Source organism: Filicampus tigris, chromosome 9, assembly GCF_054856515.1.
Source record: "Filicampus tigris isolate MCC_2025a chromosome 9, RoL_Ftig_1.0, whole genome shotgun sequence".
Classification (NCBI taxonomy): Eukaryota; Metazoa; Chordata; class Actinopteri; order Syngnathiformes; family Syngnathidae; genus Filicampus; species Filicampus tigris.
Genome location: NC_141225.1, coordinates 947,208 through 1,019,296, shown reverse-complemented (window position 1 = coordinate 1,019,296; position 72,089 = coordinate 947,208). Strand labels below are relative to the sequence as shown.

General features: G+C 42.6%; 2 protein-coding genes across 2 annotated transcripts in view; one reads left to right on the top strand and one right to left on the bottom strand.

Moving 5' to 3' along the window:
* The window catches only part of nucks1a (nuclear casein kinase and cyclin-dependent kinase substrate 1a), a 77,287-nt gene extending 72,975 nt beyond the window's left edge, over window positions 1-4,312 (top strand). Inside the window, exon 8 of the mRNA XM_086040437.1 lies at window positions 3,102-4,312. Coding sequence (XP_085896563.1) covers window positions 3,102-3,349 — 248 coding nt within the window. The 3' untranslated portion in view covers window positions 3,350-4,312. The remainder of the gene's footprint in view (window positions 1-3,101) is intronic.
* A 13,248-nt stretch (window positions 4,313-17,560) lies between these two features.
* On the bottom strand, window positions 17,561-58,237 carry cldn19 (claudin 19). Its single transcript, XM_086040118.1, has 5 exons — window positions 57,568-58,237; window positions 51,156-51,320; window positions 32,317-32,401; window positions 26,480-26,626; window positions 17,561-22,849 (listed from the first exon to the last, which is right to left on the bottom strand). The coding sequence occupies exons 1-5, from the start codon at window positions 57,788-57,790 to the stop codon at window positions 22,813-22,815; spliced, it is 657 nt and encodes a 218-aa protein (XP_085896244.1). The 5' UTR covers window positions 57,791-58,237; the 3' UTR covers window positions 17,561-22,812.
* Between the last annotated feature and the right edge of the window lie 13,852 nt (window positions 58,238-72,089).

The following is a 72,089-nucleotide window of genomic DNA, read 5'->3' as shown; positions in this document are numbered from 1 at the left end:
AATATCGCCCCCGATAATCGGCATGGTCCATAATCGGTCTATCTCTAGTAATTTCCGAAGTTCTCGTCCACCAGTCTTTTGACTTCCTTGTAGCCCTTCCGGGTTTCCATATGCAAACAGCTGCGCACAAGATCGTGTGGCTGTCCAGTGGTGAACTGTTCTAAGTAAAACAAGCGATCACGGCAATCATCTGTTTTGCTTTCGATGCTATATTCAAATGATCATATGAAGTTCAAGTACTGAAGAGCATCAGCATCCGTGAATGTTGTGATGTCTCTGGATGGGAGCATTGCAAGCCTTTGTGCCTTTATGAGCATTTCTGTAACATGGTTTTGTTTTTGAATGACCGTAGACAAGTCCACTTTGTTGCTTTGTGATCATGGCAATTGTGGTTGTTGCAGTTGTGCTTTTAGCAGTTGGGGTGGTAGTTGGGATTTAACAAGTCTGTTCCATTGCTGTAGCGTGTGATGCGCATGCCTTTATATTTTCTAGACAAATCTTTCATGCCATGTGGAATGTATGATTCATTCTGTCTTTGGTACATCTTCAAGGCCAATGCTTAATTTGTCATCTACTGATTTACTGATTCTTCCAGTTCACCATTGTCTCCATCACAATCATCATCTTCGTCGTCATCATCATTATCGTCATCATGAGTACATTCGTATTTTTCCTTTACCTCCAAATTCTTGAAAGATGGAAACTGGTCTGAATTTGCACCTGTAAAACACAGGAACAACTGGAGTTTTCATTTTCATCTTCAAATTCCTCTAGTTAATTAGTATGTGATGTGTTTCCCTTTTGTTGGGGTAACAGTGAGTCCTCCATAACAGCAGTAATTTCCATTTCTGTTGAGCACCTTAACTTTAGCATCTGCGGCTGCTGTTTCAGTCTTCAAGGTAAGTCGTTCTCTCTTGGCTTTCAGTTCAGCCTCTTCTTTATCCAAAGACAGCTTATCCTGTAATGCGGGCTGGCGTACCAACAAGGTGGCTTGCTCAGCTTCTGCTTCACGTGAACTTCTTGATGTCTTTGCCGTAGCTTGGGATGCTCCTGTTGTTTGTCTTTGAATTTCCTCCTTTATTTCCTTATCAATTGAAGCTGACGTTCAGTAGGAGCACGATTAAACCTCAACTTGAAATTCATGCATGGAGGCCAGTTTGGGCTTGAACCAGTTCAAGTCATATCAAATGCCTCATCATGAGACATTAATTCTTGCACTGACTTGTTTCCTCACCTATTGAAGCTGACGTTCAATAGGAGCACGACTGAGCCATTGGTAAACCTCAGCTTGGAATTCATGCATGGAGGCCAGTTTGGGCTTAAACCAGTTCAAGTCATCATCATATACCTCATCATGAGACATTAATTACTGCACTGACTTGTGTGTTTCAATAAATCCCACAATAATGTCATCAAGCCTTTGTTTTTGCTTCCTTTTGGCTTTCACATTTGAAAAAGTCAACGTCATTGGTGTCATTATGTTGTTTACCTTTGTGAACATTACCTTTGTGAACATTGTGAACAAGTGTTGCCTTCCGATGACAAGTTAGAATTCTTCTTTTTTCCATTATACCCTCAAGGGTGGGTGTTGTAACTCTTATTCTTTGGTAGTGGACATTTTTCCTTTAAGTTTTAACCCAGTTGAAACTTAATTTCTCTTGATTGAACTTTGATTTAGATTCCTTTTATGCCTGATGGTGTCCTTTCATGTCCAAACCATTTACTTCATCACATGGCATTGAAATCGGAAAGTAGTAACATTTCTGTTCAATGGAATGCCAGAATTTCCATTGTTCAATGTACCTCCAACAAACATTTCAGTTCCATTGTTCAAAGTTTCCACAAGTTCCATTCCATTAAATGTTTCACACATCTAAATTGACAGTAGCTTCTGTAGCACAGGCTTCTCATGTCAACATCAAATAGAAAGGGTAGCAAGGCAGTTGATTGTGACATCATTTGCTACGTTTACATTGACACATTTATTAGGATAAAATGCCAGGTCGGAATAAAAATGCCTCATGTATACACTCCATTTGGAATATTCTGACCCGATCAACCCATTCCGGTCAAGGTTTTATTCCAAACGAGAGAGGTATTTTATGTGTATTGTCAATCTGATCGGCGAGCATGAAAACACTTATTCCAACATTTTGGAACTGTCTTTACCGTGCATGTTTGTGGCATCTAGTACAAGCAGAGACAGTAGTGTTTGTTGTGTGAGTCGATAAAGATTTGGAAAAGACTGAACTGAACATTTGCAGCTCCATTATAGGAAGTGTTGTCTCAACGTAACAACGCAAGCAGGAAAAATACGCAAAATAACGCTAACGTTTAAAGTAGAACTAGACGGAGCACTGTTTTGTAGACACAGAAGTCGCTACGGCTTCTTCTTCTACGACTACTTCCGGTATATTTGGTCAACCTGCGCATGTCAAAATAATTTGTTCCGCTCAAAAGTGTAATGCATTAACACAAAAGTCCTGATCAAATCAAGCAGCATGGCTCGGTGGTAGAGTGCTCGTTTCCCAACCTGGAGGTTGTGGGTTCGATCCCCGGCCATTGTGACCATGTCGAAGTATCGTTGAGCAAGATACTGAACCTCCAGTTGCTCCTGATGCTACGTCGTCAGTACGTAGATGAGGTACAGTGTGAAGCGCTTTGAGTAATAAAGGTAGAAAAGCCCTATATAAATGACAGACCAATATTTTTGTGTCCTTGAAAACAGTGCATCCAATCGTAATTTTATTCCGAACTGTGATCGGATTAAAGAAATTTTGTCCATGTAAATGTAGCCATTGTTTCACAAATGTAGCATATGGTTGGTCCACATTGGCGCTCCAACTTTGTTTAAGGATTTCTCCAATGAACAAAGAAAGTATTTGATTCAGGGTCCTACACCATTGTATCAGTGTGGAAACAATGTCAAAATATAAATGTCAATCTCTTGTAGATCCAAAACTGTTTGTGTTGAAAGTCCATAAATGTTCTCATTGACCTAAGTTGCGGGAAAAGTGTTCAGAAAACGGTCTATGGGCTATGCGGTAATTGTACAAATGATGCGCAAATAATGATGATTTTTCTCCCCTCTGCCTTTGTAGTAAACCCCAGCCCTATGAAAGGTAAGGGGAAAGGCCACACCAGCACCAAGGCTCTGGAAAAGAGTTCATCCAAAGAGGAGGAAGATGATGATCCTGAGAGTCCCTTGGAGGAGGAAGAGGGGGAAGCTGAGAAGAAAGATACCGCCCCTGCCCCCAAGATGACAAAGAAGGGTGCTGGAGAGGAGGAGGAGGAAGAGGATGAGGAGGAGGGTGGCTCAGAGGAGGAAGCTCCCTCTGGGGAAGACTAGATAATTCCCCGTAAAGTGTCCATGTTTAATTTTGTTTTTCGCCCCCTTGGTGGCCTGGCTACATGGTTTGGACTAGATGTGCTTTTTTTTCCTCTCCATTCACCTTGAGCATGGATCACATCCTACCCATAATGATCATCTGATATCACTCTCTGCTCCATCCATTCTTTTGACCTTGTCACCCCATCTTCGACTAAGAAGACATTCTATGATGCTTCTGAAACAAGTCTATTGACATTTGATTCTGGTACATTAAGAGAATCCGTCCTGTGTAAACAAATGATTTCATTTTTCCCCTTTAAAATGCAATTCTTATTGCCCAATAGTATCTGTAAGGCACTACATTTTCACCAATTCACCATGTGGAGTGAATGATTTACAGACATTTTATTTTAACTAAAATTTTTATTTTTTATTTTTTTATTTTACCATTTCTACATTAAGAAATCACAAATGTTTTGCTGGGTTAAAGCTGTTTTATTGTTTTTATTTTCTGTTTTGTGGGTGGAACAGTAAACCAAGAGAATAAAAACAAAATGAAGCTTGTAATTTTGGAAATTATTCATTTGGTAGAATGTACTTATTGGATCACTGTGATAGGTCTGCCGTGTCAGCTACATAAGGCATTCATTACACTTGATAAGCCAGCATGTGTTCTTCAGAGAAGGTCCATTTTTTTCCGGTTTGCTTCCATTTATGGGTTTTTATGCTTCAAAATTCCTAACCATGCACAGTAGCTGCATTCTCACTGTAGCCATGTAATCATTTGTACCAGGCAGGCACCACCTAAATGTTTTTTTTTTTTTTTGGTTCTTTTGTTGTTCTTTTTAAGAAATGCATTTTTTTTCTTGCTCAAATTTGTGCTTTATCTTTTTTTGTTCATTGTATTAGTTCTATCTTTTTTTTTTTGTAATGTTTGTTTTTTAAGAAACAAAATAAAATGTATCTTGATTTTAAAGAAAATCTGTCCTGTCCAATCCATTCTGAGTTGGCCCGCTTGCCTTCCTAGTCTTTCACTTAGTTTACGTTTATTTTGAATGTGATTAAAATGCAGTATAGGGTAAGGTGTCCACTTTGATTCAGACAACTTCAGTAATCCCAGTGTGGGCAATTTGTTTTCAACTTCCAGGTCCAAATATACATTTAGCCTCCACAAACCAACATTAAACAAAGTTGTAAAGGACATAGCAACAAGAAATAATAACTAGAGCTGCAAGCAGCCATTGCAGCCCTGACCACGTTGAGGTTCTGGCATGTTGAGATACTGGCACATTGGAATTGGAACTTTTGGAAAATTAAGTACATCAGATTGAAAACTAGTTTGATAATGTATTACTACCTCTATAAAAAGTAGAGTTGAGTTGGTCACCACAGCAACACCATTCAATGAAATAAAGATGTTGCTTTTACTTTTCATTTTGAACATCTTGAGATTAAACACCTACAGTTTCAAGACAGATAAAAGTTTTATAAAAATGTGATCGCTGTAAAAAGCAAAAATGGGACCAAATTTTAAAGAGAATGTCAGACTTGCTGTTGAGTTTAGCATATGGCTCCAAGAGACTTTTTTTTTGTGGGTCTTAGGCTTTTACATGTTTTCTCTATTTCCACCAATTATGACCAGAGCTGGGCACTTGACCCTTTTTTACCGGTCCGTCCTCCGTCTGTAACCTGGGTACCCTTCTGGCCTCGTCCCTCCGTCCTTATTCATAAAAATTATTGTCCTTTAACCCCGTCCGTCGTCGTCCTTTTAAAGAGGTTCCGTCCTTACATCCGCCCCCACTCAATAAAATAAAAAAAAGTGTCCGTGCATGATGCTCCGTGGGAGAGATGCTAACGGCAGAGGTTTATTTAAAGCTCATTAGCTGGCTGATTTACGATTCAAACCTGCTGTGGACACACTTCAACACGCTACTTACCCAACTGCACGTACTCATTTCCCTTGGGATCCCCGCGGGAACGCTGTGCACTGCACACGTTCGGTCTGCACAAAGGGGAGTGTCGGCCACTTGATTGTGATTTTGAAAACCTTTTTTTAGTTTTGTTTTGCCAGTCGTCGTCTTCTACCAAGCAAAGCTCTCCTTCTCCGACGTGCGCGAATGAAGCAGCTGCGGCATTCAGGTTTCAAATTTCCCGCGGTCAAACCCAGCGCTCCTTCTTCTTCGTCTCATTCTTCTTCTCCTTCGTTTTGTTCCCCCCTCCGTGCAGACCGAACGTGTGCAGTGCACAGCATTCCTGCCCAATTGATATTTTCATTTTTGTATATTAATTTTGTGATTGGATATATTATTTTGTATTTATTATTTTTCTAACATGCTGCAATATTGTGTTGTGAGTATATATTTATTGTTATCCTGCTTAAGTATGTGTTCCTTTTTGAGTTGGTTTGCTACGGCGTATTTCCAGAGGGGGGAAGAAAAAGAGAGATGAATTAGAGCGAGGTTGTTCAACTTCAATAAAGGTGCAATGAAACACTGTCCTGCCATGTCGATTGTTTAGTTGGGAAGACACATGAACTCGACCTTGATTTGTAACCCGCCATACCACGGCCTCTGGAAAAGGTAGAACAACTTTTGAGGGTTACAAACAAGTAAGTACGCACAGTTGGGTAACTAGTGGCGCATTTGAAGCGTTCAGAGGCAATTTTTGTCTGCCCATTGTTTGCCCATTTCAGGCTTCTTTATACTCCGCGGGCGACACCCGCGAGCACATCACTGCGGCAGTGTGCCTTTATACTTGCGCATATCCCACACGCGTTGTTTTGAAAATGTGTTGCAGTTTCATTCCAAGCCGGCGGCCATCGCTACGACTATTGTCGAGGACACCGCAGGGTGGAATTTCCTGTCTTTTATGGCCAATTCCGGTCTGTGTTTTTACTGTCAAAGTAAAAAAGACAGTGACAACAATGGATATCGTGCTTGGTACAACAAAGGGACCGAGATGACTAGACGATGCATTTAGTTGTACAGGCAGTCCTCGAATTACGAGGTACGCAACCTACGACGTTTCGACTTTACGACGCCCGTGCCTCCTCCTTAAGGCCCTGATAGACCAAACCGACGTCGTGGCGTCTGAATGCGCTGTCTGTTTGGTGTAGTGGCCACCGTCGAAATGTTGTAACACGTCTGTAAACGTCTTGGGGGCGTTTACGTATGTTGAATCGGCGTCACCAGTCGTGACATTTGGTCACTCTGATTGGCTGTTAGCTAGCAAATCAGCGCACGGAGCACTATCGGGAAATGACAAATGCAGAAATACAGTGAGCACGCCTCCGATGCCTTAATCTTCTTAGTGCAAGTACAAGTACAAGAGCGAGGTTTGACAATTTAAGTATTTCACAATACCATGTCAAGAACGTGATGGGTTACTTTGCGTGGGAGTTCATCATGAGCGAAGAATATAGCTGAATGCATTGTTTACGTTTTTATAATCCGCCCACGGCCAACAGCTCTCCAGTTGGAGTTTTCTAACCATGAGAAATGGTGACCACCGCCGCCGATGGTATGGAAGGGAAGGGTATTGCATCTTATGCATGCGCAGAAGGTACTTTAATGGTCAGCGTCGCTGTCTGTCGTTGCGGTGTATTCCTGCAGCGTGACGTGCCGACAGCCGGCCGGACGCCACGGGGTAAGCGTCTGTCATTGTTGGCCTGCGTCTTTTTGGCCAGGGCCTTTAGAGGTAAGATCGGGCCTAAAAAATCCAGCCCGACCCAACCCAGGCCCGCGGGAATTAAAGCCCGACCCAGCCTGAGCCCGACCAATTAACTTGATTTGCAGGCCCGAGCCCGAAGCAAACCCGAAATTTCATATTTTATTTGTGAGGACTCGAGAGGAGGAGAGGTGATTTATGATAACAAATTAAAGCCTGTCTTTTGTAACGAAATCTAAGTTAAACCTGCTCAGCGTCGAGGTGCCAGTCTTTTTGCTCTCGTATGAAAGCAAAGCGCCACATTGACTACATTCAGCAAAGCCAACGCAAGTTTCTGTAGCATTTTCAACAATCAATTTGAAGCTTTTCCACACCTCACTCTTACTGGTGCGTGTTTGCCTTTTCAGTTCCCCTGTCTTTAGTTTTAATCTTCCTAAGTTTATCCGTATAAGTTTATACTTCTTGCTGCTCCATAACGGGGATACCAGGTCAAAAAAATGCGGACTTGTGGAGGGAAAGATTATTAATAGGGCGGCGTTCACGTGCACAGAGCATGCTCTTTCTGTCACGTGCGCAAAGTGTGCTCTGGCTCTGCGGCTCCTGTTTAGTAGGTATATAGCAATTACCTTACAGCGCCTTCTATGTTTTATCCAAATTATTTATTTTATAACAAGTATTCATTAGTTTAGTATCCACACATAGTTTTAGTAGTATACATTTTTATAAACATATATTTATTAAAAAAAAAAAGTCAGCAAGAGAGAAGCCCGGCCCGATTCGACCCGAACGTAATGATTGACATTTTAGGCCCGACCCAGCCGGAAATTGGGGTCAGGTCGGTTCTGGCTCAGACTCGGGCTTAAGATCTTACCTCTACTCCTCCTCCATTTTGCACCCAGCACTATAGTGACTACGTTTACATGCAGTCAATATTCCGATTAAAGTCAAAATTCCGATTTCTGAAACATTCTGAATATCCCGCTTACATGATTGAGTGGACAGAGTTTGAATAACCCACTGTGTACGGCGACACACGGCGTCATGACTCAAACGGACGTCATTTCTGCTTGTTACTTTCAACTGTCAATAAAACACTTGATATTCATGTCACTCACAACATGAATGAAGCAGCCGGTTGCCTCCTCGTTCCAAAAGTGTGCTTTTGTGCTGCATCTCTGAGCTTGTTTACCTCTGCTTGTGTATTTACGATGGCATTCGCGCCAAACAACGCACTTCCACATACAAGCACTTCCTGTACTACAAAGACCAGCATGCCTTGCGGCTGTGCATGTGCAGAGAGTCTCGATCGTGTCTGTGTGCGCCGTCAGTAAATTTGTCTTTTATGCCCTCCTCTCGTCCTTCTCCATCCACTTCACAGCAGTAATGCTAAATACAGCATCTTAAGCTTTTTATTTTAATGTATTTTCATTTTTTTATACAAAGTATTTTGACGTAAATTTCGACTTTAACTGAAATCCGACATATGCAGAAATTCGTGTTACATCACCAGTGTAGGAACGGAACTCGCTCGTAAAATGAGGACTCCCTGTATTGCAAAAACTACCTGGAAGATGGTATGTGCGTGTGTAAGTTCTTCGCACACACATACGTGACATAATTCCCACGCCACTGCCAAACTAGTTTGCTTCAGAGCAGCAACAAGCTGCGTGGTGCATCCTCTCCTCCGTGGCAACAAATAAATTGCCGGACTGAGCCAGGGCATACTGCACCGTTATGTCATCACACTATGTGCGGACCGTTACACCCCCGGGACGGCCTGCCCAGCTCTAGTTAGGACCATCAAATTGGCATCAGTTTTCTTGGCAAACAGCTACGGTAACTGTGCCATGCTTTTATTTTTCATCTTGAATTGTTGAAACACCCAGTTTTAAGACAATCTGGAAAAAATCTCTAGGAGTTATTTAAAATGTGACCTCTATAAAAGGCCAAACTATGACCAAAGGCCTCCTCGAATTCTTATTTTTGCCTAGGAATTCCTATCCTATCCTATCTGAGTGAGATGACCGAGAAGTACTTGGAGATTAGGGTTGTTCAAATTCTACAAATACTGAGGAAACATGCCTGGATGCAACCTTTATGCCCGCTTTAGCATAAATTACTCCTGACCAATCTTTACGAAAGGATATTACCCACAATTCCTTACGGCAGCAATATTTAAAGCAACAGGACACTGATGTAGCTGACAGACTACGCAAAGATGCTCAAGTTTCATACTCAAGATTTTGAAAAATGTTTTTTAAAACACCAATTTTTAAAAAATAGTAATGAAAATTTTTGTTTTGTCACAAGTGGCCAAGTAATAAACGTTCTAAGTCACAGGTGTCAAACTCAAGGGCCAGGGGCCAGATTCCGCCCACAACATCATTTTATGTGCCCGGCGAAGACAAATCATGTGTTCACTTGACATGTTTTTTTTTTTTAATTGTCTTCACTGTTAACACAACATATTCGATATTTCACACATTTGTTACCAATCTTTACTTTAAAATACATTGAAAAATACTAAAATAAATAATAATAATAATAAATGATAAATGTACTGGCTTCTGATTTCAAAACTAGTGATCCATCAATTAGTGTATAAGGCGATCATACAGTCACATGGGTTAACAGTCGTAACAGCCCTCCGAGTGAAATCAGAACTACAACGTGGCCCGCGACAAAAATGAGTTTGACACCCCTGAAAAGTATGGTTCCACACAAACAGAAATAAAGTTATGAGCAAATTTCCACTACTTTTTAGAGAATGGGCAATTCCAAAATCAATGAAAAACATAATCAATGTTCCTTCACAAAAGCAACAGTTAGTATCTGTATCATTTTATCATTAAGATAATTTGCAGGTAAAGTCCGTAAGCTACAGAATGGTCAACAATGCTCATCACCGCGCGATGAAGTCAGTTAGAAAAAGTGGGGTCAAATTCATTTGAAATAGTGCTCTCCTTTCCTATGTTGGAAAGGAAACACCTTTTCATATCTCCTTGACCTGATGCCATTAAAATGTAGGCCAAGTATCATGTTCAATCGTTTTAATCCTGTACAGTATGTGTGTTAATTACAGTTGTTTCAAAGTACAACCCATCTACAATTTGTTATTTAGAACTTTTTTCAAACATTTATTCAGATAACTGGTATTAATTATGTGTTGAATACATTCAAAATCTTTATTTAAGGTGTTAAAGTTCTCTAGATTTAAGAGAATTCCAGTGACCTCAATGAGTTACTCTGAGTACATCTAGTCATACATGCGTTACTTTTTTAAAAAAATATTTAGGTATATTTTAGGGGTTATTTCATAGATTTACGAGTAGTTAGATAAACCTTAGGGAGTATTTCAGTACATTTAAGAGCCTGTAGGTAACCTTTAAGAACTACTTATGTATTGTCAAGACTTGACTACTTTTTTATGTTTACTAAAGATAGATTTAAAATTGTTGCACAATAGAATAGCTACAATTGACCCGTCAGACCACAGTCCAATTTCTATAACTGTTACCTTAGAGAGTAAAAAGAAGAATACCATGTGGAAACTGAATTCAAATATACCGGATGACCCACAAACAGCAAAAATTCTAGTATATAATCGGGCTAACAAGTAGATACAATGATTAACAAAATTAAGGATCCTAACACAGGAATAATGGAATATATACGACATGGAAAGACATTTTACCAAACTCTATATTCACAACCACAATCCATGGAAGTTACAAAAATGGATTCCCTTCTGAACTCTTTAGTTTTACCCGACGTGACTGTTGCCGAAAATGAAGAACTAACGAAACCAATATCCCTGAAAGAGATAGGTAATGCAATTTTTAACCCTCTCCTGGCAGGTGTTGCAGATTCACAACAACTAATTGCTAATCCCCTAATTAAAACATTACATACTAATTTATTCAGAAGTACTTTTCCATTACTATTACTAAACCTTTTCAGATATTTACAAATGAGAAGCTATTTCAATCAGAAATGCATATTTACACACTGGTCATAGACAGAAGCAGAGTTCTACACAATTTTGAAGGAATCTGGGGGGACAATACTACGTAAATCAATACAGTATCAAAATTATATATGGATACTCATGCCATATTTTGAGGACACCTAGGAGTATTTCGATTACCTAGAGGCGGTATTTTGTTATTGATCACTTTCAATTGTTTGTTTGATTTCAAATTTGTATTCAGGTAACATTTATATTACATTTTAATTGTTATTTACGGTGTTAATTCCGGTGACTTCAATGAAGTATTTTGAGTACATCTAGGAGTGTTCAGGTTACTTTTAAGCATATTTTGTTATTTATGGATATTTACTTAAGTATTAGGGAATAGTTAATAGATTTAAGAGTATTAAATCGGCTGCAAGTATTATAAACTTGCAGCCGATGTGATGCATGTAGAGGTTATAGCTAATGCTAGTTCACAACTCCGGTCCCCAGTTGGGCTCTTCCACAACATTGCAGTACAGTATCGGACTTAAATTGTACATCAATTAACAAAAACAGACAACGCAATAACCAATAATCAAATATCGCGATTACAGTATATAACATAAAACCTTCACATAAAATAAATAAGAGCAAAAAGAACATGTTTTATAATTCAATAAAAACACATTATTTACAGGTGAGTACAGTTTTGTTTCTTCTTTAGCTAAGTTTTAGTTCTAGAAGTGAAAGTCTTAAAATGCAAAATGGATTCTATTTCTGACGGCAGTGTGTTCCACAGTTTACAATTTTTATAGGAGAAAGCTTATTGTCCAAAGGTTGTCATGTAAAAAAGGAATTTTTCGGTTTGAAGAGTTTCTGGTTTGTCTGTTTTGCCTTTCTACAAATTGACTGAGTGGCTCAGTTGCTAAGTTATTTATACACTTATACATTAATTTGGGAAAACATAAATCTCTAAACCTGTCAAAGCTTAGGAGGTGGCATGGATATACTTCAGGAGTCTAGTATTTTTGGGCGGTGGCACTTGGAATAAAAATTTTGAGTACCACCGGGATATATTACCTGCAGAGGCCTCGATGGTTGTTTGGTTTAAAAAAAAAACAACAACAAAAAAACCTGAAAATTGCAATGATTGATAAAGCACTGCATACGACCACTTGCGTGTTTCAGTTTGATGGAGTTTGATTTGATGGATCCGCAACTGCATTCGCTGTTATAGATTTTTTTACTTTTTGTAGAACGTGAACGACAATCGATATTTATTCAGGTAACATGCACATTACATTTTAATCGTTATTTACGGTCCAGTGCCTTCAATGAAGTACAGTATTTTGAGTACATCTAGGAGTGTTATGGTTACCTTTAAGCATATTAAAACATGGGAGGAAAAAAAAAAAAAAGCAAAAATAAAATAAATTATACAAACCATACATGTCCGAACTTGCCTGGACAGACCCGGGTTATGTGTATAAAATAGTTTGATACTTCACGAACATGACCAATAATAATAATAATAATAATAATAGTAAAATTTCAATAAAACAAACAAACAAACAAAAAAAAAAGGACATAACTCAACGTGCCCTGGGGGGAAATCATAAGATAATTCAAGAATGTGGAAATACTTTTTAAATGGAACCCCTTAAAGCATAAAAGACAGGAATCACCCTCTGGAAAATCATGAAATCATTCTTAAAATCATGTATTACCCTGCCTAATGAACGAGCTCACGAGATGCAAGTATGGTTGAACACTATGATGTCTGATAATGTTTAACTTTTAAAGTAGCAACAAGAAAAGTAGAATCATAAGATAGAATCATTACAAAACTAATGCTTCATTTTTTTCCCACAATATAAATGTCTTCCTTCCTGTGATGAGACGGTGTAAAGAAGCGGATAAAAAAAATAAAACAAAAACAACAAACAACCTTTTACTCTGTATGCATTTATGAATGACAAGTACCGGGACATAATCTCACCCTCGAGACTGAGCAGTTTTATAGTCTCCAGTTACATTCATGAAAAATACTTCATCCTGTTGAGTGGATTATTGTGGATTGATCTTTCACAGGTAGACTGTTGTTATTAACTATACCTAAGATACTTTCCCTTGCTTTTGGGGGGAATCTTATGACTTTGATAACATTTGACTACTCATGCTCAGGATCAAAAAAATTTTTTTATTAAAAATATTGGAACTGATGTTTTGTCCATGGTAATTGTAGTCAATGGTGTAAAAACAAAAACGGTATTGGAAAGAGTGTTTCCATAAGCACTCCGTTCAGCTTTGCTATGCGACATTCACTGAGTGAACGACTCTAAATGTGATTATTATAGCGAAATCCAGCAGTGTACCATCCCAAAATAACTAACGATGATTCTACACCTCCACGCATCCAAACATGTCTGTAAGATTTTGTTACAACATTAAACAATGTCCTGTAGAATATAATTACATAAAAATAATTACCTTCACCCATCTCAGATGTACTCCGTTTGCGTTCTTTTTTCAAAAAGAAAGTTGCATACAAACTTTCCTGCAACCGGTAACCACGCCCCTCTCTCACACTCCCTCTCTCACCATCTACAACCGTAATCATGTTAACCAAACCAATCTAACATTTTATTTTTTCCTCAGACCAATCTAACATTTTAGTTTAGTCCCGTCGCACATTCACACTACCTTGAATTCTATTCCTAATGTTTTTTAAAGTTCATACAAACACAGTTCACACTTTTCACAGTTTTTTCTCCAGCGCGCTTTAGACCCAGAGTATTCTCACATCTCATCATCACACCAACCCTCTGCAGCAGAATCACAGGTATGCTTTTTAAATTATTTTATAGATCGCTCACACAAACTATACATACAATTATTCAAGACTTTGTACCTGATTAAAAATTATGTACCAGTTTCTCATTTTTTTCCTCCTTCCAATGAGAGAGCTGACCCCTCTCTGACCCTCCAGCATGTACATGTCCTAAACATGCCCGGACATGTCCCTCATGAACCTAAACCAACGTCACATTTTATGTTTAAAAAAAACTCTGGTGTCTGCTTTTTTATGACCTACTGTTTAGTAAGATAACCTCCCGTGCAATTGCGCCTCCCATAAAAACACATTGACTGATTTTACGTTCAAATCCTGGAGCCTGTTTTTTTTATCCCTCTACAGAAAAAAACACGTTGCTTAATTACCTTGGGCGGACCACCGTTGCGTGCGTGAAAGGAAGCATCTTCTCACCCTTCTTGTTTAGATATACTGTTTAGAATCCTGAAAGGATGCCACCTTTCTCACCCCACCTCCTTCTCACTCTGCATTCCCCCATGGATGCGTGCTCACCCCCCTCCTCCTCCTCCTCATTCTCACTTCCCAAGGTAAGATGATACATTCTATCCTTTAAAACATAAAACAACAGTTCATACATATATCAAATAATGTTCAAACATACCCAGACATATACTACTTTGACCTTTTGACTACTTCACATAAAATAATGACCCCAGGATGTACGATTCAATTTAGTTCAATTTACCACTTCCACATGTCACAGAAACTATTAAAATCAAATATAATTATTTATGAATATGACCTTTGATCCAAAAAGCCATAAATCATAGCTTGGGTCAAAGAGTTTTGACAACAAACCGCATGATATTACTTTTTGTCTTAATCTACGAAATTGGAGGCATTCTGACTGGAAGAGAACTTGACGTACTGACAACATGTCACTGAGTAACTCGAGCTTATACTGTGAGACATCAGGTCTATATGACATCTATCCACTCGCTACCGCTTATCCGGGTTGGGCCTCGGGGGCAGCAGCTTTAACAGAGAATTCCAGACTTCCCTCTTGCCAGCTCTTTCTTCCAGCTCTACCTGGGCGATCCCAAGGCGTCCCCAGGCCAGCCGGGAGACATAGTCTCTCCAGCGTGTCCTGGGTTGTCCCCGGGGCCTCCTGCCAGTGGAACATGCCCGGAACACCTCACCAGGGAGGCATCCAGGGGGCATCCTGACCAGATACTCGAGCCACCTCCATCTGGCTCCTCTCGACATGGAGGAGCAGCGGCTCAGCTCTGAGTCCCTCCCGGATGACTGAGCTTCTCACCATATCTCTGAGGGAGATCTCGGACACCCTGTGGAGGAAACCCATTTCCGCCGCTTGTATCCGGGATCTCATTCTTTCGGTCACAACACACAGCTCGTGACCATATACAGTACTGTAGGTGAGAGTGGGAACGTAGATCGAGTGGTAAATTTGTTTGTTTGTTTATTGAACATATAAACAGATAACAGAAAACAAGTAGGAAGTAAAAAGATTTAAAAGAAGAGATAACTGCTCATCATTAAGCCCAGTTTACATGTTCAAAGGGAGTAGGAAGAAGTACAGAACTGATCTAGTCCTACACTTTGTTCTTTGTGTATTTTGACTTGTTTCAAAGTAATGCAATTATTAGTCATTCATGTAGTATGTCTACATGAATGACAAGAAAAGGAAAAACAAGTCAATATATAAACCTACTCATATATGCAGCTGCACTTACACTTTTGTAAGTACGTATGCCTACATACAATGCAGTACATAAGAACACACTGGCACATTTATATATCGTGATACTCTCATACTCATAATATTTCATTACATTACACTCAATCTAACACATTCCAAAAATTACGGCATTTGGGCAATTTACCGATTTGCTGATTTATATATTTTTTTGTACTTGATTTTTGAACTTGTTTTTTAACACAGCAAGCGATTCATACCTTTTTAGGTCAGTTTCTAATTTATTCCGCAAATTAACACCTCTTATAAAAACACATTTGCTTAATGTTTGTTCTTGTTTTTGTTTTTTTCGTAGATTCATGTCCCCTTAAATCATGGCAACTTTCCCTAATATTGAACCGCTTCTGAGTATTGTTGCAGAGCAGGTTATTGTGTACTCTGTACATTATTTGTGCTATTTTATACTCAACCACATCATAAAATGTCATAGTGTTTAATTTGATAAATAGTGGATTTGTTGGTTCTGTATATTTTGTTCATTTAATAATTAGGGCCTATTGCTTTTGTAGAAATTATTATTAGGGCCCGAGCAGCAACCGCTGCGCGGTCCCTATTGTTTCTGTAGAAATTTTTTTTTTTTTCTATGCGTTTGATCGCATTTTTGACATCCTAAACATGCACGAAAACTCACCAAACTTTGCAGCCTCATCGGGCTTGGCGAAAAATTTGATATTTTAAAGTCGGTGCAAACGACACAAACAAAATGCCTCTGTAGCGCTCCCTAGAGTAGGAAAACAAAACCCTATGTATATTATATTATAATTATATTGTATATATAGTACGATGATGATTATTATTATATTATATTATAATGTATACATATATTGAATATTATTTTGCTAGTCGACTAATCACAGTAGTCGAGATTAATCGACTAATATGTAAATCATGGCCTAATCGCACCAGGTTCTTATATGACCATCGGTAGCTTACGGCTAGAATTATTTAAGGTATGCACAAAATAATAATAGACAATTAAGATGAAAGTACATTTCACTGGTATTAAACTTTGCTTGCTTGTACCAACATTCCTGACATGTTTATAAATGATGAAGTAATTGAAGACAATACTGTGGCCTTTTTTAGCTAAATGTTTAGTGCATTTAAAATGGAACCCAAAACTATACAATATGCTGAGTTGCACTAATACTATGAAACTACCTATGAATACCAATAGAAATACTTGTAAACATATTCAAATTTTCTTGGGCACCAAGCCTTTTTTTAATGTAGAAGGGAGTGCATAATATAGATATATAATATATCTTATAATAATAATATACATATATTATAGTATTATTCAATCTGTATTTTCTATCAAATCTTACTCCCACCAAATGTTAGCCTGTATTGTGTATGACACAGCCATGCTTATCAGTATGAATAGTAGCTCACCTGTGACACTGAACAGGATAAGCAGTAGAAAATTGAAAATGATGGCAAGGCTGGTTGCGTCACTCCTTATTTGCATTGTTGAACATAAAGAGTATGGACATTCAGTTTCAACCTACAGTATAAACACCTGCATGTCCATATGAATGATAAACTGGACAGAAGTGTCAACACTGACTCTCTCTACAGGAAAAGTCAGAGAAGACTCTTCCTGCTCAGGAGGTGGAAGGCTTTCTGTGTTTAGGGGACACTCCTGAAAAACTTAATCAAGATTGCGATTGGCTGGCAACCTATTCGGGGTGTCCTACTGCCCGTAGACAGCTGAGATAGGCTCCAGCATGCCCTTGTGAGGATAAGCGGATTGGATAATGGATGGATGGATGATTCTCGGTCCGGGGATGCTCCCTGGACTCAGCTGACACAGTGGGGGACGTGAGGATGATGGTTAAGGTGTCATCCATGCTTCAAAACCTTACCCATCAAATCACTCTGACAGTACTGCAAAGCTCCTTCGTCAATCAAGTTCATCGGCAGACTTTTACACGTTGGCGCTATGTGGAGGAGAGATTCTGCTGCTGCTTCATAACTGTAGCTGTCAGAGTTTACAAAAGGAACAACAGCACAACATTTATGCATAGTGGTTTTTATTTGAATTTTGTGCTTCTTTTTGCATAAATGTCTTCTCTGTTAGCTGCAAATTAAATCAGATATTTATTTATGGCCTCTTCATAAGGGAATCACTGTGTGAACCTCTGTTCCGTTTATACTGTGTACAGGTGAATGTTTATTATCCACTATTGCTGCTGAAACAATTCAAATTTCCCCATTGTGAGACTACTAAAAGTTGTCTTATCTTTTAGAAGAAGAACTACGTGTGGGAACACATTGAATGTCAGGAGGTGGTATAAGACAAAACAAGGGATTCATGGACCAAGCTAATCCACTTTCTTTATTCCCAAGGAAATGGGTATATATGCTAAATAGGCGATACATCAATTATTTTTTTCTTTCTGCAAACTGGTACATGAGGCAGCGAGGCAGGACTGGTGGTCATCTCGAGTACACAACTGTTATTCTATTGTTTATTGTTTTTTAAAACACTGAAACAAAAGAAAAACATTCATATCTGAATACTCCATTCCATCTGGGTACAGGCAAACAACCCCATACGGAGGCATGATCCAATATGCTTGACATCTAAAACGTATGATTGGGTGTTATGTCAGGTCTAGTTATGTAATTTCACATATACCATACAGTGTGTAAATCCAAGGAAATGCCAATGAAAAAATCCTGAGTAAAACCAAAATTGCACCAGTTATTATTTTGATGCCATAAAAGACCATTCCGAATGTAATGAAACCCATTTTAATGACAATTGATCGATCCTCTAAAATAATTTAATACACTTTGAGTTCTTCAAAAAGTGAAATGATTGCAAAATCATTCTATTCCCATAAAGTATTTCATCACTATTTTTACTCCTCGGGGAGAAAGCATTGCCGTCAACATAGTGGTAGAAGTCTTCCAAGTAAAGTGGAACCACTGATGTAGACGGCTGCCCATCAAATGTGAAATGATACAACAAAGTCAATCTTTTTACGAGCTGCCCATTTCCCAAAATGCATCGCTGAGCAAGCCGTTCTAAATTTCGTTACATTGTGACATGAGAGTGGAACTACCGTATTTTCCGGACTATAAATCGCTCCGGAGTACAAGTCGCACCAGCCACGAAATGCATAATAAAGAAGAAAAAAACATATGTCGCACTGGAGTATAAGTCGCATTTTGGGAGGAAATTGTGCGCTTAGTACACATAATTTCCAACGAGCTACGATGGTAACATTTAGGTAACAGTCACACATGTAGCATACAAGAAAGTTACTGTAAGATAACTTTAAACTCACCAAAACCACTGTAGATCGATTAAATAAGTCTTTTATTTTTCCCCGACCATGTAGAATGTTTCCAATTCTCCAAAAGTATTTAGGTATTCGGTCGTGATTATGTCTTCATCTCCTCTGTGCTCGGCTTCTTACGTGTGTGGCTGCATGATTCAATACCCCATCCAGAGGCAGGAACCTGCCTGTTTGTGGTTCATTCTTGTTCAACCATCGTCTGTAAGTAACTTAGACAATTGTGTGTAATGGCATGCAACATTTATATAGGAGCTGAATTGTGGATGATTGTACTGTGTTGTTGACTGAACATACTAATCGCTATCCTAATGCTAATCGGGATCGCTAATCATTAGCATGTCTGCCTGTTTGTGGTTCGTTCTTGTTCAACCATCGTCTGAAACTAAGTTAGACAATTGTGTGTAATGACATTTATATACGAGCTGAATTGTGGATGATTGAAAGTTGTTGACTGAACATACTAATCGCTATCGCTAATGCTAATCGTGATCACTGATTGTTAGCATAGGCTCATCTTGTTCATTTCTATGAAAATACATGTGTATGTAATGCATAGATTTATAGTATTTTCTGTTTCTTGTGCAGTTTCACAATATGAACAGGCAACTTAGCTGCACACCTAGAGTCTGTGGAGTTTGTTTGTGAATGTTTAGCTGTTTGGATAAGCTGGCTTCCTCGACTAGCAAGGCCTTAACAGTCAAATTGTCTTTTTGTCATACTATTTTTAATTACTTATTTAACAAAACATTAGACTAACCGTTTAAATTATTCATGGTTTATCTTATGTTTCTTTATGTGGGTTACAATAACATGTGAAATGATATAGAAGTAATTGTCATGGGCTGTTAGTGCTGACTTGTATTTATGATGTTTTGTCTCCCTCTGCAGGCGCTTTAGCGCTAAAGCGCCTGCTGAGGGAGGCAAAACATCATAAATACAAGTCAGCACTAGCAAGCCATGACAGTAATGTGCTAATAATTTCACACATAAGTCGCTCAAGAGTATAAGTCGCACCCCTGGCCAAACTATGAAAAAAAAAACGCGATGTATAGTCCGGAAAATACGGAAATTTATATCACCGAGTTTCTCCGGCCATGAGTTGACACCTCGAGATCTGACACTTTTGGTGAGTTGTATTTGTTGCAAGTGATCATGTGCCACAAACATTGATCTGCAACACTAATTGAGAAGGCGCATCGCCTCAGTGATTTAGTTCTGCCTCCACGAGTGAATATACATTCTATGCTTTTGTCTTTTGGAGCATTTGCTGTTTCCTTCACATTCCAGGCTCCCGCTTCCACAAGTAGAAGCTGCTCACTTCTCTCTGTGAGAAGTGCTGTTTACTTAAATAAAATTGACTTACCGTATTTTCCGGACTATAAGCCGTGCCTTTACATAAGGCGCACCCACTCTCTTATTTAAAAAATAATGAAAAGAAACATAGATAAGCCACACCTTTATATAAACTGCACCCATGTTAAAAAAATGAGACATTTATTGTATTTACAGAACGATTTTGAATTGTAAATGTACTTGTATGTACCAGAACAAATTCTTTCCTAACAGTGCCTTTTAACATAGCAGTAACTTTGCTGATTAATAGTATTTATTTTTCTTCATTTCTCCTGCGTTTGAAATCACAAGTCACTTTAATCATCTTCACTGAAACCCATGAAGTCATCTGCTATGTTGAAGAATGTAATAGATTTACTTTATTTAGAGAACTATTTTGAATCGTAAATTTACAAACATGTATGTACCTGAACAGATTCTTTCCAACAGTTCCTTTTAACATGGCAGCAACTTTGCTGATTAAAAGGGAACAGAACCAAGAGAAAATAAACAGTACTTATCTTAATTTCACTGCCCGCTGCCACTCTAGTTTGTGAGTTAACGTCCGCATACCACCTAATTCATAACCTAGTGCAGTGGTGGCCAAGTCCGGTTCTCTAGAGCCACAATCCAGCCTGATTTAGGTTTATCCCTGCGGCAACACACCTGGTTCAAATCATCAGACTCATTATCAGGCTTTTACAAATCTTGCTGATCATTTCAAACAGGTGCTGTTGTAGGGATAAACCTAAAACAGGGATGGATTGTGGCTCTTGAGGACTTGGCCACCCTGACCTAGTGCATAGCGCCCTCGCCTGTTGCACTCCTCCACTTGCAGTTACATCCTCTTAATGGCAATTGTGCTGTATTGTATTGTAATTCCAGTTAGAGCGCCCCTAGCGGTGGAAGAAAGATCAACAGAATAGCCGCACTGGTCTATATACCACATGGTTCAAAACCTAGGAAAAAAGTAGCGGCTTATGGTCCGGAAAAATACAGTAGTACTTACTTGTAAACATGTCACAGACAAGGTAGTAACTAGGGATGGACCGATTATCTGTGCGTTTTGATGAATATCGGCATCAGCCTTATTTAACAATCTGATGCCCAATAATAAATCAATTTAAAACTGTCTTGAAATCAAAACAAAGATATGTGAAAGTTGAACATTTCACATTTGGAAATTTTGGAGGACTTCATGTACTGTAGAAAATTATATGGAGCTATTTGTTTGTTTTCATTTAACTCTTTGAGACGTGCTGAAAACCCTAGGTGTTCCCTGAACTTTTTGTTAGAATTTTATAACAAAGATGTATATTGTCAAAAATGTGTTGTGATAATAATGGGACAAAAAATATGCGAATTTGAAAAATTGTTCAATAAACATATGCTTAAAGACAGTTAAGAGTTTTATTTATTTATTTGTTTTAGATTTAGATGCCAATATTTTCCTTTTTACTGAAAATTAAAATCGGCTCCAAATATTCGTTATTGCCTCCTTGACGACCAATAATCAGCATCGGCCCTGAAAAAAGAACACCGGTCTCTCGCTTGTAGTAACACCTGGGATTGTTTTCAAATATGAAAAAAAGTGTCTCCTTTAACCCACACAGAAATTGTGTGTTCGAAGCACAATCATGCTCGACATTATCATATTGTGTGTCTGCAGAACATCTTCAGAACATTAAAGTACTCCTATTTTTTGGGGATGATGGACTTTGTCTGTGTCTTTTCTGCAACATTTACTCCAAAAGATGCAATGTAAATAATCACTTGTATTTTTTTCATTGGTGCAACAATGTTAAAAACATTCAATTCTGGGCCTCTGAGTTAAGAAATACCTTCACACCATACGTACAGTATGCCGTCCTCATTTGTCAGTAATTTATTTCACCTCTATTTAACCAGGAAAGGCAATTCAGTACAGATTCTCTTTTGCAATGCCGACATGGCTGCAGACAGCAGAGTAAAAATTAAAGGAAAGTAAAGTGAATGGATATTTAAATAGTGCTCTTACACTTGTTCGGCAGTTTGAATTACTTTATATCTTTTGGTTGCAGAACAAAATGTGGTCCATGATGCCAGTTTGACCCTGTTTATTACTATTTGCATTATTTCTGAAGAGAAAAGTAGAGGCCACCTTGCCTCCTGGAATGGATTGTGTTCAACCTTTGGCAGTTCCAATGTACTTCTCCCTTTGCTCTGGTAGGCTATAGCTAACATTGAGTCTATATTCCAAAAGGGCCAAATTGGTTATTATTAAAACCTGTGTGTGTGTTTTAATAATAATAACAAAGCAGAGTTCATATTCACGAAACTGAAATCACAATTCAACATGAGAAATCACAGTTGAACGTTCAGAGCAATGTTGAACAGGAGGTGCAGCTGGTGGATTGTGTTAGATAAAATCAAATGGACAGCAATGATTTTACAACCAAGCAGATTTGCTCATGTCAATAATACCAAAATTCAAAAGATGGAGGTCTGGTCCATGATAAGACTGATAAAATCTTAAATGCATATATATCTATATATATTTCTGTCAGAAATAGTGTATGTGAGTCAAAGGCAACAGGAAAAAGAAGAAAGTGTAGTGGGACGCTTGGAAAATCCTTGATAAAAAGCAGATCAGTCAGGGAAACTAGTTTCACTCAACAACTCTGCCCTGAATTAGAGAGAAGTAAGAGAAGAAGAGTATTAAAAGACAGAAGTGTATACAATCGATAAACCTGTCTGATGAACCATAATGTAGCTGAATTAAAAATTCTGTCATCTTCATATATTGCATCAGATATATGCTATAATACCGTGTTCTAATTCTAGATAGAGAAAAATAACTCCTGAATTGTTGAGGTTGAAACATTTCAAACTGGTAGAGCACTGACAACTCTACCGATTTGACCTTGAAACTGCACTTTATTGAATATCTTGTGCCATTTACTGGAACATCTGCATTTGGTCATTTCTGCTTTGGTTTACATGACAAATAGGAAGAAACATAACTTGAAAATGTTAGAGAATTTTTACTTTTTATTGAATGAAGTAACCTGAGACAATTAGAGTACGATTCTTGCAAGTGACCTTTACACAACTGTGATGACCACAGGTGTCAAACTCAAGGCCCGTAGGCCAGATCCGACCCGCGACATCCTTTTAGGCGGACCACGAGGGCAAATCATGTGAGGACTTGACATGTTTCTTTGAAATTGCCTTCACTTTTAGCACTACCTATCAAATATTGCAAACATTTGTTACCAAACCCCCCTTAAAATAAATTGGAAAAAGAGTCAAACAAACACTTTACTGACTTGTGATTGCAAAACTCGTTGTCCATCAATTTGTTGTGTATATACGATCATATAAGGCGACCCTACATTTATATGGGTTCACAGACGTAACGGCCCTCCGTGGGACACCATAAATTTAATGTGGCCCGTGACAAAAAATGAGTTTGACACCGCTGCCATAGACCATCACTCGACTCACTTGTATGTTTGTCACCGGCTCCCCCAAAATCCAAAAGTGTTCACAATGGTTGCGGCTTGCACAATTTAAAGTTATGATCTTTTAGGGTTTTTTGTTGTCTTTAAAAGAATATTTTAATTTGTCTATTCCTAACTTTTCTCTAGTCTGTCTCATGCTTTCATATTTTTTGTTTGATCTGATCATGTCTGACATGCCCCCTGTGTCAACCAGCCATCTCTCGACCTACATTTGTTTCTTCTCCAGCTGTCTCTTTGTTGTCCGTGGAGGATACTTGTCACAAAATGCCAACAGTAGTCATGTGCATGTCTTCCATTCTCTTGGCAGTTTAGACTTGCCTTTTAAATTTTTCTTGCTCTGTTCTTGTCTCGTTTTTTAATTTTATTTATTTTCAGCATGGTCCATCTGCCCTTCCAAATTCATCTTCCCTTGACATGCAATCTGTGATAAATTACAATATGGTATACTTGAATTGCTTCAGCATTTACCTATAATACATCATCTTGAAGGATAACTGCTTCAATACTGGGAATGGCAGACGACATTTATGGATAACAAACATACCGAAAGACTGATGGGTGCAATAATTGCCTTCTCCCAAGAGCTGCCAACCACGCCATTCTTCAATATTTTCATTTAATTCATTGTATTTGTGGACTTTTAAATGTTTACAAACACCGTACAGTATTTTAAAGTGGCACTCAAATATTTGGGGGGAATTAAACTTTATTTTTATTCTCAGAGAACATACTGATTTACGCAGGGTAGATTACGCAACAAATTTTATGCTACACCTCATAGGCCTAAATAGACCAATCCGACATCGGCCAACTGTGTAAGCGTTGTGCCGACTGCGCATGGGTGAGATGTAATACCCCTCCATACCATTGGCGGAGGTAGTCACTATTCCACATGGTTAGAAACAGCCAACACGAAATCTATTGGCGGGGGCGGGATATTAAAACGTAAACAATGCATTCTGCTATATTTTTCGCTCACGATGAACTCCCACGCGAAGCAAACCCTCACGCTCTTGACACATCTCTCGCTTCGTGCGATCAATCCTAGCTCTTTGTACTTGTAAGAAGATTAAGGCGGCAAAGGTGTGCTCACTGTTTATCCGCATTCGTCAATTCCTGTTCTTGCCCTGTGCGCTGATTCGCTAGCTAACAGCCAATCAGATGTCACGATTTATGACGCTGATTCAACATGCTGAAACGCCCAACAGAGGCTTCCCGACGGGATCCAATGTCACGATGGTGTTCGCTACATTAATCAGATGGCGCAATCCGATGTCCATCTAGGCCTATAGTATTTGCAAAGATCTGTGTCAAGTTAGGTAGGAGGATGTTAATTGTCAATATGTTTGTGAGTAGTTGTCATCTTTATGTCATCCATATGACAGATGGAAATCTGTGAATAGGGTCTGGCTCAATGCTCAGTGTATTCAACGAGTAGTAAATATTATTCATTCATTCATTATCTATACCGCTTATCCTCACAAGGGTCGCGGGCGTGCTGGAGCCTATCCCAGCTGTCTTTGGGCAGTAGGCGGGGACACCCTGAATTGGTTGCCAGCCAATCGCAGGGCACACAAAGACAAACATCCGCACTCACAATCACACCTAGGGGCAATTTAGACAGTCCAATCAACTTACCATGCATGTTTTTTGGAATGTGGGAGGAAACCGGAGTACCCGGAGTAAACCCACACAGGCACGGGGAGAACATGCAAACTCCACAAAGGGAGGCCGGAGCCGGGATCGAACCCACGACCTCTGAACTGTGAGGCGGACGTGCTAACCAGTCGACCACCGTGCCGCCCTAGTAAATATTACTCTATGACAATCAATAGTTAAAGGGACAAAATATGTGCTTTAATAATATTGCTTTAATGAACACTCATAAACCAGTGAATATTTCTTTCTATCACAGCATAATATTTTGGCTGTATGGTAATTGTTCTTGATAATAGACTCTGGCCAATGTTAAAAAGGGCATTCATTAGCTGCTTTGTCTTGTGTCTGTGATATAACTTTATTATTCATTTATTATTTTGTGTTATGTGCAGGATAAAATTGATAGATATCTGACTAAACAACCATTTATAATATTTCTAACAGCTAAGTCCATTTTAAATCTGAAATGCGACTCCACTGCTAAAACAGAATCACATTTTGCATGATCTGACTGTCATTTAACGACAGTCATTATATTATTTGGAATGGTCATGATTTCACTCAGTGTGTGGATATTATACACAACACGGAGTTGACCCTTCACATAATTTCACTTATTGACAGTTGCATAGTACCTGTCAAAAGAAGACTTATTTGTTGTATTTATTTTCGGGTCAAAAGATTGAGATTTAGTATTATGTGGTTAAATGTCTTTTTTTTTTCTTTTTTTTTTTAAAGATTCTTATTTCAATTCAATCTAGCGTTTCTATTTTGTTCAGGTCCACCAGTGTATTGAAGACAAGTCCTACTTCTGGTTTGATTCTGCTAAACATGAGGTTGGGATACACATTTACAATCATAAGTTCACCTCCAAATTGTGCAACACGAGCCTTTCATGTACTGTAATTTACAGAATATTAGGTTATGCTCAGAATGAAAGTTTGTTGTCATCATATTTGGCACATTCGCATTACATTTTAGTGGTGATAGTTGTTAAGTGATGCTTCAGTGTGACTATCACACTGTAATTATGGAGTTTGTAGAACAAAAGTGAATTGCTGTCTTGTCTGTAATATTCCCCAGTAAACTCTTTGATTTGTTGACTAAGGGAGTGAGTTGGGTTTTACACATACTCCCTGGCCGTGGAAGGCTGTGATTGGCGGTAATACTGCTGGCCCTGCATGTCGTCTTTGGAGCAGGAACAACACAGCAAGGAGCCCCCTAGTACAGTCAGACTTGCTGCTGCCCAGCCCACAAAGAGTGCTGAGCCAAACTCATACCTGCGCAGGAAAGACAGATGCAAATACTTGTAAAACAAAAAAAAATCTTTTGACGGACATAGGGGCAAGATGAACCTGTAACTTTACAAAAGACATTGCCTTAGACAATACTTTTGCAACATGTATAAAATAAAAGAACAAACTGTTCCTAGTACACTTGTGAGGGGTGAAAAAGACAAAACAAACCTAGAAATAAAAGTAAGCATCAATAAAAACATGAAAAGAGAAAGTAAAACAGTAGTCAACCCAATCAGTAGTAATGAATTACCCGCTTACACCTACATGTTTGAGAATGAGCTTATCCATTCCTACCGCTTTACTCTCATTACATGATCAACATCTCAACATTACTTCGTCACAGCAGCCTGTGATTGTTCCTTTTTGCTGATGCTGATGCTCTACTAGTTTCGTATCGGGACAAAAGGGAGATTGAAAAGTCATTTTGTCAGAAGCTTAGTAGAATCAACTCTTGGCTGACAGGCTATCATTACATATTGGAAAAACAGAATCTATCCTATTTGGTTCAAGTATTAGTTTAGCAAAATCCCAAGGTTTTAGAGTAATGTTTGGGGATTGTGAGATCGCAGCAAAGGATGGAGTGACCTATTTGGGCTGTCTTTTGGATAGCAAATTATCAGGAGAAAGAATGTCTCAAAAGGTTTGTTCAAAAGTAAATAAGCGAGTTAGGTTTATTGCAAGACTGGCGACTTTCCTAAACAGAAGAGCCTTGGAGATTTTATCAGGAGCTCTGGCGCTGTGTCATTATGATTATGCATGTTCCTCCTGGTAATCTGCTATCCCCAAAATACTCAAAACTACATAGTGCTTCATAAATTTTTAAACAACGAAATGTACTTTTCTGCCTTACCTTTAAGTGAACAATCTGTGTTTGATAAGTTCATTCCTGGTTAATACATATTTGAATGGCGGGAACGCAAGCGCAGCTGAAGATTTGAATCCTTGAAAGGTTCTAATGATGCCCAGGCAGAATGGCTTGGCATTACACATTTGGTAGGCCAACACTACTCAACTTTTTTTTCCATCCAAGTCATTGGTGTCAACGCATGCTATGCACGCACTTGATACCTTGATTGACGAATGTAATCCGCAGAGCGGGGCATTCGTTTATCACCTTCCGTCTGCAGCCTGCGTACCCTTCTGCCGTCCGTCAATCCACCTTTTTGTCAAGCCGGATCAAATAGCAATCGCCTATCAGTCGGTTCGTCTATCATTCTAACTTTCGTGAGCGCTTCCGTCTGCGTCCGTCATAGGCAGATAGGCGAACCAGTCCGTCGGCTAGGTGGAATGCTCTGGTAATCCATTCCATCCCCGCGTTCTCACACACTGCACTTACTCACTTTGTGTAATACAGGGTCAGCAACCACATTTTTTCCTAACAATCATATCGGGGCTGAAATTACATTTTCATCAGACAGGCCTGTGACAACAATATCAAAAGATGAAGGTTTGGTTTTGTCACGATATTGATGTCACGGTATGATATGTGTCACAGTAGAATATTGATTGCAATATTGTGTGAAAGCTCACAGCACTGCAGTAAGCCTCACTGTATTTCTGGAACGTTCACAGTACACAGTCTGCTCACTAATTTGACAGTATCATATTTCTTATTTTCAGCATTTAAAATGTGATACTGCCTACTGACAGTGACTCCTTATCAAGTCAGAAACACAGGAACACTCTCAGTAAAGGCAACACAGGTACAGAAAATTCCAAGTAACAATGAATAAAATAATCACCTTGTTAGTTTCTTTTTCTGTGCTTACTGATATGCTTAAAGTGGAAGTCAGTGCAAACATATTCTTTTCAAGAATATGTTCTATGCAAGTCCACTAGTTGAAACAGGGCATTCTGAGATCACATTTTCAGTCGACAGAAGACAAAATGTCCGCCCCCACAGATGGCTAAAAACGAGTGCATTTTGCTGCTTAATTTATATTCCACAAACGCAAAATTAATCAAAATGCCGTGTTTTAACTAGTGGGCATGCTGGGAAAATATTCTTGAAAAAAATATGTTAGGGTTAACTTCCGCTCTAAAGTGTAAGGGTCACAAAAAAAAAAGTTCCTGTGTAATGATAAGGCCTCAAAAAAATTCAGAAAACTCAATATTTTCATGAGCTGGGTCCGCCCACTGGTCGTTTGACCTAGTGCGTGCGTGACATCACTGGCCCAGCTGCGTTGTCTTCAAACTCTGAAAATGGCAATGACAAGCTGTCGTTAAGTAGTGGTCGCTCGTTTTTATTGTTCAATTAAAGGGAAAACTAAATGAATCAGAAGAAAAACCACGACGAGCACACTTAACAGCCGGCAAGTCGAAGACGTGGCTTGATGACATCATATTCGCCTTCTTCAAGATTTTGCAACGCTCCGAATTTTTTCAAAGGGTAATGCTAAATCTATGAAATACTCAGTTAATGTGTATCAATTAGAGAAACCGTTCATTGTGACATGGACATTTTATTGTTTCATACAAATTTACATACACATGTCCATAATCAACGTGTGCTTTAATTCACATTTGTTCTCTCTATTTTTTTATTAATTTTTTTTTTAATCGGAAGATTAATGTACTGAGGGGAGGCACGGTGGTCGACTGGTTAGCACGTCCGCCTCACAGTTGAGAGGTCGTGGGTTCGATCCTGGCTCCGGCCTCCCTGTGTGGAGTTTGCATGTTCTCCCCGTGCCTGCGTGGGTTTTCTCCGGGTACTCCAGTTTCCTCCCACATTCCAAAAACATTCACGGTAAGTTGATTGGACTCTCTAAATTGCCCCTAGGTGTGATTGTGAGTGCGGATGTTTGTCTTTGTGTGCCCTGCGATTGGCTGGCAACCAATTCAGGGTGTCCCCCGCCTACTGCCCGAAGACAGCTGGGATAGGCTCCAGCACGCCCCGCAACCCTTGTGAGGATAAGTGGTATCGATAATGGATGGATGGATAATGTACTGAGTGTACACAGTGGTCGACTCGTTAGCACGTCCACCTCACAGTGCAAAGGTCGTGGGTTTGATTCCGCCCTCTGATTTTGCATTTTAAAAAACAATCACAATACAGAAACAAAACAGTAGTGCGTGGATATCAAACTTCCTTGTTTTGCAGGGTAATGGAAAATTTTACATGATATTTTATATTATATATTTTGAATAGAGTAACTTGTTTCCTCAATAGTGAAAAGTGAGGCAGCCACACTTAACAATTCAATGTGTCTGGTTCAAACCTGGGAGCACTTGGCAAATTGTAAAAGTCCCTGCATGCATTTGAAAGAAGGAACGAATACAAATATTTCAGAGGGAATAATGCGTCATATTGCTGCGTTGCCTAATGTAATTTTTTCAGTTTTGAAAATGTTTTTTATCGAACAGACTGCAAGAAAATTAATCATCTAACTCTAAAGTGCAAATGCAAACAGGAGTCACTTTCGTTACATGCTCTCAAATATTGCTGCAATAACAGCTAAAGCTGAGATCTTTCCTCTTGCTGAATACTTTGACAAAATCCAACTGTGCTCATGGGGCAGTAACTCAATTGTATGTAGTGTTTTATGTTAATATATTGGCTTTATTTATTTATATTTTTTTATCATATATTTTATATATTTGTTAATATGTATTGATATATTTATTAATAGATGTATCACTGCCTCTTATTGTTTTTTTATTTATTGTATTGTTTTTAAAGTGCTTTGTTACAGCTTTAGCTGTTATGAAATGTGCTATATAAAGAAAATTGTATTGTATTGTAAAGTTCAACTTGTTTCTCAGTCGATCTTCAACAAGAGGAATGTCACTGGGTCCGTGTCAAGATTTCTGCTACTCGTAGTAGTTCTGGGCTCCTCAGAGCTGCAGATACGGCACCCCGCTGCTCTAGATCGCGAGCCATCATGTCCAAAGAGTCTTTCTAGCGAGTGATTACGTCCATAATTAGTTTGTGCGCGGGGTGCTCGAGCTGTCTTTATTTAGACGTCAAAAGTGCTGCTGCTGTTGAGCATCGGTGAAAAAAAGATACTACACGCTTGACACGTCTAAACAAACATGATACGCGGCCAACTTTAGACCAGCTGCACTAGCGTTGCATTCATTGCCTGCACGATAAGCACTTAATGTGTGGCTCAAAGCCAGCCTCACGTATCGCCACATCCATGTTGCGAGCGTTGTCGGTCACAACAGCGACTCCGTGATTTGGCCTCGGAAGTTCCCATTCAGTGACAGCTCCTTTTAGGACATCTGCTATATTCGCCTGGACTCCAAAACACCGTCAAAAGAAAATAGATCTCGTGCTGTGCAGGGACGAGAAATCTCGTGGGTTCTAATCCCGCGATATCCTGTAGCACGAGATCTCGTCCCATCCCTAATATATATATATATATATATATATATATATATATATATATATATATATATATATATATATATATATATATATATATATATATATATATATATATATATATATATATATTTATATATATATATATATATATATATACATATCCCCCAATTGGGAAAGGTTCGACGGTTCGGCAAATGCACATATTAAACTTGTTGGGTACAATACCTCCAAAAAGCTTAAGAACCCCTAGTATAAAGACTTCGCTTGCATTGGATCAGCAAATCAAAATTAATTCAAACAAAGCCCTTTGTGTCCATTAGTGTTGCGATGCCTTGTTTCACATACTGCATATCACCGGTAAATATACTTTTACACGCTATATTTATTCTAGTTAACGCATTTTGTTGGAACTAAAGACAAATGTTTTTAAAACTCATGAAAATGTGGTGGGGCATGGTTTTTAATGTGCTTTGAACAGGCCACTAACAGCACTTAGAAACAGTCATCCATGCCTTTGTTACATCTCGGCTAGATTACGGTAATGCACTTTATTTTGGAGTCAGCCAGTCCTCTCTCAAACATCTCCAGTTGCTCCAAAATGCTGCTGCCCGCCTACTAACTGGAGCTCAGAAGATTGAGCACATAATACCAACCCTGGCCTCCTTTCACTGGCCCCCAGTGCATTTTATCGTTCAATTTAAGATCTCCTATTTGTCTATAAGTCATTAAATGGCCTCGCCCTGGCGTACCTCTCCGAGCTCCTCCACTCCTACACACCTTCCCGCAGCCTCAGGTCTGCGGACACGGCGCTGCTCGAGGTGCCGAGGACTAAGCGGAGCCTCAGAGGGATCGCGCCTTTTCAGCTGCTGGTCCTTCCCTTTGGAGTGACCTCCCATTGGATGCTAGGCAAGCCCCTCTCTGTCCACTTTTTAAAAAACCCGGTTGAAGACGCTGTATTTGACATTTGTATTCGCTGGCTTTTGATCCGACCTGAGACCTGAAATTTTCATCTCTTATCCGGTGTCCATTGTATATAGTGTTTTATGTACATTTATTGATTCACTTGTTGTATTATGGCTATTTTGTTGTTTGTATGTTAAGTGCTTTGCTGCAGCTCTAACTGTTGTGAAATGTGCTATACAAATAAAATTGTATTGCATTGTATTGTATTGTACACATACTGGAAACAGCCAGGGATAACTTAACTTCTATTTTTTAACTTTGTGACATATACTTCATTATGTGTAAAATCTGTATTAGGCTGCTCAAACATGTTTTTCAGAACCCCTTGATGATGGATGGATTTTGAAGTAAAGGAGGAAGCAAAATCTTTTAAACATACCTGGCATTGGCTGGGGTATTTGGGTTGAAGAACTGATAAGACACCTGTGTTGCGTACCAGGAGACAGCAACCAATGTACACAGACCTGTGAGAAAAGAAAGGATTTAGCAAGATCCATGCCACCATGCCATTTTATCAGGCCTGTGAAAGTTTATTGAAAAAATAACATAACATGTATTCCTATTTGTTTTAGAATGTGTTCAGAAGTATTATACATGGTTGGTTTAAGTTAAATAAATAAATATATTTAGGTTTTATGAAGTGCCCGGAACTTCCACATGCGCCCAGAATTTCCACAAAGACCATGCGCAACCCGTTGGGTGCGTTCCTCCTGTGAGAGGCGGGTTCTGCCAAGTTGCATGGGTTCTTCCCCGGCGGAAGCAAGTGTCTCTGGGCTCGTGAAAGGCTGGGTGACCAGTCGAGGAGCAGCGGCAGGTGAAGAGAAAGGGCGGGCAGGTCTCGCACTCCGACGCGATTGTAAATCCGAATCGCTAAGGAGATTAACCGCTCAAGACAACAGCTCCTCGGACAATCCACATATAAAACTTGTCCAGCCTCATTCCATCCACTTTCAGAGGCTAAAATCCTGTACTCGATGGCATAATCTGCAGCTGACTGAGAGCCCTGATGTAATAACATCAGCCGTTTGCCTGATGACTGATTAATGAAGGGCTGATCAAAGATTCTGCGCATCTCCTCAGAAAAAGAAGCAAATGATTCCAGTGTCTCTGGGTTTGACTCCCACAAGGAATTGGCCCACTGCCCTGCTCTTCTGAAGCAAATGAACCACATCGGCCAATTTGGCGCGATCATCCGAATATGTGGTAGGTTGTTGCTCAAAAACCAAGGAACATTTCAACAGGAATCGGCCACAAGCTCCTACCTCTCCTGAGTAATGTTCTGGTGAAGGAGGGTTGGGTTCCCGGTGAAAAGACACTGCAGTCATCAGTGAGTCAATTGCTCCCTGATTGGAGGTGTGAGGCTGGGCTGGAGTAGGTGATGAAGGCCTTAGTTGAGCGCTGGATGTCAACTGAGTGGCCATTGAGTTGACGGTCGTGGAAAGGTTCTGAATAGAGTCCATAACCTCCTTCAGAAGGTGATCACGTGTGCCGAGCAGAGCCCCCAGTGCCCTCAAGACTTGTTGGAATACGTTTATTTGAGTCTGCTGAGGCCATGACTGATCAAAACGTACTGTCATGGGTGGAGCAGGAATTAGACCCAAAAGCAGACATGAGACAAAAATGGAAAAGTAAAATTCTTTATTTGCAAAAATTCAGAGCAAGGCAGAGCAGGGCATGGAAGGCAAAAATGTTCTGACAATGTGTGAGTAACTCCAGCTTACATACAGAAAAAAAACACCCAACACTTTGTGACCAAATAAAGGACAAAGTGACTAGCAACATAAAGGAGGGAAAGACCCAAACCCAGACACAGTATCATAACACAATGGCTTGTTCAAAGTTTGACAAGGTATCCTGACTCGATTAGTAGATCTAGACTTACAGGTATTCCTTCTCAGTTCTTTAGCAGACTTGTAATCACAGGAATACAGTAAACTAAGGAATAGTAGGAACGAAGGAAGCTTTCCTTAGTTTCAGTGGGTCCTGACTTATTCTGGGGAGGGACAAATATTGTTGATAGGGGAAATGCAGTATGGACTCAGAACATATCAGACCAAACTGGAGTTAGGTTTCTTCAAGGGGAAACCTGAAGAAGGTCGGCAGGTAGATGGCTGTTTGCTGCATCTTGGTGAAATCAGACATTTGGTAGATAGCTCTTTGGTGAGTTTCATTGTGGGCGTGGTCGAACAATGATCAGGAATTAAGGGCAAGAACATGGGGGATGGAAGTGATGTGAGTTGAATACCAATATACAAGCTTGTTCATTTTGTCGGTGAAATCTGGGAGGGAGTCCGCTGATAGTGTAGTGGTACACACGCCTGAGTTGTGTGCGGGCAGCGTGGGATCGATTCCCGCTCAGTGACAGTGTCTATGTGTGCCCTGCGACTGGCTGGCGACCAGTTCGGGGTGTAGTCTGCCTTCGCCCATTGACGCCTGGGATAGGCTCCAGCAACTTCCCGAGACCCTATATAGGATAAGCGGTTTGGAAGATGACATGACATGACATCTGGGAGGGAGTCATTCATAGACATTGGGTTTTGTGCAGTCAGGGCCGAGTCATCGTTCGGGGGCGATGTACAGTCCAGGGGTGAGTCCGGAGATGGTGTTTTTGCAGTGTGTAGATGGCTCCAAAGTTTGGGTTGAATCCAGCGGTGGATGTGGCCCAGCAGTTTGGGCCGATGAGGGGAAATAAATCTGTTCTAGAGGGAGGGGTGTGGCGGATTGAGTTTCAATGTGTGCTTGTTGGTCCTACGAAATCAGGTGCTGATTCTCATCTCAACCACTTCACATTACTAAAAACTTCTACAGAGACAGTTGAATATTGCGGCTTGATGAAGCCAACAGAACCACATCATCAGCATAAAGCAGACATAATAGTGGGGCCACCAAACTAGATTCCCTCAATATCTCTGCTCTGCCTAGGAATTCTGCCCATACAGGTCACAAATAGAATCAAGGGCAAAGGACAACCTTTGTGGAGTTCAACCCTCACTGTAACAAATCCCACTTACCGCTGACTATGCAGACCAACTCTGACACATAATAATGATAGCTGCACATTGAACTGCATACAGTTCCACACATAGAGAACAATGATGGTATTTTTTGGACTATAAGGTGCACCTTTATATAAGATGCACAGCCACTCTCGTTAAAAAAATAATGAAAAAACATATATAAGTCACTCCTTTATATAAGCTGCGCCTATCTTTGTTGAAAAATTAGATATTTACAGAACGATTCTGAACTGTAAATGTATGGATTTATCTTTTTGGATTTGATGAATTTAAATAGGATGTCCGCTGATAGTGTAGTGGTACACACGGCTGAGTTGTGTGCGGGCAGCGTGGGATCGATTCCCGCTCAGTGACAGTGTCTATGTGTGCCCTGCGGCTGGCTGGCGACCAGTTCGGGTTGTAGTCTGCCTTCGCCCATTGACGGCTGGGATAGGCTCCAGCAACTCCCCGCGACCCTGTATAGGATAAGCGGTTTGGAAGATGACATGACATGAATTTAAATAGGCCGTTGCGAACCGATATGGTTCCCCTCCTTCTAAAAACTTGTTATCCAACAAATTTAACTTTAAAAATGCAAAATGAGGAATAAATACCAAGCTGCAGAATGTGAGAGGAACGTGATCTTCAACCGCGGCGGCGGACGATTACGACGGAACGTTTGCTAATAACTACGTTAAAGTTTTAATTTTTATCATAAAATTTACTTACCTTAAAGAGATGGTTGGGCCGGAATTGCCATGTTTTCACCAACAAGTTCATTTTATATATTTTTTGATCGTGAAAATGAAGAGAGTTTTTTTCAATTTTATCAATAAATTTGGGAGAATTTACGAAATAAATGACTCAATGAATAAAGCCTCTTGTTAATGAGGAAAATCTCCGCGCCCCCTACCGTTCTATCTTTATTCTGTCGGAGTCACTGGAGGGACCGATTACAAACTCTTTATTGGACATCATTGTATTTTCATTGCTTATAACGTCCAAAAAGGGCGATCAATTGGCACCAAAATTTATGTGGACATCCCTACTAATGCCCACTTCAACATATCAAAAGGATTAACCTCTCTCCATGGCTGATTTATATGAGAATGAGGAAACGTGGAAGTGAGCAGAGCTACGTAGATTTATGCTGGGACGAGCGCACACTGCTTCTTTTTGCTGATCGCATATCAGCCTGGCATCAGTGTGGATGATGCCATCATCTACCTCCTCCACACTTTACTTTCCCACCTGGAGATGGCGGGGAGCACTGTGAGGATCATGTTCTTGGATTTCTCCAGTGCTTTCAACACCATCCAGCCCACCCTACTGGGAGACAAGCTGGAGCGGGCGGGGGTGGCCCACCACCTCACCACATGGATCCAGGACTACCTCATAAACCGGGCACAGTATGTGAGGACACAGGACTGTGTGTCTGACGTGCTCCTCTGCAGCACGGGGGCCCCAGTCTTGGCTCCCTTCCTGTTCACCCTCTACACCTCGGACTTCAACTACAACACCCCTACCTGTCACCTGCAGAAGTTCTCTGACGACTCTGCGATTGTCGGCCTCATCACAGGCGGAGATGATCGGGAGTACAGAGAACTTACTCAGGGTTTTGTCGACTGGTGCCAGCAGAACCGCCTCCTAATCAATGCGGGGAAATCCAAAGAAAGGGTGGTGGATTTCGGTAGGCGCCAGGACTCTTCACCTGCACCAGTGAATATCCGGGGAACAGATGTTGAGAGAGTCTCAACTTACAAGTACCTGGGTGTTCATCTGAACAATAAACTGGACTGGTGCGACAACACAGACGCCCTCTATAGGAAGAGTCAGAGCAGACTCTTCCTACTCAGGAGACTGAGGTCTTTTGGGGTTCAGGGGACACTCCTCAGGAACTTTTATGACTCGGTGGTTGCATCGGTCATCTTCCAGGGAGTGGTCACCTGGGCAGGCGGCGTCTCGGCCCGGGACAAGAAGCGGCTGGACAAACTGGTCAGGAGGGCCAACTCTGTCCTGGGCTGCTCCCTGGACTCTGTGGACTCGGTGGGGGACAGGAGGATGTTGGCCAAGCTGTCATCAATGCTGGGCAACCCGGACCACCCCCTCCAGGGCACCCTAACAGCACTCCACAGCACCTTCAGTGACAGACTGTTACACCCTTGCTGTGCAAAGGAGAGATTCCGCCGTTCCTTCCTGCCTGCTGCTGTCAGACTCTTTAACAAGAACATTGTGTAGTCTCTACATTGTGTAGTGCAATTGTGCAGTCCTGCACCTGAGCTCATATCGTGCAATACCCAACATCCCCCACTACTGTAATACCGTGCAATACTCAACATTCCCCACTACTGTTAGTCTAGTTTTATGTTTATCCAATGCTGTTCCTTACATTTCAGTACAGCACTGCAGCACTGTCACTTACTTACAGAGCAATTTATGACAAATTGCCCCGCCCCAAAAAGGGGCGGGGCAATTTGTCATAAATCGAATCACAAAAAAAGCTCCTAAATCACTACAGGGTCTTTGGGGCGGGGGTGGGGGGGGCATTTTAGTACTGATGTCATTTTTACATGCAAACCTTTGATATAAGTGCCAATGTTAAGGTCATCCAAGTGTCCCTTTAACTAGAATGCCGTCGTACATTTCATCCAAAGGTACAATCCTGCACTTTTAAACGCTTGTCGTTGTCGTTGTGCAAAGCGAAAGTGGCATTGCTGCTGCCGCTTCTTCTTCGCTGCCTCCATCTTCTACATTGCCTCCTTCTACTTCTATTCAAAAACGGAAGCACGGTCGCTGGAGGTAATCATGCCTTCACTTTATCCTCTGCACAATGACATCAACAAGGTCCTATGGATAAAATGCAACGCGGGATTCTAGTTGAAGGGGAAGTCAACCCAAACATATTTTTTTTCAAGAATATGTTCTATGCAGGGCCACTAGTTGAAACACGGCATTCTGATTAATATTGGGTTTGTGGAATATGAGTTAAGCAGCAAAATCCACCCGTTTTTGCCATCTCAGGGGGCGATCATTCTGTCACTTCTGTTGACTGAAAGTGACCTCACAAATGCTCAGGGCTCAGGTAACGACCAATCACGGCTCAGCTTCAGAAAACAGGTGAACAGGTGGGAATCAGGGGACCAAACACATGGCGTGTTTGATGCGCTTGATCATGATGGTGAAATAAGTCCTTTGATGAAGAGTTTGTTCTTACAAACGTGATTGGTCTGCTGGGTATAATTAAAATGCTACACAGACACATTATAGCCTTTCAAAAATATGAATAAACACATACAACGGTGACACCTAACGGTCAACTTGGTGACCAAAATATGTACATGAAATGGCTCCTATAATCCACATTGTGGCATCCAATTTAAACTACGCCACTGCAGGCTAAGATGAGGGGAGTTGAAACACTGATGACGTGCCAACTGTTTCACTGGCTCGAATGTTGTTTAATGAGTGGAATCCACAGCATAGGAAAAGATGACAGGCACTTAATTCATTTGCTGTGCTCAGTGCCTCTTTTGGACAGAAAATATATTTCCACAACATGAGGAAGTTGACATTGACAAGTTTGAGGTGCTGGTGCCTATCCCAGCTGACAATGGGCGAAAGGCAGACTACACCCCGAACTGGTCATCAGCCAGTCGCATGGCACACACACAGACACCATCACTGAGCGGGAACCGACCCCACGCTGCCCGCTCAAAACCCAGGCGTGTGTACCACGACACCATCAGTGACCCCGCAGGAAAGAAACCACTCTTTCCAAAGGAAGAAACCACTCACATACACTATATGGCTCTGACACACGTTGATCTTTGCGAGCTGAACAACATAATAAAACATAATCTTTGGTTTGAATGGACAATTTTTGAGTTTGAGCCCTGCTGGCTAATGGCTAAGGAATGAAAAAGTTTGCCTGCAACAGGACCAACACTAGGGTGTTCAGAGCAAAAAAAAAATCTGTCAGGAAAAGTGGTTTAAAAAAACCTATATTTTGACGAATGACAGGAAATTTTTTAAAATAGATAGCATTTAGAAAATAACCCATGTATTTAATCCGTCTTTCGTCTGCAGTCTGTCTTTAGTCGATTTTTTTGCGGCGAGGCTTTGATGGCCGCAGAGAGCATGGCGAGGAAAAATAGCGAGTTGTTGTTGAATTGTTGTTGCTTTGGGGATAGATTTGAATGAGTGACCAGTCTGTGAAAAGGCTACCATGGCACAGAGTCACTGTGAGTCACTCTTTCTTTGTGTGGCCAGCATGGACTGTCTATTCTCCATAAAGAACTTGATGTAACTAATTTGTTTAATGACACCACGCTTGTTAATCAGCCACTAGCTTTGCAGTTAGCAAAAAAAACGTAGCATGAGTTGAAATGCTACATATACTTTCCAATATTTCACCATTTGTTCAAGTTTTTAAATACTCTGTACCAGGATACCGTTTGTTTGTGCGCGCCACATCCAGTCGCTCGTCATAAGTAGGACGGCACTGTCTTCCTATTGGTCAATGCCGAAGAACCAATCGAAGGACGACGTAGGACATATCACATAAGCGGCAAGACGAATAAAAATTCTGACATGCCAGAATTTCGTCATGGTGGTCGTGAAGCGTCCCAGATGCCAAACGACCAATCGTTGATTATGTCACACTACATGGGCTACGGTACGTCAAGACAACTCAAAACCGGCTACGAGCACCTACGTTTGTCAGCGACACGTCTGTCGGCCCAAAATCGGGCAAATAACTGTTGCGCCAGCACGCGGGCTAACTTCAAAGTAAATGTCCACTAAGGGTATTGCATTGGCATCAATGATTATTTTGAAGTTAGCCTTTGCGGAGGAAATGTGTTCGTTGAGTGTTTTTGCAAAACGCTCTCGTACATGCGACTTAGGTGACCTTCGATCTGCTGAATGCGGACTAATCATGTTGCCTTAATGTGAATGTGTTTTTTTTTCGCCAACCAAACAATGATGCTTGATCTTTACCGATCACGGATCAAAGATAATTTGTTGCACTGCACCACTAGTGTGTACAGGTACGCAAATGTGCGACTCAAATGACAGTAAGGATCAGTGATTTCTGTTGCGCATGCGCACCAGTTATGTGCACCCCTGTATATATATATAAAGTATACATATTAGGGCTGCAACGGTATATGTGGGTATATTGATACCTTTCAGTACGGCATGTTTGGTTTGATGCACTTGCGTATCGTTTCTAATCAGTTTTTATTATTAGCGCAAGCTTATGCATGAGTAGACGAGTTTTCACATGGAGGCTATTGAGTGTTGCACGCAAAGGAGAGCGGGGGCACAGAAGAGTAGTCAGTACACATGAAGCCGTGATGAATCATAAATGCATGGGATAAATGCCATTATTATGGCATATGCAAACAAGCCAGAGCTCGAAGGTCCCCCCGTACACTGCGGTCTCCTGTTTGGGAATATTTTGGCTTTCCTGTTAAAATCGCTGATGGGGAAAGGTACGTGGATAAGTCCCAAAGTTGTGTGCCCACATTGCTACATCGAGATCGCTGGCTATGTTCCAGGTAGCACGTCTAACATAATAACACACTTAAAACGGCATCATCCGACTGTGAATATTTCTTCGACGAGGAAGAAAGCAGTCTTTTTAGCCAAAAACTTCTAACTTAAATAGCGAGATTTATCATATGCTGTTGAAGATTTCAATGCCTAAAAAGTGTATATAATTTCATAAAGACTTTTAGTTACTATATATATATATATATATATATATATATATATATATATATATATATATATATATATATATATATGTAACCTCCTCTTCCGCTCTCCGTTCCAAGGAGTGTCGCGGGGGGTTGCTTGTCGCCTCTGCAAGGCGCCCCACCCTGTCGATCACTGCCGCTCTTCAATCTTGGAGGCGTCGCTCACTCGCTCCGTCGGGAAAGCTTAGTCTCTTCTGTTCTGTTTGCTGTGCGATATTATCTCTCTCCATCAGTAAGCGCGATATGAACTCTTCAATCTCTTCGATAGTGGTTGCCATCCTGCAATCCCACTTCTGACACCAGTGTGGCGCTCACGAGTCAGAGAGAGGTACAGAGCACTTTTTATTTATGCAAGCAGTAGAACGACTTACAACTATCCCACACAATGACAGGTGCAGGGAAGTCACCACTCGACACATCATGCACAGTCACGGTGCAACAGCAATAACAACGCTATCACGGGCCAACGAACGGAGCTGTACTCCTGAAAACATTAGGACAGTCGAAACAACACCCAAGGCAACAGACACACTTGCCCAATCAAGCTGTCATCCACAAGATGCTGATCCGCATAGCATCACGCGGATCAGCAAAGCATGCTGGAAGGCTGACGCGCTCCCGGCATCGCTACACAGCCCCCACCTAGCTGGTTACGTAGTCCCGTAAATAGGCGGGGGGTCTGTGAGGACGCCGAGTCCGTCGGGGTGGACCCTCAGTTGTAGGACTGGTGTTCTTCTGTCTGTTCCTCGACCATGGCCTCCACCTCTGGGGATGCTCGCGGTCGATAGGGGGCGAGCCGATCACAGTGGAGGACCACCCCCCGATTCCTGCTCAGAAGTCGCACCCGATACACCACATCGGACAGTTTCTCCAGGATGGTGCACGGCCCCACCCAGTGGCTCATGAGCTTGGGAGATAAACCCCTCCGTCTCACCGGGCTGTAGACCCAAACTTGTGCTCCCACGTCCAGGTCTTTCCCTCTGCAGCGAGCGTCATATGCCCTCTTCTGATGACAGCCGGCTTGGCCCAGAGTCTGTTGGGCTACCTCATGCACCTCCCGCAGTCGGTCCCGCAGATGGCCATAGTAGTCCATGCCGGCCTCGCCCTCCACCTCCGGTTCAGGAGGAGGACCGAACACCAGGTCAACAGGGGTTCGAAGCTCTCGTCCAAACAAGAGGGCTGCCGGGGTGCATCTCGTTGACTCTTGGACCGCCGTCCGGTACGCCCACAAGACCAAGGGCAAATGCAGGTCCCAATCGCGTTGCTGGCGGCTGGTCAAGATGGCGAGTTGGGTGGCCAGAGTGCGGTTGAACCGTTCCACCAAGCCATCACTCTGCGGGTGCAGTGGCGTGGTGCGGGTCTTCCTGATGCCGAGTCTCTTGCAGACATCGGCAAAGACCTTGGCCTCGAAGTTCCGCCCCTGATTGCTATGCAATTCCTCTGGAGCACCAAACCGGCAGAACATCTCGTTCACCAAATGTTCAGCAGTAGTAGTTGCACTTTGGTCAGGAACAGCATAAGCTTCGGGCCACTTGGTGAAGTAATCCATTGCCACCAGGACGTAGCGGTTTCCCCGATCCGTGATTGGAAAGGGGCCCAGGATGTCAACGGCCACACGCTCCATGGGTGCTCCCACCTGGTACTGCTGTAGGGCGGCGTGTGAGTGCTGTGTCAGACCCTTCTGTGCTGCGCAGGTGTCACAACGATGCACGTGTATCTCCACGTCCTGGCGACACCCTGGCCAATAGAAACGGGAACGGAGGCGCAGCAGAGTCTTTGTGACTCCGAAGTGACCAGTTCCAGCCGAGCCGTGGACAAGCCGAAGCACTTGTGCCCTCAAGTCACGCGGTACCAGGAGTTGGAGGACGTCCCAAGTGCCGGACGGGTTCCTCCAACGGCAGTAGTGGAGCTGGTCGTGAACGACAAGGTTGGTCCACTGCGAGTGGAGTGCCTTAGTCTCTTGGTCAAGCATGGAGATGGCCGCCCATGCTGGTCATTGGCCAGCTGTCAGCCATCCTAGGACACGGTCGAGGACATGGTCTGCCTCGTCTTACCTCCACCAAGTCGACTTCTGCCATGTCTGGGACCACTGGCGGCACTTCGTGGTTGGTGGTGGCTTCTCGAAGGGCCATGGTCACCGCGGACACTGGTTCTGCTTCTTCCTGACATTAACAGTGTCGACAGTCGGTGCAAGGCCGTCGAGACAGGGCATCAGCGTTGGTGTGCTGGCGTCCCGGCCAATGTTGGACTTGGAAGTCATAGTCCTGCAACGTCTCCATCCATCGAGCCAGCTGTCACCGCTCCCACGCCCAAGTTGCTGGCGTCAGTGTCCACAATGAATGGCCGCTGGAGGTCAGGGTAGGCCAACACTGGAGCCCCAATTAATGCTGTCTTGAGTCGAACGAAGGCGCATTCACAGTCTTCGTTCCACTGGAATATGTGGCCCTTTTGTGTCAGTCTGTGAAGGGGGGTGGCAATGGTGGCAAAGTCCCGAATGAATCAGCGGTAGTAGGACGCCAAGCCCAGGAAGCTGCGCAGCTCGCTGATGTTCTCCGGTACCGGCCATTCCTTCACGACCGCTGTCTTTGCTGGGTCGGTGGCCACCCCTGTTGCATTGATGACATGCCCCAAGAAAGCCGTCTCTTGCCTGAACAGGTGGCATTTCTTGGGGTGGAGACGAAGCCTAGCTTGTCGGATGGCGCTGAATACCTCTTGCAGGTGCTCCAGTGCGCCCGAAAAGTTCGCCGCATGGACCAAGAGATCATCCAGGTAGACGGCACAGCGGTTGTGTGGAATGTCAGCGAGGACTCTTTCCATCAAGCGTTGAAAGGTGGCGGGAGCATTGCATAGTCCAAATGGCATCACCTTGAACTGCCATAATCCTTGACCCAAGGAAAATGCAGTCTTTGGTCGCGCCTCTGGGGACAGCTCCACCTGCCAGTACCCACTTCGCAGGTCAAGAGAACTGAACCAGGAGGACCCGGAGATGCAGTCCAGGGTGTCATCAATGCGGGGAAGAGGATAGGAGTCCTTGCGTGTGACTCAATTGAGCCGCCGGTAGTCCATGCAGAACCGCCAGGTCCTTTTTCCTGACTAGGACCACCGGAGCGGCCCACGGGCTGGACGAAGGCTCTATTATCCCTGCTTCCAGCATCTCTTTGATTTGTTTCTCTGCAGCGGCCCACTTGGCAAAGGGGAGGCGCCGAGGGCGCAGGCGAATGGGGGCCGCATTTCCAGTGTCAATCTCATGCTGGACCAGGCTGGTGTGTGTGCAATCTTGGTCTTTCGTGGCAAAGATGTCCGTGAAGCAGTCTAGCAATCTTCGTAACTGGCACTGACACCTTCACAGCTTCGTTGGTACAGCTCATTGATGGCTTCTATTGTCTCAGGGGAAGGGGCTTGTGGACCTTGCGCTGTGGTCTTTGGGACAGCACACCCGCCTGGCGTCAGTTGCACAGATGTGGACTGTAATTCCTCCCCATCAGCGGTGTGCAGGGGGACCACCACAGAGCCCAGTTGTAGCGTAGCTCCCGGTACGTCCACCACCGCCTTCCATTTGGACAACAAGTCCAGCCCTATAATACAGGGGTCTTGAGTTTGAGCCAACCAGAATTGTGATCCACTTGCTGTCCGGCCACCATCACAGTGAGAGTCTTTGTGCCCCTCATTTTGGCTCTTGTTCCGGTCACAGTCATGATGTGAAGATTGGTGGGCCTCCATCCTCGCGGTCGCGGGCCCTTCGTGTTGGGTAGAATACCTGGGCGGATGAGGGAAATGGTGGACCCTGTGTCCACCAAGGCCTTGCACTGTCTCCCGTTGATGTCACAGTACAAGTATAGCCCACACGCTGGGCCAAGGCGGCCTAGGTGCAGCTGTGAATGTGGGTTTGTGTGGTAGGAGTTAATGGATGGCAGTTCTCCCTCTGTGTCACCCTTGCCTAGTTTAACTCCTCAAGAGCAGAACTCTTTGGGGCTGGGGCTGGACAGTGGCGTGCCAAATGTCCTGGTTCTCCACAGCGAAAGCATCCAAACTGTGTCCCTCCTTTCTACCTGACCCCTTCTGACGTCGCTGCAGCTGGCGTTGAGGTGTGGCTGACACTTGGCAAATGACCTCATCATCGTCCTCGCTGTCTTCTTGCTCCGCGCTGCTCTCTAGCTCCATGCGGCGGGCCCGGAGTCTTGGCCCACTATCTCCCCCACTGTCACACAGGATGTGCTCGACACGTTCGGCCTCACTCAGGGCAATTGGCAATGTTTTTGGGGCATGCAGGTGAACGTGCTGCTTGAGTTGCTGTGGTCGAAGGCCCCGAATAAAAGCTTGCTGGGCCAATTCCTCTTGCGCCTCATGACTGAATGTGCTATAACCCTGTCGCGCATGAAGCTGGAGATCTGGGGCATAGGCGCCCAAGCTGTCATTTGTCCTCCGGTGTCGATTGGATAACTTATCTCTGGCGTCATCAGCATAGTTGCAGTGTCCAAAGCGCTGTAGCAGGGCCCCCTCGAGCGCTTGCCAGTTAAGCTGCTCGTGTGACTGAAGGTTGGTGAGGATCTACAGTGCCCTGCCTTCCAACGCGAGGGCAACTTGGACCGCCGTCTCTTCTGCTGACCATCCATTGAAGCGTGCTGCCATTTGGACCTGAATAAGGTACGTCTCTGGCGGCCCCTCCCCATTGTAGCGTGGCAACTTGGTCATCGCTCTCAAACTCGGCCTTTCCATGACTTCAATTGGAGTCCTAATGTCGCTAGCCACGCTGTTCTCTTGGTGTGGAGGGTCGCTCATGACCTCTTCAGAGCGCCCCCTGTGGTTGTAACCTCCTCTTCCGCTCTCCGTTCCAAGGAGCGTCGCGGGGGGTCGGTGCTTGTCTCCTCTTCCGCTCTCCGTTCCAAGGAGCGTCGCGCCCCACCCTGTCGATCACTGCCGCTCTTCAATCTTGGAGGCGCTCACTCGCTCCATCGGGAAAGCTTAGTCTCTTTTGTTCTGTTTGCTGTGCGATATTATCCCTCTCCATCAGTAAGCGCAAGATATACTATTCAATCTCTTCGATAGTGGTTGCCATCCTGCAATCCCACTTCTGACACCAGTGTGGCGCTCACGAGTGAGAGAGAGGTATAGAGCACTTTTTATTTATGCAAGCAGTAGAACGGCTTACAACTAGCCCACACAATGACAAGTGCAGGGAAGTCACCACTCGACACATCATGCACAGTCACGGTGCAACAGCAATAACAACGCTATCACGGGGCAACGAATGGAGCTGTACTCCTGAAAACAATAGGACAGTCGAAACAACACCCGAGGCAACAGACACACTCGCCCAATCAGGCTGTCATCCACAAGATGCTGATCCGCATAGCATCACGCGGATCCGCAAAGCATGCTGGGAGGCTGACGCGCTCCCGGCGTCGCAACAATATATATATATATATATATATATATAGGCGGCACGGTGGTCAACTGGTTAGCATGTCCGCCTCACAGTTCAGAGGTCGTGGGTTCGATCCCGGCTCCGGCCTCCCTGTGTGGAGTTTGCATGTTCTCCCCATGCCTGCGTGGGTTTCCTCCGGGTACACCGGTTTCCTCCCACATTCCAAAAACATGCATGGTAAGGTGATTGGACTCTCTAAATTGCCCCTAGGTCTGATTGTGAGTGCGGATGTTTGTCTCTGTGTGCCCTCTCTTTGGCCTGTGGGACTCTGGAGGCAGCTGACGGATACCGGCTGGCCAAGCGGAATACAGCTTCAGCGGTCGCTGAGGCAAAATGACGGCTTTGAGGAAATTCTGGTCCACCATCCGGCGTCTCAGGAGGGGAAAACAGTGCACCATTAACACCTTGTATAGTAAAGATGGGGTGCTGCTGACCTCGACTCGGGACGTTGTGTGTTGGTGGGGAGAAAACTTCAAAGACCTACTAAATTCCACCAACACGCCTCCCATTGAGGAAGCAGAGCCTGGAGACTCCGAGGTAGGCTCTTCGATATCTGGGGTTGAAGTAACGTAACCGAAGTGGTTAAAAAGCTCCTCGGTGGCAAAGGCTAAAGGCTCTGCATGTTATGGGGCTGTCATGGTTGACACGTCTCAACAAAATTGCGTGGACATCGGGAACAGTGCCTTTTGGATTGGCAGACTCATTCACTGCCTCTGATAAATTAACTGACATTATAAGAACAAGCAAGCTGCTATACTACAGGAAACGGCTGCATGACAATCAAAACAACATACAAGAAACTTGGGATATGATGAACATCTTAATCAAACAAGGAATCTCTAAATGATCACACCCAGATTATTTCCACCTGTTCTTGTCAACACGGTCCCTTGTGCAAACGAACAAGGAAGAGAGAAGAAGCGTCAATAGGTACCTTTGGGTGAGTCCCGCAAACTTCGGCAATTACCGTGGCAGCCATTTTGTTTTGTTGAAAGAAGATTCGCTTCCGGGTTGAAGGCAAGAGCAATACTGTACTGCAATTGATTTTGACAAATAAACATGAAATGAATAATGGATTATCTGAAAAAGAAAACAAACAAAATGTGGTATGGAAATTATTGCCGCGTCATCAATTGTTCAAGTTTCTCTACGACGATTGATGAACGAACATGAAAATATGTCAAAATGCATGGGTGTCCTATCCGAAAAAAGAGAGATTGGTAAATTTGTGGTTTTGTTCAGTGCATCTCTGCCTTGCATTCCTTCCTCCCTGCATGTGGGTCCTGCCAATGCAACCATGACATTTATTGTACTTTGGTTCTCCCATACTTCACATATTGGGTCCAAATTTGGGGAAATACTTATCAGAGTACAACTTATCCATTAGTCACCCTACAGAACCGCGCGGTGTGGATCATTCACAAGGTTGGGTTGATGGAGCACACATAATATTCTTATTCAATCTAAGTTGCAAAAATTTCAGGATCTTGTGAAATACTATACATCTATAATATTATGTCAATGTTATCTCTCTTATAAAGAATTTAGTGCATCTTATAGGCATTGTGGGATTATTATTATTATTATTATTATTATTATTGTTATTAAACACATGTATGGATAGAATGAGGTTGCAGATAAAGTCAAATAGCACTTGCCAACTAGTAACTTTTAACTTAGCTCTAAGAGTTAGGTGCAGCAAAGGACAGCTCATGCTCCACTACGGCTCTTGTGCAATTGTGTGACAGGGAGCGCGGACTTACTGATATGCGCCCGGGATGGAACACTGTAACGGGGCTCCAGCATGTTTATTAAACGTTTGAAGCCAGGCTCCTCGACTAAAGCATATGGGCGCATAGATGCTACTATGTATATGCCGATTGCTTCAGTAATTACGGATATCATTGGCTCTGTCTGCTTTCACTTCTCCAGGCTGCTTAAAAGTAGGGGGGGTAAGTTGTTGGTGTTGAGCGGGATTCTTTTTTCTACCCCCGGTAACTGTATCAGGGTGATGTTAGCATGTTTGAAGTGTTACTACTCGCAACATACCGAATGGAGGTCCAACAACACTGACACACAGTTCTTGTTCGCTCCACCGCTTGCAGCCTTGTAACTCCATCGCCGCCGTACGGAAGCCGAAATGCTGATTATACTACATATACAATACACACAAACGGCTGATTTGTATAGTGCAGACGGCTTGTCTTGCTCCATGCTTTCTCCTGCACTTACCATTTTGCTTATACATTTGTTTTGATCTATTTCTTCTTAAAACAAGAAATGTGGTGGCCGCTTGGTCTCAGGCGTTGACTTTTTCTTTTCCTCCCCATCAGACATATTCGTCGTATGACTGCGTGCACCGAACCGTGAAGCCTGTACCGAGACGGTTCGGGAAATATACAAAAACCGTTACACCCCTATTGTATTTATGTATGTACAGTAAATGCTCTGTAAGATAAATATTACCTTTGTGTGTTGACTCACATTTTCAGTGCAAGTAGAACTTGTTAGCGTTAGACGTACTTAGCTGATTCTGACTTCGGGTCCAAATCTGCACCAGTTCTACGTCAGCTGATAGGTGTCAGTCGAGACGGCCCGCCAGGCCGGCCCGAACAAGACGGCCGACATCGCGAAGAGCGCCCACGATTACCGTGGGGTCTTGGCAGGCACTGCAGCTAAGGAGATCTGCAGAAATGGTGCAGCTCATGTCCAGAGTTTCCACCACGGCCCGCGCGCACGGTGAGGGTCGGCCGGAGGAGCCAACCGGGAAGGGGGGCGGCAGCTAGGACGGGCTCTGGCCGAGCTGCAGTGCACCCGTAACATGTTTTTGGTGGCCTGGAGGGGGTGTGCGTCGTGCACACACATTTACTATAGGTCCTTCTTCCTGGTTCTCGATGCCCAACCGGCACAACCGACTTATCGTCCTAACGACACGTGACCCACTCCTTGATGAAAGCTTCCACCTCTCCGTCCATTTTAGGCCATCAGTACAGCTCTCTTAACCATTGTTTCGTGCAGACAATGCCCTGGTGAATCTCGTGGGCTATGTCAATCAGTTGCTTCTGCACAACTTCTGACACAACAAGGTGGTAAGAACCTCTGAAAATACAGTCCTTCATTACTGACAGTTTATTGCCTATCAAGTAATCTGGCCACAAGTCGGGGTCGACATCAATTCTTACCGACCATAGCCTTTGGAATTGCACTCCAAGCTTGGCAAGTAGGCCTCCCGGCAAGCACAAAGTGCTCAACACAAGGACGATGAAACATCAGTAAATAACATGTTAAAGTGTTTGTTAGTTTTGTCTTAAATTTGTCTTAAAACAGCTTACCTTAACTAGAATCCTGTCTTGCATTATATCCAAAGGACCTTGTTAATGTTATTGTGCAAAGAGAAGGTTAAGCCATGATTACCTCTGGCGATCGTGCTTCTTCGTTTTAAAAGCAGAAGCTGGAGGCAACGAAGAAGAAGGATGCATCGACGAAGAAGCGGCAGCAGCAGTGGCACTTTCGCTTTGCACAATGACGACAAGCGTTTAAAAATACATTACACAAGGATTGTACCTTTGGATAAAATACACCACGGCATTCTTGTTAAGGTAAGTCAATTTTATGATAAAAATTAAAACTTTAACGTTATTAGCGAACGTTCCGTCGTAATTGTCCGCTGCCGCAGTTGAAGGTCACATTCCTCTCTACAGCCTGCATTGGTATTTATTCTTCATTTTGCATTTTCAAAGTTAAATTTGTTGTCTAGCAAGTATTTAGAAGGGTGCGAATCATGTCGGGGGGTTCGCAATGGCGTAACAGAGGCATAAATCCATCAAATCCAAAACTGTAAATCCATACATTTACAGCTCAAAATCATTCTGCAAATGCAGTAAATATGCAATTTATCAACATAGATAGGTGCGACTAATATAAAGATGCGTCTTAATTGTGTGTGTGTTTTTTTTTTTTTTCATTATTTTTGTTTTTAAATAAAGTGGGTGCGGTTTCTATAAAGGTGCGCCGTATAGTCTGGAAAATACAGTAACTTCTTTTGAACGGGTCTTTTGGAGTGAACGATGAGAATCTGGAGCAATTGTAAAGATAATACAGTAGTCATTTGTGGTAACTTGACGTAATTCATGTAGACAGTGAATATACTTTGAAGAGTTTGACTCTGTCATTGTTACCACTAATGTTAGACAAGCCACCGCAGGTTAGTATACGGCTGTACCTCAGACGCGGAAGTGGTGCATGCACAGAATTCATTCATTTGGTCACCTCTGTGCGCTCTCTGTAGACTTGTTCTGTATTTTGGGCTTGTCAGATAAGTATCCTCGTTGAACATCCGTGTGCTAATTTTTTGTGTCCTGTTTTCCCTGCTAACACTGGTGTTCTTAGTTTTGTATTATAGTATGTATTCTTTTTTTTCTGTGGTGTTGGTTCTCCATTGTGGCTTTGACCACCTTGTTAATTCATTTATATACCTGTTCACTCCTATTTTGCACCAACATTTTGTCATGTTGCTTTTTGATGGTTAATTTTTCCCTCTCACATTGTCTTTTATTGTGTACGCATTCCTTGTTTTTTTTTGTTTTTTGTTTTTGTTTTTTTAACCTAACATGGTTTTCTGCATATACTTTGAAGAGGAGTTGACTTTTTTGGGATTCACATTCACAGCTTAGCTGTTCTTGTCAGCTTCAGATACAAGAACAAGCTCACCTTGCACGTGTCTCCGCTCAGCACTGTTGTGACCACTTTGGAACAAAAGCTGCTCAGTCAAATGCAATGACAAGATACATTTGAATTTACAGTACATCTTCCCTGCCTACTTCATTGTATTCTTTATTGATATTTTATCCCATTTATGTTTAACACAATTATTTGATGCAAAAAAAAACATAACTAAAAATAATTCGTACGAACGCATTTTTAATACATTTTACAGTTGTATATGATGAAATAACCACTTGTATTTTTTCCCATAGACTTCTGATCCCATGAAGTTATGTAGGTGTTAAAAGTTTTGAAAAATGACAACTCATACCTGCTAGAAGGAAGAGAGCGCCTCCAGTCACTGCAATGCGTGTCTTGACTTCTGGGTTATTATCTCCCACCTTTGTGCACTTCATGCCAACCACACTGATGATGATGCCGATTAAGCCAAGCAGTACTGACACGACCATTAGGGCACGACATGTCTGGATGTGGACTAAAGAGAGGGGCAGTAGAATGTAAAAGGAAATAGATTACACATCAATATAAAACATGTTCATTTAAAGTCTAGAGAGACATAATTGTAAAACAGACCACAAGTACAGTAAACCACTGTCCTAAAGTCAATGCATGGCTAATAATGGTGGTTTTGCATTCTCAAAACGAATGTCCCTCACACAAAAGCCTACTCACACATAACTCAGTGGGGGGAACATATTTCCACATCATTTACGCACACACACACACACACACACACACTTGCGCACACATACATATGCATGCATGAGCACACGAAAATTGAATACGTATTGTAAGTGAATTTACGAAGACACGGCGGTGGTGTTTAAAGTGTGTGTGCATGTGTGTGTGTGGGGGGGTGTGCGCGTGTGTGTGCGTGCATGCGCGTGTGCGTGCACATGCACTCCTGTCTGTCTGTCATTCTGTGTGTGTTCGTGTATGTGTGCCCGCGTTTGAGGGAGTGACTCATCACTGGTAGCCTAAACACAGCCCATATTCATTCAGAAAGACAATAAGATGTTCTATTGAGCATTCAATAGTGGTGGCTGGTGGCGTTTTCAATGTCATGCTTTGTCAAGGCAGCTTTTGTATATTTTAATTCATTCAAAGTTAACGTTTTCCTTAGTTGTTTGTGACTGTATCAATATTATCATTATTAATATTATTATTATTATTATTATTATTATTGTGTGTTCTACACCATTCAACGTTATTCTTCTTCTATTTCATTCCTTACACTTTTTCGGCGTGCTTCTACTTCCACATTTTTCAACTGATTCTCACCATTCCAACTTCAATATATTACCAAAATCTTTTCTTCTTTTTCTTTTTCTTCATTCAAAAAATGTACATTTCCCCCCAAATTCCCCGTTTCTCACCCCAAAGAACCCCATTCATTTCCAATGGCATATTCAACATTTCCCATTTGCACCATTCCAATTTCAAATTCATAAGATTCCACTCATTCAACTCACATTAGTAAAACTTTTCAACACACCCACAATTCCTACTTCCCCAAAATTCAACTTATTCACCCGTAAAAAAAACCCACAAAATTCCACCATTCATTCATTCCCATTGCCATATTTAACAAATCACAATTACATCATTCCTATTTGAAATTCACAACATTCATCTCATTCAACTCATATTGGTCAAGCTTTTCAACATACCCCAAATTCCTATTTCCCAAAAATTGAACTTCCATTCATTTCCATTGGCACATTCAACTTTTCACATTTACAACATTCCAATTTCCACAAATTCAAGTCATTAAACTCATTCAGTTCACATTCAACTTTTCAAATCCCCGAAAATTCCTACTTCCCACACATTCAACTCATTCACCGTTAAAAAAACCCACAAAAATTCCACTATTAACCATTCATTTCCATTGGAACATTCAACTTTTCACATTTATATTTTTCCAATTTCAACAAATTCAACTCATTCAGCTCATATTCAGCTTTTCAACTCCCCCAAAATTGCTACTTCCCACACATTCAACTCATTCACACTTAAAAAACCCACAAAAATTCAACTATACACCATTAATTTCCATTGGAACATTCAACTTTTCACATTTATACTTTCCCAGTTTCCACAAATTCAACTCATTCAACACACATTCAGCTTTTCAACACCCCCAAAATTCCTACTTTCCACACATTCAACTCATTCACAATTAAAAACCCCACAAAAATTCAACTATTCACCATCATTTTCATTGGAACGTTCAACTTTTCACATTTACACCTCCCCAATTTCCACAAATTCAAGTCATTCAACTCATTCTGCTTTTCAACACCCCCAAAATTCCTACTTTCCACACATTCAACTCATTCACACTTAAAAAAAACACAAAAATTCAACTATTCACCATTCATTTCCATTGGAACATTAAACTTTTCACATTTACACCTTCCCAATTTCCACAAATTCAAGTCATTCAACTAATTCAACTCACATTCAGCTTTTCAACACCCCCCAAATTCCTACTTTCCAAATATTTAACTCATTCACACTTCAAAACCCACAATTTAACCATTCATTTCCCGTGGACCAGTGTCATTGCCCCTTGGTCTCCACAGTGCGGCGGCCATCTGGGGACATTAGCTAGACTGGGGATACTCACCCCAAGGTCTCCCCGGTGCGGCGGCCATCTTGGGCAAGGACATTAGCTACATTGGGGATACTCACCTCGAGATCTCTCCAGTGCGACGGCCATCTTTGACAGGGACATTAGTTGACTGGGGATACTCACCCCGAGGTCTCCACAGTGCGGTGGCCATCTTGGGAAGGGACATTAGCTAGTCTGGGGATACTCACCCTGAGGTCTCCCCGGTGCGGCGGCAATCTTGGGCAGGGACATTAGCTAGACTGGGGATACTCACCCCGAGGTCTCCCCAGTGCAGCGGCCATCTTGGGAAGGGACATTAGCTAGACTGGTGATACTCACCCCGAGGACTCCCCAGTGCGGCGGCCATCTTGGGAAAGGACATTAGCTAAACTGGGGAAACTCACCCCGAGGTCTCCCCAGTACGCCGGCTATCCTGGACAGGGACATTGGCTAGACTGGGGATACTGACCCCAAGGTCTCCCCAATGCAGCGGCCATCTTGGGGGATGACCCAAAATCAACAGGAAGTGACCCAAATGACCCGGAAATTGACGAGAAGTGACCCAAATCACCCGGAAATAAACTGGAAGTGACCCAAATGACCCAGAAATGAACCAGAAGCGACCCAAATGACCCGGAAATGAACCGGAAGTGACCCAAATAACCCAAAAATGACCCGGAAATGAACTGGAAGTGACTCAAATGACCCGGAAATGAACGGGAAGTGATCCAGAAGTGTCCCAAATGACCTAGAAGTGACCCGGAAGTTAAGTGTTTCCTTACTTCCTCTTTTCTTGCTCCCCTTCTGTTTTTTATGTCCTCAGTCCAGGCCACTGTATATCATTCGAGATCATTCAACTACATTCCACTTCATTCAGTATTATTAAACTTCATTCCACTTCATTCAACTTCATTCAACTCACACTGATTCAACTTTTCAACATGCCTGCAATTCATACTTCCCAAAAATTCAAATTATTCAACCTTAAAAAAAACATTAAATTCGCCATTCAGTCCCGCTTCCACACTCAACATTTCAGTTTTACAGCCTTCCAGTTAGGTCCTTGATGGTCTTGTGGTACACACGCTGAGTTGTGGGCAGGCAGCGTTGGATTGATTACCCCTCATTCCAAAACATTCCACAATTTTTCATAGAGTTCATTCAACTTCATCCCATTTTATTCAACTTTATTCAGTATCATTCAACTTTATTCCACTTTATTCACCTTCATTCCACTGTATTCAACTAAATTCCACTGTATTCAACTTCATTCAGTATCATTCAACTTTATTCAGTATCATTCAACCTCATTCAAATTCATTCAACCTCATTCAAATTCATTCAACTTCATTCCAACGCATTGCGCAGTTTCTTTTCAACTTCCTTCGCTTTCACACACAATTTCCCCAGAAATTGCATTCTCTAGTTATTATTAATATTTTGATTATTGTCTTATCATTTTTACAGAACACTTAAAGTTACTGTTGTTGTGCAGTGCTGTATAAATAATGCTGAGTTGAGTTTTAATGAAATGACTACAAGACATTTAAATTTGTGAAATGATTTTAATTTTTTCTTCAAAAAGCCAAAAGTAAACAAAGGATGGAACTCACGCCAGAAAAATTGTGACCCTTCACTGATAAAGCGATCCGTTCTTATGACTCTGTCATCCAATCACAGTATAACTCAGCCAATAGGATTCATAAGCCAGCCGATTATAGCAATGAGTGTGGTTTTCACTACAATCGTATATGTGTATAATATTATTGAAAAACCTATGATTAAGTCCATAAATACACCATACTTAATCTTATCCAAGTGGCCCGAGCTCCACGTTCTCCTCTTGAAATATTTAAAGCGGAAGTCAAAATTTTTCTTAGCAATAATATGTTCTATGGGCCCCCACTAGTCTAAACACAGTATTATATAAATAAATAAATAAATAAATAAAAGGAATATAAGGAATAAATGACGTATGTTTCATGTTAATCTGAGCAAAATGGATGGCGATATGATGAAAACATCAGAAGCATTGCCTCATTAATAGTTTTGTTGTAATATTTCCAGTCTACAGTATATACTTGATAGCTTTATAGTGAATACTTGACGATGCCATCCGGCATTTTTACATCACAATAGACTGGTAAACAAGTCTGAAATGAACAGTCTAGTGTACAAGCACACGTGACGTCACAGGGATTACATGGAGCAGTCCAACATGTCCAGTATGGCGTCCAGGGTTTGTCACGTTTTGACACCATTGATTTTTGCACTTTTATTCCTTATACACACTGACTAATTGAATGAATTGAATTGAATTAAACAGTCTGTTCCTTTGATCTCATATTAGGTCCTCATTTTTTTTTTATTGTTGAAAGTGACACTGTTGCTATTTTTAGACACAACAGGATACCGTATCACCAAAATATCGCCCAATCCTATATATAACCCTATACCATATATTATGTATATATGTATATATATATATATATATATATATATATATATATATATATATATATATATATATATATATATATATATATATATATATGTATACATATATATATATATATATATATATATATATATATATATATATGTACATACATATGTATATATATTAGTGCTGTCAAACGATTACATTTTTTTAACTAATTAATCCTAGCATTTTCCATAATTGATCGCAATTAATCATATTTTTCAACTACAATTTTTTATGAAGTTTGGAACCGATATTCACTTGAGTAAAATCTTGTAATTAATGTGGAGAAAAAAAACAAAAGTATATTTCGATTCAAAGACTGTTCTAATAGCTTTCTTTTATCCTTGAATACAATTATTTTCCTGTAAAATACAACAGTTGAACGATACACCAAAGATGTACAACTAATATGGTGTTTGGATTTGGCTGTACAAAGTGTGCAAAATATTTTGGATTTCTCCAATGAGCCGTCAACAACCTTTCAACGTAAAACTACGTAAAAGTCCATCTTTCCGACATTGACTCTCCTCTAAGTTTGGCTGCACAGTGAGCAGAGGTCAGCTGCTACACGAAGTAAATAAAACTGAGTTAACCGAGTTAATTTTTTTACTGCATTATGAAATTTAAATTAATGTCCATTGTTAATGCTTTAATTTTGACAGCCCTAATATATATATATATATATATATATATATATATATATATATATATATATATATATATATATATATATATATATATATATATATGTATATATATATATATATATATATTGAACTAATATTCAGGTGAAGTCTGTTACCGCACTTTTGCGCACTACAATAATGCAAGTTAGTCAAAGAAATTAGCACCAAACAACAACATCTGTTGAAGTGAGGCGCATGCCCAAAAATTTATGTGCAGCTCTGTGTGTCAACTGTATATATGTGTATATATATATATATATATATATATATATATATATATATATATATATATATATATATATATATACGGCAAATTAACAGTGTATTTGTTTATTTACTTTTCATCTACTGAAAAGTAAATAAACAAATACACTGTTAATTTGCCAACTGAAAAGTAAATAAACAAATACACTGTTAATTTGCCATTACAGACAGTTTATATATATATATATATATATATATATATATATATATATATATATATATATATATATATATATATATATATATATATATATATATAAAACACTTGTGAAGAACACTTATCTTCATTTTTTTCATTTCCTTATTTTTACATGAATGGTGCGTCCGAGTTGCAGATATCGCATTAATGTGAAAATTTTAAACGTTTCCAAAATACTAACATGCGGCTTCCGTTCTCATAAATTAAGTGCATTCTCATAAATTGTGCCAAATATTTAAATTAACTATATATATATATATATATATATATATATATATATATATATATATATATATATATATATATATATACGGCAAATTAACAGTGTATTTGTTTATTTACTTTTCATCTACTGAAAAGTAAATAAACAAACACACTGTTAATTTGCCATTACAGACAGTTTATATATATGTGCATATATATATATATATCCTTTAGTCAATATCAAAGAATATCAAAGACTGTACTCACTGTCAAGAGAAAGCATCGAGTCAAAGATCTTGCATTGGACCTGTCCTGTGCTCTGTGAGGCACAACTCATCCACAGCCCCTCATACAGACCCACAGCGGTGATAATTGCATCACCGACATATGATGATTGCTTCCACTGGGGCAAAGCTGTGGTGGAGATGATGCCGATCCAGCCCCCCAAGGCGAGGAAGTAACCTAACAACTGGAGACCTAGGTTTGCCATCCTTCTGTTGCTCTGTCTTCCTACTTCTGCGAGGTATAATGTCTTTTCAACCACTCCTGTTGTCTTCAAACTGTTTTGTGGACAATCCTGTTTCACTTTGTTCTTTTCTATCTGGTATCTTTTGCTTGTCTCTAGTTGTATCTGAGTTAAAAAAAGGGGCTATTTTAACTGTGTTATCTGATATGTCAAATCACATTGAAACGGTTGCTGTAATTTCTGTCCTGTTGAGGCTACAATGTAAGATTCTTGAGTCTCGTTGGTAAAATAGAACTTAAGTCTTTTTAGTTATCTATAGTGCTGTTTATCAAGTATCTCATCTGAAATTCTTCGCATGGGTCCCTCCAAGTCTCTTTGTTTCTGCTGCTCTCTACTTTAGTCCCTCCGCTCTGATTTTCTCTGCTCCAGTCTTAAGTGCCTCAGTGAGTGGTAGAAAGATAGAAGTAGGGAAAAACAGAAAAGTCAATCGGTTGAGGGTTACATTGAATAACTGGGTTGTGGTTGGTCTATTCTGAGACAGTCACGCCTAGAGGGTAGGGCAGGGATTGGAGGAGGAAGAGGGAGGGATGGAGGGAGATGGCGCTGAATTGGAATGATGAAATGTCCAAACAAAATTAACTGAATTGGATTCCAATACTTGGATTAAACATTTAACATTTGAACATAAAAGACAACCGAAATTCCTGCACAATAATATTTAAAGCACAACCGGGTAAGGATTCGATCATTCTAAAATATTTTCACAACTCTTATGATGAAACATCAACTTTTAACTGGTTGAATGGTACATTTGTCATGGCCTAAGGGGGTTTGTACCGCTTTTACTGGCACTAATCAACTTTGAGGAGGTGGGTAGGAACCCTACCAAACAAAAAACTACAAATGTGCTGACTTGCTTTGCGGCATACATCACTTCCCCCGTTCCCCATTGGTTACAAAGACCGTAATCGATTCTCACGTCAAGGTGCAATGACTGGTGTCAAGGCAGAAACTGCAAAACAACCAAAGAAACAAAAGGTTTTGTCTAAATAGACAACAACAACTAGAGAATGCAATTTCTGGAGAAATTGTGTGTAAAGGCGAAAGAAGCTGAAAAGAAACTGCAGAATGCATTGGAATGAAGTTGAGTGAAGTTGAATAAAGTTGAATGATACTGAATAAAGTTGAATGATACTGAATGAAGTTGAATAAAGTGGAATGAATTTGAATAAAGTTGGATGAAATTGAATAAAGTGAAATAAAATCGAATGATGCTGAATAAAGAAGAATGATGCTAAATAAAGTTGATTGATACTGAATAAAGTAGAATGATACTGAATAAAGTGGAATGAACTCTATGAAAAATTGTAATGAGTAGGAATCAAACCAGCGCTTCCCACTTAGAACTTGGCATTTGTACCACTACACCATCAGGGACTTAACTGGAAGGTAATAAATCTGAAATGTTGAATGTGCAAGTGGGACTGAATGGCAAATTTAATAGTATTTTTAAGGTTGAATAATTTGAATTTTTGGGAAGTATGAATTGCAGGTGTGTTGAAAAGCTGAACCAATGTGAGTTGAATGACGAAATGAAGTTGAATGAACTCTATGTAAAGTTTTGGACTGAGCAGAAATTGAACCAGCGCTGCATAGTTACAACTCGGCATGTGTACCCACCACACCACCAGGGACTTAACTGGAAGTATGTAAATTTGAAATGTTGAATGTGCAAGTGCTACTGAATGGCTAATGTTTTAAGGTTGAATGATTTGAATTATTGGGAAGTATGAATTGCCGTTGTGTTGAAAATATTAACCAATGTAAGTTGACTGAACTCTATGAAAAATATTGGAGGAAGCAGGAATTGAACGAGTGCCGCCTACTCACAACTTGGCGTGTGTACCACTACACCATCAGGGACTTAACTTGAGAATATAAAATTGAAATGTTGAATGTGCAAATGGGAATGAATGGCGAATTTTTTTTTTTTAAGGTTAAATAATTTGAATTTTTGGGAAGTATGAATTGCAGGCGTGTTGAAAAGCTGAACCAGTGTCAGTTGAATGAAGTTGAATGAAGAAGAATGAAGTTGAATGAAGTGGAATGATGTTTAATAATACTGAATGAAGTGGAATGTAGTTGAATGAAGTTGAATGATCTCGAATGATGTACAGTGGCCTGGACTGAGGACATAAAAAAACAGAACGGGAGATCTTAATGAAATCTTAATGGTTTGAATGTGAAGTGTTGAATGTGCTTCGGAATGAATGGTGAATTATTGAATGGTTTTATTAAGGTTGAATAATTTGAATTTTTGGGAAGTAGGAATTGTGGGTGATGTGAAATGTGAGCTGAATGAGCTGAATGAAGTTGAATGAAGTAGAATGAAGTTGAATGACCTCTATGAAATATTGTGGAATGAACGGGAATCGAAAGAACGCAACAAATGGGGAAGTGTTGAATATGCCCATTGGAAATTAATGGGAATTTTTGGGGGAACCGTAAATGTTTGGGGCGAAAACAGGATTGAAAAAAGGAGCAGCCATGGCATGAATTTTTGGAATAGTTTTAAGTTAAAGAACGGGGTGATTCGGATGAAGCATGTGGAAGTAGCGGCATGCCAAAGTTTCGGAGTGGATAAAAGGAGCAATATCATAGTAATACTAGAGAATGCAGTTTCCGGAGAAATTGCGTGTGAAGGCAAAGGAAAATGAATGTAATCCGTGGAATGCGTTGGAATGAAATTGACTGAATTTGAATGAAGTTAAATGAATTTGAATTAAGTTGAATGACCTTGAAAAAAATCAGAAGGGAAACAAGAGGAAGTAAGGAAACAATGAAAGAAGGAAATCAGGAAAAAAGAAAGGAAAAGGAAAACAAAGGATCATGGACTCAGAGGAAGGGAGGAAGCAAGCAACCAAGATAGCAAGGAAAACAAACAAGAAAGAAAACAAAGTAAGAATACAAAAAATAGTAGGAAGGAAAGGTTGAGAAAAAGAATTGAGGAAGAAAGGACACTAGTAAGCAAGAAAGGAGGGGAACAAGGAATCTCGGTAAGGAAGGAACCTGGGGATGAAAAATAGGGGTGTCCCAATACTTTTGAACATCATGGCCGCTTCATTAGAGACACCTGAGGATGAAAATTCTGAGTGTCCCAATACTTTTGAACAACATGCCCAAGATGGCCGCTGCACTGGGGAGACCTCGCGGCGAGTATCCCCAGTCTAGCTGATGTCCCTGACCAAGATGGCCGCCTCACTAGGGAGACCTCGGGCCGAGTTTCCCCAGTCTCGCTAATGTCGCTTTCCAAGATGGCCGCCGCATCGGGGAGGCCTCGCGGTCAATATCACCTGTATAGCTAATGTCCCTGTCGAAGATCGCCGCCGGACCAGGGAGACCTCTGGGTGAGTACCCGCAGTCTAGCTAATGTCCCTGTCCAAGATGGCAGCCGCACTGTGGAGACCTCCGGGCGAGTATCCCCAGTCTAGCTAATGTCACTGACCAAGATGGCCGCCGCACTGGGAAGACCTCGTGGCGAGTTTCCCCAGTCTAGCTAATGTCCAAGATGGCTGCCGCACCGGGGATACCTCGGTGCGAGTATCCTCAGTCTAGCTAATGACTCTGACCAAGATGGCCGCCGAAAGGGGGGAGACCTCGGGGTGAATATCCCCAGTCTAACTAATGTCCCTGAACAAGATGGCCGCCGCACTGGGGAGACCTTGGGACAAGTTTCTCAGTCTAGCTAATGTCCCTGTCCAAGATGGCCGCCCGTCCAAGATAGCCGCTGCACTGGGGAGACCTCGGGGTGAGTATCCCCAGTCTACCTAATGTCAATGTCCAATATGGCCGCCGCACAGTGGCAACGACGGGGTGAGTATCCCCAGTGTAGCTAATGTCCCTGCTCAAGATGGCCACCTGTCCATGATGACCGCCGCACTTGGAAGACTTCGGGGTGAGTATCCCTAGTCTAGCTAATGTAGCTTTCCAAGATGGCCGCAGCACCGGAGAGACCTCACGGTGAATATCACCAGTCTAGCTTATGTCCCTGTCCAGGATGGCCACCGCACCAGGGAGACCTCGGGGTGAATACCCCCAGTCTAGCTAATGTCCCTGTCCAAAAGGGCCGCCGCACCAGGGAGACCTCGGGGTGAGTATCCTCAGTCTAGCTAATGTCCCTGACCAAGATGGCCACCGCACCAGGGAGACCTTGGGGCGAGTATTCTCAGTCTAGCTAATGTCCCTGACCGAGATGGCCGCCTAACTGGGGAGACCTCGGGCTGAGTTTCCCCAGTCTCACTAATGTCGCTTTCCAAGATGGCCGCCGCACCGGGGAGACCTCGCGGAGAATATCACCTGTATAGCTAATATCCCTGTCCAAGATGCTCCGCAGCACCAGGGAGACCTCGGGGTGAGTATCCCCAGTCTAGCTAATGTCCCTGTCCAAGTACGCCGCCGCACCGGGGAGAGCTTGGGGCGAGTATCCTCAGTCTAGCTAATGTCCCTGACCAAGATGGCCGCCGCACCGGGGAGACCGCGGGGTGAGTATCCCCAGTCTAGCTAATGTCCCTGTCCAAGATAGCCGCCACACTGGGGAGACCTCGGGTGATTTTCCCCGGTCTAGCTAATGTTGCTTTCCAAGATGGCCGCCGCACCGGGGGGACCTCACGGTGAATATCACCAGTCTAGCTAATGTCCTTGTCCAAGATGGCCACCGCACCGGGGAGACCTCTTGGTGAGTATCCCCCGTCTAGCTAATGTCCCTCTCCAAGATGGCTGCCGCACCGGAGTGACCTCCAGGTGAGTATCCCCAGTCTAGCTAATGTCCCTATCCAAGATGGCCGCCGCACCGGGGAGACCGCGGGGTGAGTATCCCCAGTCTAGCTAATGTCCCTGTCCAAGATAGCCGCCACACTGGGGAGACCTCGGGTGATTTTCCCCGGTCTAGCTAATGTTGCTTTCCAAGATGGCCGCCGCACCGGGGGGACCTCACGGTGAATATCACCAGTCTAGCTAATATCCTTGTCGAAGATGGCCGCCGCACCGGGGAGACCTCGTGGTGGGTATCTCCCGTCTAGCTAATGTCCATGTCCAAGATGGCCGCCGCACCGGGGGGACCTCACGGTGAATATCACCAGTCTAGCTAATGTCCTTGTCCAAGATGACCGCCACACTGGGGAGACCTCGGAGCGAGATGGCTGCATTAGTGGGGAGATCTCGGGGTGTGTTTACTCAGTCTAGCTAATGTCCCTGACCAAGATGGCCGCCACAGGGGGGAGACCTCGGGATGAGTATCCCCAGTCTAGCTAATGTCCCTGACCAAGATGGCTGCATTAGTGGGGAGACCTCGGGGTGTGTTTACTCAGTCTAGCTAATGTCCCTGACCAAGATGGCCACCGCAGGGGGGAAACCTCGGGGTGAGTATCCCCAGTCTAGCTAATGTCCCTGACCAAGATGGCTGCATTAGTGGGGAGACCTCGGGGTGTGTTTACTCAGTCTAGCTAATGTCCCTGACCAAGATGGCCGCCGCAGGGGGGAGACCTCGGGGTGAGTATCCCCAGTCTAGCTAATGTCCCTGACCAAGATGGCTGCATTAGTGGGGAGACCCCGGGGTGTGTTTACTCAGTCTAGCTAATTTCCCTGTCCCAGATTGCCGCCACACTGGGGAGACCTCGGGGCGAGTTTCCCCAGTCTCGCTAATGTCGCTTTCCAAGATGGCCCCCGCACCGGGGAGACCTCGCGGTGAATATCACCTGTATTGCTAATATCCCTGTCCAAGATGGCCGCCGCACCAGGGAGACCTCTGAGTGAGTACCCCCAGTCTAGCTAATGTCTCTGTCCAAAATGGCTACCGCACAGGGGAGACCTCGGGGAGAGTATCCCCAGTCTAGCTAATGTCCCTGTCCCAGATGGCCGCCGCACCGAGGAGACCTTGGGGCGAGTATCCTCAGTCTAGCTAATGTCCCTGACCAAGATGACCGCCGCACCGGGGAGACCGCGGGGTGAGTATCCCCAGTCTAGCTAATGTCCCTGTCCAAGATGTTCCCCGCACTGGGTAGACCTCAGGGTGAGTTTCCCCAGTCTAGCTAATGTTGCTTTCCAATTTGGCCGCCGCACCGGGGAGACCTCACGGTGAATATCACCAGTCTAGCTAATGTCCTTGTCCAAGATGGCCACCGCACCGGGGAGACCTCTTGGTGAGTATCCCCCGTCTAGCTAATGTCCCTCTCCAAGATGGCTGCCGCACCGGAGTGACCTCCAGGTGAGTATCCCCAGTCTAGCTAATGTCCCTATCCAAGATGACCGCCACACTGGGGAGACCTCGGGGCAAGTATCCCCAGTCTAGCTAATGTCCCTGACCAAGATGGCTGCATTAGTGGGGAGACCTCGGGGTGTGTTTCCTCAGTCTAGCTAATGTTGCTGAACAAGATGGCCGCCGCACTGGGCAGACCTCGAGGCGAGTATCCCCAGTCTACTAATGTCCCTGACCAAGATGGCTGCATTAGTGGGGAGACCTCGGGGTGTGTTTACTCATTCTAGCTAATGTCCCTGACCAAGATAGCCGCTGCAGGGGGGAGACCTCGGGGTGAGTATCCCCGTCTAGCTAATGTCCTTGTCCAAGATGACCTCTACACTGGGGAGACCTCGGGACGGGTTTCCCCAGTCTTGCTAATGTCCCTGTCAAAGATGACCGCCTGTCCAAGATAGCCGCTGCACTGGGGAGACCTCGGGGTGAGTATCCCCAGTCTAGCTAATGTCCCTGCTCAAGATGGCCACCTGTCCATGATGACCACCGCACTTGGAAGACTTCGGGTTGAGTATCACCAGTCAGGCTAATGTAGCTTTCCAAGATGGCCGCCGCAATGAAGAGACCTCAGGGCGAGTATCCCCGGTCTCGCTAATGTCCCTGACCAAGATGGCCGCCTCACTGGGGAGACCTCGGGCCGAATTTCCCCAGTCTCGCTAATGTCGCTTTCCAAGATGGCCGCTGCACCGGGGAGACCTCGCGGTGAATATCACCTGTATAGCTAATGTCCCTGTCCAAGATGGCCGCTGCACCAGGGAGACCTCTGAGTGAGTACCCCCAGTCTAGCTAATGTCCCTGTTCAAAATGGCCACCGCACAAGGGAGACCTCGGGGTGAGTATCCCCAGTCTAGCTAATATCCCTGTCCAAGATCGCCGCCGCGCCGGGGAGACCTTGGGGCCGGTATCCTCAGTCTCGCTAATGTCCCTGACCAAGATGGCCGCCGAACCGGGGAGACCGCGGGGTGATTATCCCCAGTCTTGCTAATGCCCCTGTCCAAGATGGCCGCCGCACTGGGGAGACCTCCGGGCGAGTATGCCCAGTCTAGCTAATGCCACTGACCAAGATGGCCACCGCACTGGGGAGACCTCGTGGCGAGTTTCCCCAGTCTAGCTAATGTCCCTGTCCAAGATGGCTGCCGGGGAGACCTCGCGGTGAGTATCCTCAGTCTAGCTAATGTCCCTGACCAATATGGCCGCCGCACTGGGGAGACCTCGGGGTGAGTATCCCATTCTAGCTAATGTCCCTTCCCAAGATGGCCGCCGCACCGTGGAGACCTCGGGGTGATTATTCCCAGTCTAGCTAATGTCCCTGTCCAAGATGGCCGCCGCATTGGGGAGACCTCGGTGTGAGTATCCCCATTCTAGCTAATGTCCCTGTCCAAGATGGCTTCTGCACTGGGGAGAACACTGGTCCACTGGAAATGAATGGTGAAATCGTGTGGCTTTTTTAAGTGTGAATGAGTTGAATGTGTTGGAAGTAGGAATTTTGGGGGTGTTGAAAAGCTGAATGTGAGTTGAATGAGTTGAATGACTTGAATTTGTGAAAATTGGGAAGGTGTAAATGTGAAAAGTTGAATGTTCCAATGGGCATGAATGGTTAATAGAGGAATTTTGTGGGTTTTTTTAAGCGTGAATGATTTGAAAGTGGGCGGCACGGTGGTCGACTGGTTAGCACGTCCGCCTCACAGTTCAGAGGTCGTGGGTTCGATCCCGGCTCCGGCCTCCCTGTGTGGAGTTTGCATGTTCTCCCCGTGCCTGCGTGGGTTTCCTCCGGGTACTCCGGTTTCCTCCCACATTCCAAAAACATGCATGGTAAGTTGATTGGACTGTCTAAATTGCCCCTAGGTGTGATTGTGAGTGCGAATGTCTGTCTCTGTGTGCCCTGCGATTGGCTGGCAACCAATTCAGGGTGTCCCCCGCCTACTGCCCAAAGACAGCTGGGATAGGCTCCAGCACGCCCCGCGACCCTTGTGAGGAGAAGCGGTATGGATAATGAATGAATGAATGAATGATTTGAAAGTGTGGCGGCACGGTGGTCGACTGGTTAGCACGTCCGCCTCACAGTTCAGAGGTCGTGGGTTCGATCCCGGCCCCGGCCTCCCTGTGTGGAGTTTGCATGTTCGTGGGTTTCCTCCGGGTACTCCGGTTTCCTCCCACATTCCAAAAACATGCATGGTAAGTTGATTGGACTCTCTAAATTGCCCCTAGGCGTGATTGTGAGTGCGGTTGTTTGTCTTTGTGTGCCCTGCGATTGGCTGGCAACCAATTCAGGGTGCCCAAAGGCAGCTGGGATAGGCTCCAGCATGCCCCGCGACCCTTGTGAGGATAAGCGGTATAGATAATGGATGGATGGATGATTTGAAAGTGTGGGAAGTAGGAATTTCGAGTGTGTTGAAAAGTGTAATGTGAGCTGAGTGAGTTGAATGACTTGAATTTGTGGAAATTGGAATGGTGTAAAAAATGTGAAAAGTTGAATGTGCCAATGGAAATGAATTGTGAATAGTTGTTTTTTTGTGGGGTTTTTAAGGGTGAATGAGTTGAATGTGTGGGAAATAGGAATTTGGGGAGTGTTGAAAAGCATGACCAGTATGAGTTGAATGAGATGAATGTTGTGAATTTCAAAGTGGAATGATGTAAATGTGAATTGTTGAATATGGCAATGGGAATGAATGGTGGAATTTTGTGGTGAATAAGTTGAATGTGTGGGAAGTAGGAATTTGGGGTGTGTTGAAAAGTTTACCAATGTGAGTTGAATGACTTGAATTTGAAATTGAATTGGTGTAAATGTTAAAATTTGAATGTGTTAATGGAAATGAATGGTGAATAGTTGAATAGTTGAATTTTCGTGGGTTTTCTAAGGGTGACTAAGTTGAATTTTTGGGAAGTAGGAATTGTGGGTGTGTTGAAAAGCTTTATCAATGTGATTTGAATGAGTTGAATCTTGTGAATTTGAAATAGGAATGGTATAAATGTGAAATGTTGAATGTGCCATTGGAAATGAATGTTTTTTTTGGGGTGAAAAATGTGAAATAGTGGAAAATTTGAAAATTTTTGAAACAAGAAAAAACACTACCCAAGATGGCATGAATACTTTGAATGTTTTGAAACTCTAATGAAGTGAATCCGGTGAAAAATGTGGAAGGAGATGCACGCCCAAAAAAAGGAAGGAATAAGGCGGAATAATAATAATAATAAAGAATAGGAATAACAAGCCTTCGCCTTCACACAATAATAAGTTTAAAGTGTAGGAATAACATGTGTGAAGGCTTACGCTTTCACACAATAAAGTTGAAGGTGTACAATAACATATGTGTGAAGGACTTCGCCTTCACACAATTATAAAGTACTAGAATAACATATGTGATATGTGAATAACAACTAGAGAATGCAATTTCTGGAGAAATTGCGTGTGAAGGCGAAGGAAGCTGAAAAGAAACTGTGGAATGCGTTGGAATGAAGTTGAATGAAGTTGAATGAAGTTGAATAAAGTTGGATGATACTGAATAAAGTTGAATTCCGTTTCCGGTGCCGCGCGAGTGGCAGCCTGCTCCAGCAGCTCCGGCTCACCGGTGAGCCTTTTCGTGTGCTTTGGTACCTTACTATTACTCTACCTCATACCTCATACCTTTTTATTATTATTCAGCTGCTTCAGAATAATGCCAGGGGAGACTGGAGAGGCCTGAAGACCATCTCAGGCCACGGACAATCCAAGATCCGGACTGGGGGACCTGCAGTGGGCAAATGAGCTGAACCTCTTTTTCTATAGGTTCCATCAGATGCCTGCCCCCACTCAGTCTCTCCTGCTGCAGCCTCCACCTACTCCTCCTGCTGGGTGTGTCACCCCCTCCCCTCTTTTCTCCACAGTCTCCAGCTCCCAGCTACACCAGATAGCCACCACTCCCTCCTGCCCAGCCTTGGCCTTCACAACATCTCAGGTGAAGAACCAGCTGAAGATGAAGGCGAGGAAGGCAGCGGGTCCAGATGGCATCAGCCCCCAGCTCCTCAAATCCTGCACAGACCAGCTGTGTGGAATTATCCAGCACATGTTCAACCTGAGCCTGAAGCTGGGCAGAGTGCCCCAGCGGTGCCCCAGCGGTGCCAAAGATTCCCCACCCGAAGAAGCTCAACAGCTTCAGACCAGTGGCGCTGACGTCTCACCTGATGAAGACCCTAGAGAGACTGGTCCTCGACCACCTGCGCCCCCTGGTGAGCTCCTCAATGGACCCACTCCAGTTCGCATACTAGCCTTGCATCAGTGTGGATGATGCCATCATCTACCTCCTCCATACTTCACTCCTGGAGAAGGTGGGGAGCACTGTGAGGATCATGTTCTTTGATTTCTCCAGTGCTTTCAACATCATCCAGCCCGCCCTATTGGGAGACAAGCTGGAGCGGGCGGGGGTGGCCCAACACCTCACCATTTGGATCCAGGACTACCTCACAAACCGGCCACAGTATGTGAGGACACAGGACTGTGTGTCTGACGTGCTCCTCTGTAGCACGGGGGCCCCGTAGGGAACTGTCTTGGCTCCATTCCTGTTCGCCCTCTACACCTCGGACTTCAACTACAGCACCCCTACCTGTCACCTGCAGAAGTTCTCTGACGACTCTGCGATTGTCGGCCTCATCACAGGCGGAGATGATCGGGAGTACAGAAAACTTACTCAGGGTTTTGTGGACTGGTGCCAGCAGAACCGCCTCCTGATCAATGCAAGGAAATCCAAAGAAAGGGTGGTGGATTTTGGTAGGCGCCATCACTCTTCACCTGCACCAGTGAATATCCGGGGAACAGGTGTTGAGAGAGTCTCAACTTACAAGTACCTGCGTGTTCATCTGAACAATAAACTGGACTGGAGCGACAACACAGACGCTCTCTATAGGAAGAGTCAGAGCAGCCTCTTCCTACTCAGGAGACCAAGGTCCTTTGGAGTTCAGGGTACATTTCTCAGGAACTTTTATGACTCGGTGGTTGCATCGGTCATTTTCCAGGGAGCTGTCACCTGGGCAGGCGGCCTCTCGGCCCGGTACAAGAAGCGGCTGGACAAACTGGTCAGAAGGGCCGGCTCTGTCCTGGGCTGCTCCCTGGACTCTGTGGACTCAGTGGGGGACAGGAGGATAATGGCCAAGCTGTCATCAATGCTGGACAACCCGGCCCACGCCCTCCAGGGCACCCTAACAGCACTCCACAGCTCCTTCAGTGACAGACTGTTACACCCTCGCTGTGCAAAAGAGAGATTCCGCCACTCCTTCTTGCCTGCTGCTGTCAGACCCTTTAACAAGAACATTGTGTAGTCTCTACAAACTGGTGGACATTAGTGCAATTGTGCAGTCCTGCACCTGAGCCTATATTGTGCAATACTCAACATTCCCCACTACTGTTAAGTCTAGGTTTATTTTTATCACTTCATTAGACAATTTTTCCTCTGTACTATGTACAGGCTAAAATGAGTGTTCCTGCATACTTTTTATGTAGATGTATGTTGGTGGGTATATACATGTGTATATACACATAGTTTCTGCGTATATTTACATAGGTTTGATCCTGAATGTTTGCCGTTAATGTTATACATTAATGGCTACATTATGCCGCCGTCCCTGTGTGACCTATATCTTTGCTGCTGTAACACTGAAAATATCCCCACTGTGGGATCAATAAAGGCCTTCTTGTTCTTATTCTTATAAAGTGGAATGAAGTTGAATAAAGTTGAATGAAGTTGAATAAAGTGAAATAAAATCGAATGATGCTGAATAAAGTTGAATAAGACTGAATAAAGTTGAATAAAGAAGAATGAAGTTGACTGAACTCTATGAAAAATGTTGGATTGAGCAGGAATCGAACCAGCACGGCCCACTTAGAGCGAAGTTGATTAATTTGAATTTTGGGGAAATATTAATTGCAGGTGGAGTTTGCATGTTCTCCCCTCGCCTGTGTGGGTTTTCTCCGGGTACTCCGGTTTCCTCCCACATTCCAAAATCATGCATGGTAAGTTGATTGGACTCTCTAAATTGCCCCTAGGTGTGATTGTGAGTGCGGATGTTTGTCTCTGTGTGCCCTGCGATTGGCTGGCAACCAATTCAGGGTGTCCCCCGCCTTTTGCCCAAAGACAGCTGGGATAGGCTCCAGCACACCCCGCGACCCTTGTGAGGATAAGCGGTATCGATGATGGATGGATGGAAAATCGAATGATGCTGAATAAAGTTGAATGAGACTGAATAAAGTTGAATAAAGAAGAATGAAGTTGACTGAACTCTATGAAAAATGTTGGATTGAACAGGAATCGAACCAGCACTGCCCACTTAGAGCTAAGTTGAATAATTGGAATTTTGGGGAAATATTAATTGCAGGTGGAGTTTGCACGTTCTCCCCGTGCCTGCGTGGGTTTTCTCCGGGTACTCCGGTTTCCTCCCATATTCCAAAAGCATGCATGGTAAGTTGATTGGACTCTCTAAATTGCCCCTAGGTGTGATTGTGAGTGCGGATGTTTGTCTCTGTGTGCCCTGCGATTGGCTGGCGACCAATTCAGGGTGTCCCCTGCCTACTGCCCGAAGACTGCTGGGATAGGATCCAGCACGCCCCACGACCCTTGTGAGGATAAGCGGTATCGATAATGGATGGATGGATGAATTGCAGGTGTGTTGAAACGTTGAATCAATGTGAGTTGAATGACCTAAATGAACTCTATGCAATGTTTTGGACTGAACGGGAATCAAACCAGCACTACCCACTTACAGCTCGGCGTTTGTACCACTACACCATCAAGGATTTAACTGGAAAGCTATAAATCTGAAATGTTGAATGTGCAAGTGAGACTGAATGGCGAATATTTTTTTTTTTTAAGGTTAAAAAATTTGAATTTTTGGGAAATGAATTGCAGGTTTGTTGAAAAGCTGAACCAATGTCAGCTGAATGACCTAAATGAAGTTGAATGAACACTGGACTGAGCAGGAATTGAACCAGTGCTGCCTACTCACAGCTTGGCATGTGTACCCACTACACCATCAGGGACTTAAACGAAAGGATGCAAATCTGAAATGTTGAATGTGCAAGTAAGACTGAATGGCTAATGTGTTTTAAGGTTGAATAATTTGAATTATTGCGAAGTATGAATTGCAGGTGTGTTGAAAAGCTGAACCAATGTGAGTTGAATGAGCTGAATCTTGTGAATTTGAAATCTGAATGGTTTAAATGTGAAGTGTTGATGTGCCATTGGGAATGAATGGTGAATTTTGAATGGTTTTATTAAGGTTGAATAATTAGAATTTTTGGGAAGTAGGAATTGTGGGTGATGTGAAATGTGAGTTGAATGAGCTGAATGAAGTAGAATGAAGTTGAATGACCTCTATGAAATATTGTGGAATGTGCGGGGATCGAACCAATGCAACAAATGGGGAAGTGTTGAATGTGCCCATTGCAAATGAATGGGGGTGAAAAAAGTAGAATTTTGGGGGAACCGTAAATGTTAAGGCAAAAAAAATTGCACGTTTTGAAGGCATGAATTTTTGGAATAAATTGAAATTTGAACGGGGTGTGAATCGGATCAAGTATGTGGTAGCAGTAGGGTCATAGCGTTTGCTATCCACCCATTCATTCATTTCCTGAGCCACTTATCCTCACCAGGGTCAGAAGCGTGCAATAAAGTTGTCGTTAGCACCTCTCGGCAGCGCTTTTGTTTACGTCGTCCAGAGTGCCTCCGCCACATGCGGTGGCTGCCAGATCAGACAACAAGGTCCTCATCCAGGATGTTGAAAGTGCAGTAAAAAATCGCTCGAACTTGGATTACACTTTGTACTGCAATCCAATGTCGATTAAATCCACACGATTATAGTATCCAGCAACGACGTTAAAATCACAGTTAAAAAAGAAATGCATGGCACGTTCATTATCACATTCTGGTGTCCTGAAGGCTGAAGCTGCTTCCCTGAAAGCGGAGCCACGGCAGGCTCAAATTACGCTGGGTGAAATCCTGTATACCAGGGGTGCACACACTTTTTCAGCCTGAGAGCTACTTATGACAT

What these genes read in the sequence shown, in the direction of transcription:
- cldn19 (XM_086040118.1), bottom strand. Translation starts at nt 57,790, where the DNA reads ATGGCAAACCTAGGTCTCCAGTTGTTAGGTTACTTCCTCGCCTTGGGG. An exon ending in CGCTCTCTTCCTTCTAGCAG is followed by an intron (nt 32,402 to 51,155) that starts GTATGAGTTGTC and finishes CTTTTCTCACAG; the next exon opens with GTCTGTGTACATTGGTTGCT. An exon ending in AATACCCCAGCCAATGCCAG is followed by an intron (nt 26,627 to 32,316) that starts GTATGTTTAAAA and finishes TTTCCTGCGCAG; the next exon opens with GTATGAGTTTGGCTCAGCAC.